This window comes from Mesoplodon mirus (genome assembly GCF_964341445.2).
Source record: "Mesoplodon mirus genome assembly, chromosome: 2".
Lineage (NCBI taxonomy): Eukaryota > Metazoa > Chordata > Mammalia > Artiodactyla > Ziphiidae > Mesoplodon > Mesoplodon mirus.
In genome coordinates this window covers 165,090,284-165,162,372 of record NC_138977.1, presented here as the reverse complement: position 1 = coordinate 165,162,372, position 72,089 = coordinate 165,090,284, and positions in this window count along the sequence as shown.

Here is a 72,089-nt window from a genome sequence, read left to right as displayed (position 1 = left end):
TGAGCTTGAACTCTTGCCAAGTAATGCAGTGCACCTTGGCATCCTTCCCTGGCCTCACAATCCTGGGCTTTGGCTTATATCTCAGGCTGCAGCCAACTCATTTCCTCTAGCCAATCGATGGCTTTCTAATAGCTGAGCATCCTGCTCTGAATCACTTGCAAACCACTAAGATACACTTTCACTGTTTATTTTTTGACTTGAGACAGAGAAGAGCAAGGTTAGTTGATTCTTCAATGATTGCTCTTAAAATAAAAACTTTCACCACAGTCTCTTGAACTTTTGGAAACTAATATCCAATAACATAGCCGTTTTAGCAAATTAAGTTGCTCATGATTTCATAGTTTTTCTAAAACTTTATTATCTATACCTATATGTCTATATCATATGTATAAATGCATCAGAATTATTTAAAGGGGATGTGCTATTATATCTGCCAAATACAGTGTCTTACGTTTCATAGGCACACAATTAACATTGGAAAAGAAAAATTTTAAATATATAAAGGTAATAAACCGTTCCTTTATAATTAGGGGCTTACTTTTCATGCCAGGTAGAACCCTCTTATTGTAAGAATAAGCATATATTGATCATGTGATGGCAAGGAGAAAAGTTTCACTTCTGAGGAAGGTGTATGTCCAGGAACTGTAGAAGACAATATTTAATGGGTTTGTAAATCAGGCAGAGAACATAGTCTTGATGTTATAAGATAGAGTATAGTATAGTATGGTTATACTATAGGATAATATGAGCAAAAGAAAGGAGAGAGGTCCAGCCACAAGATGAGAGTTCTAGTGTGAAATTATTGTAGGCAATACAGAGTGATGTAAGTCAGAAAGAGGAAAACAAATACCATATGCTAACACATATATAAGGATTAAAAAAAAAAAAGTGGTCATGAGGAACCTAGTGGCAGAAGAGGAATAAAGACACAGACCTACTAGAGAATGAACTTGAGGACACGGGGTGGGGGAAGGGTAAGCTGGGACAAAGTGAGAGAGTGGCATGGACATATATACACTACAAAATGTAAAACCGATAGCTAGTGGGAAGCAGCCACATAGCGCAAGAAGATCAACTCGGTGCTTTATGACCACCTAGAGGGGTGGGATAGGGAGGGTGGAAATGAGGGAGACTTGAGACGGAAGAGATATGGGGATATATGTATATGTATAGATTCACTTTGTTATAAAGCAGAAACTAACACACCACTTTAAAGCAATTATACTCCAATAAAGATGTTAAAAAAAATATCTACCCACATTCTCCTTGGTGGCCAACATTCTCATAAGCAGTTTCATCATCACTGCCACTACCACCATCACCACTACCATCATCATCATCATTATCATTATCTTATTCTTGAGGTTCAAAGAGAAGAAAACCCATCAAACTCAAGAAACTGGAGCATAAATAATGATATGCTCTACAAGCTCTTCTAGTGTTTATTTGAGATCATTTTACACCAATGAGATAAGATTACTTACTTTCTCAGTATTTGAAACCTCTTAAAGTATGTGGTGAAGAATTTACTTTTGGTGGTCCACATCCAGCTTCACTTAATCATCATATACCTTATTTGAACATGGCAAATCCACAGGCCTGAGGTTAGAATAAACCTTGCTTGACCAACTATCAAGGAAGTGGAAAAGTATGTGGTAAAACCAGTTTATCTATTTTAAAGCCTGTGTTATCTTTACCATCATTCTGTTTGAAATGGAAGATGCTTTTCCAAGATGCTGGTCCCTTTGGAAAATTGACGAGAATATACCAAGATTTTTTTTTTCAGACTCCAAGTTCTATATCAGATGGTAGTTTCCAGTTGCTAAGGGAACCTTTATAAGGCCAATTATCATTAAAATCGTCTCTGAAACTGGATATCTGCTGGAGGAGGACTTGTTCTCTCCTATTTTAAAGGCAGATGCTTGGGATAATACTTTATCTGATGAGAAAAGCCCATTCATGCTCAGGCTCCTTTTCCTTTTCTCCCCACTTTTTGTGAAAATAGTGCAGGACAGAAATTGCATAATAAGTCATGAATAAAAGAAGACTGTATATACGGATGAATCTGAAGTCAGATTGAACCCACAGATTCAAGATAGCTGTGATATAAGGAAATTGCATTTAAACTTGAAAAATGGCTTTTTTCTTCTACCTTTAAAAAAATAGGAATATAATCTATGCAGTAAAACACAGATTTTATGTACATTTTGTTGAGTTCTGACAAACGTATACATTTGTGCAAACACCACCATAATAATAATACAGAATATTTTCATCATCCCAGAAGCTTCCCTCTTAGTACCACATTTCTGTCAATTCTCACCCCGAGACAATTGCTGCTCTGACATCTGTTACCGTAATTTAGTTTCTATTATTCTAGAAGTTCATATAAATAAAATAATATAATACATAATCTAGGAATTCCCTAGCTATCCAGTGGTTAAGACTCTGTACTTTCATTGCTGAGGTACCAGGTTCAATCCCTGGTCAGGGAAGTAAGTTCCCACAAGCCACATGCCCCACTCCCCATTTTTTTTTTAAATACATAATTTATTTTCTGTCTTTTTTGATAAAAAGTAAGGTTTTTGGGATTCATCCATGTTATTGTATTTATCAGCAGTTTGTTACTTTTTGTGACTGAGGAGTATTTTTCTAAATGAAGATGCTGCAATTTTGTATCCATTAAGCTGTTGGAGAATAATTGTTTTATGCTACTGTGAATAAAGCTGTAATGAATGTGGTTTTAATGATCTGTTGTGAACATGTGTTTTAATTTTAATTCAAGGATTGCTAGTAACAGGTTTGACTTGATGACTCTCTTTAGAAGAGGCTGCAGTGAGAGAGCAGATTTTTTTGAGCAGAAGGCCTTTTATTCACCTATGTTCCTTTGGTTGTCTCAGCCCAGGGTTTTGAACCATCCATCCCCAACCTCCAGTACCTGTAGAAGGTATACCTCATATTCGTTATCTCCTAGGATATCACAGCCAAACAGTGTAATCATCAATGCCCCTTCCTCATTCCCACTCTCATTTAAATAATTAGGTCCTCCTTTTAACCCTTCAACACTTTGTAGCTAATGAGGAGGTACACAGTAGCTCTTTTTTAGATTGAATGTCTGTTTTTAGATTGAAAAGCAGCCTAGCATTTTCAGAATATAGGCATACCTCAATTTATTGTACTTTGCTTTATTGTGCTTTGCAGATGTTGTACTTTTTACAAATTGTAGGTTTGTGGTAACCCTGCATCAAGAGTCTAACAGCATTTGCTCACTTCATATCTCTGTGCACATTTTGGTAATGCTTACAATATTTCAAACTTTTTCATCATTATTATATTTACTATGGTGAATCATGATCAGTGATCTTTGATATTATTACTATAAATATTTTGGGGTGCCACAAACCAACCCCATACAAGACAGTGAACTTAATCTATAAATATTGTGTGTGTTCTGACTGTTCCACTAACTGGTCATTCCCCCATCTCCTCCCATTGAGCCTCCCTATTCCCTGAGACACAACAATACTAAAATTAGGCCAATTAATAACCCTACATTTCTTTTAAGTGTTTACAATATGGAATAGTCACATATCTTTCACTTTAAATTAAAAGCTAGAAATGATTAAGCTTAGTAAGGAAGGCATGTGGAAAGCTGAGTCAAAACCTAGGCCTCTTGCAGCAAGCAGCCAAGTTGTGAATGCATAGGAAAAGTTATTGAAATAAGCAGTGCTACCAACAAATAATAAGAAAGTGAAACAGCTTATTGCTGATATGAAGAAAATTTTAGTGGTCTGGATGGAAGATCAAACCAGCCACAGCCTTCCCTTAAGCTAAAGCCTAATCCAGAGCAAGGCACTAACTCTCTTCAGTTTACAAAGTCTGAGAGAGATGAGGAAGCTGCAGAAGAAAATTTTGATATTACTTATCCATAAAAAGGAATGAAATTGGGTCATCTGTAGAGATGTAGATGGACCTAGAGACTGTCATACAGAGTGAAGTAAGGCAAAAGGAGAAAAACAAATATCATATATTAATGTATATATGTGGAATCTAGAAAAATGGTACAGATGAACCTGTTCTTAAGGCAGAAATAGGGACACAGATGTAGAGAACAAACATATGGACACCAAGGGGGAAAAGCAGGGTGGGATGAATTGGGAGGTTGGGATTAACATATATACACTAACATGTATAAAATAGATAACTAATGAGAACCTGCTGTATAGCACAGGGAACTGCACTTTGCTGTACAGTAGAAAATAACACAACATTGTAAAACAACTATACCCCAATAAAAATAAAAGTTAAAAAATATTTTGAGGCTAGCAGAAGTTGGTTCATGAAGTCTAAGGGAAGAAGGCATCTCCATAACATAAGGGTACAAAGTGAAGCAGAAAGTGTTGATGTAGAACCTGCAGCAAGTTATCCAGAAGATCTAATTAAGATAATTCATGAAGGTGGACACACTAAGAATCAGATTTTCAATGTAGACAAAACGGCCTTATATTGGAGAAAGATGCCATCTTGAAATGTCATAGGTAGAGAGGAGAAGTCAGTGCCTGGCTTCAAAGGACAGGGTGATTCTCTTGTTGGAGACTAATGCAGCTGATGATTTTAACTTGAAGCCAGTGATCATTTACCATTCCAAAATTCTTAGGGTCCTTAAGAATGATGCTAAATCTACTCTGTTTGTGCTCTATAAATGGAAAAACAAAACCTGGATGACAGCATATTTGTTTACAACATGGTTTACTGAATATTTTAAGCCCACTGTGAAGACTTACTGCTCAGAAATTCTTTTCAAAATATGACTGCTCACTGACAATGTCCCTGGTCACTAAAGAGCTATGATAGAGAAGTTCAATGAGATTAATGTTGTTTTCATGCTTGCTAATACAACATCCATTCTGCAGTCCATGGATCAAGTTTTATTATTTAAGAAATACATTTTATGAGGCTATAGCCCCCATAGATAGTGATCCCTCTGTTGGATCTGGGCAAAGTAAATTGAAAACCCTGGAAAGTGTTTACCATTCTTATTGCCATGAAGAATATTCATGATTCATGGGAAAAGGTCAAAATATCAACATTAACACGATTTTGGAAGAAGTTGATTCCAACCCTCATGGGTGACTTTGAGGAGTTCAAGACTCCAGTGGAGGAAGTCACTGTCGTTGTGGAAATAGCAAGAGAACTAGAATTCGAAGTGAAGACTGAAAATGAGACTGAATTGCTGCCATTTCAGGATAAAGCTTTAACAGATGAGGAGTTGCTTCTTGTGGCTGAGCAAAGAAGGTGGCTTCTTGAGTTGGAATCTACTGCTGTTGAAGATGTTGTGAAGATTGTTGAAAAGACAACAAAAGATTTAGAATATTACATAAACTTAGTTGATGAAACAATGACAGGGTTGAATCCAATTTTGAAATCCATTCTACTGTGTGTAGAATGCTATCAAACAGTATTGCAAAATTGTTTGTGTAGGAAGAGTCAATCAATGTTGCAAACTACATTGCTGTTTAATTTTTTTTTTTTCCTTTTTTTTTTTTTTTTTTTTTGCGGTACACGGGCCTCTCACTGTTGTGGCCTCTCCCGTTGCGGAGCACAGGCTCCGGATGCGCAGGCCCAGTGGCCATGGCTCACGGGCCCAGCCGCTCCGCGGCATATGGGATCCTCCCAGACCGGGGCACGAACCCGTATCCCCTGCATCGGCAGGCGGACTCTCAACCACTGCGCCACCAGGGAGGCCCCATTGCTGTTTAATTTTAAGAAAGCACTAAGGGCTTCCCTGATGGTGCAGTGGTTGAGAGTCCGCCTGCCAATGCAGTGGATGCGGGTTCGTGCCCCAGTCCTGGAGGATCCCACGTGCCGTGGAGTGGCTGGGCCTGTGAGCCATGGCCTCTGGACCTGCGCGTCTGGAGTCTGTGCTCCACAGCGGGAGAAGCCACGGCAGTGAGAGGCCCGCGTACAGCAAAAAAAAAAAAAAAAAAAAAAAAAGAAAGAAAGAAAGAAAGCACCACAGCTACCCCAGCCTTCAGCAACCACTAGCCTGATCAGTCAGCAACCATCAACGTGAAGAAAGGCTCTCCAGCAGCAAAACGACTATGACTTGTTGAAGGCTCAGATATGGGTAATATTTTTTAACAATAAAGTATTTTTTATTAAGGTATGTGCGTTATTATTTTTTATTTATTTATATATATATTTTTATGGTACGCGGGCCTCTCACTGTTGTGGCCTCTGCAGTTGTGGAGCACAGGCTCCAGACGCGCATGCTCAGCGGCCATGGCTCACAGGCCCAGCCGCTCTGCGGCATGTAGGATCTTCCCAGACCGGGGCATGAACCCGTGTCCCCTGCATCGGCAGGCGGACTCTCAACCACTGCGCCACCAGGGAAGTCCCGGTATGTGCATTAATTTTTACACGTAAGGCTGTTGTATATATAATAGACTGCAGTATAGTATAAGTTTTACATGCACTGGAAACCAAAACATATTTATGACTCACTTTATTTTGATATTTGCTTTATTTTGGTGGTCTGGAGCTAAACCCACAATATCTATGAGGCAATTACTTCAGAAACTCACCTAGATTTCCCAGAAGTCCCCCTGGGTAGTGGTTATGAATTCCATAGATTACCACTTTGCGTATATTTTGCATGCATAATGAAATAAATCCAGGTTTTAACATTTCACATTCTAGGAGGATTCTGAGTGCCTCCCTGCATTTTCTGAGCTGTAGAAAGTGTTATGTTAATAAGACCATATTTAAAATTCACCCCAGTGGTGCATCAGGATCCTTGCTGGGAAAGACATACTGAGATGTTTGCTATAATCCACACTAAGACCTTTCTAAATATGTAAAGGCTTTGTTGCAGTGAAGGATGCTTTATTTGAGGAAGATGATCTGCCTGTGGGATCACTAGAGAATTTGTTTTGGTCTGGGGGGTAGTAAAGTTGTCAGAGCTCTGATGCTGGCATGCACAGCTATGCCTGAAGTTCTCACACATTTCTTGTGCTTCTGGGGGTGCCATATCTCTAGCTGATTTAATTCCATCAGCTGATTAATTTTGTTTTTCTCTCTGAGATGAACGGGTGTGCAGAGGACACCATTTAAACACACTTGATTTTTTCATCTCCTGGTTTTTTGTTTTAGATGCTAATGTTACATGTTTTCCCAACCACTTTATGGACTTTGTTAACCAAATAGACAAGGCATGCTGTACCCATTTTATAGATGGTAAGAATTAAGCTGATTAAGTGGCTTGTCATGTTGCATTATAAATTATGCCACTTTAAGCATTACCAGTTTCAACTTGTCTCTGTTCTGAAAGAAATCACTAGAATAATTCTAATTTCTTAAGTGAGAGACAGATGGATGGTCATTTTAGGGGAGGGACTTGACAAGGTAGCCCCTCCAAATTCCCCTTGATATGTTCAGCTGACATTGAGGCAGGGATCAGTAAATTTGCAAATGAGAGAAGAAACCTCCTGAGAAGAAAAAGATCTAGATTCTGACCCCTTTCTCTTTTAAGGGCCACTATCTGAGAGTGTCTCTGATGGATTAAGAATGTCAGAAGTAAAAGTTGCTAGTGGTAAAGAGCACCAAAGGCCACCAAAGAGGAAATCATCATGGAGAGGAGTAGCTTGACAAATAATCTGAAAACACCACAGACTAAACTAGTAGTAGTCAGTAGAAATATACTGAAAATCACAAATATAATTTTAATTTTCTAGTTGCCACATTAGTAGGAAAAGAAGTGCCTAATTTTAGTACATTTTTTAACCTAATACACCAAAAATATTATCATCTCAAAATAATTAATATAAAAATTGTTGAAATATGTTTATATTTTTTTATTTGTTAAATCTTTTAAATGAAATGTATATTTTATTTTTTTATTGAAATATAATTGATTTACAATATTGTGTTAGTTTCAGGTGTACAACAAAGTGATTGTTATATTTATGTATATATATAATTTTTTCAGATTGTTTTCTAAGTTACTACAAGATATTGAATATAGTTCTTTGTGCTCTACAATAAATCCTTGTTGCTTATTTATTTTGTATATAGTAGTTTGTATCTGTTAATCCCATATTCCTAATTTATCCCTCCCCCACTCCCTTTCCCCTTTGGTAATCATATATTTGTTTTCTATGTCTGTGAGCCTGTTTCTGTTTCACACACAGGTTCATTTGTATTATTTTTTAGATTCCACATATGTGATATCATATAATATTTGTTTTTCTCTGTTGACTTACTTCACTTAGTATGATATTCTCTAGGTCCATGTTGATGCAAATGACAATATTTCATTCTTTTTTATGGCTGAGTAATATTCCATTGTGTGTGTATATATATATATATATATATATATATATATATATATATTTGTTTGTTTTTGTTTTTTTTTCTCTTAAACCAGTCTTCTGTTGATGGACACTTGGGTTGTTTCCATGTCTTATCTATTGTAATTAATGCTCTTATGAACATTGGGGTGCATGTATCTTTTATAATTAGAGCTTTCATCTTTTCAGAATATATGCCCAAAAGTGGGATTGATGGATCATATGGGAGCTCTAGTCTTAGTTTTTAAGGACCCACCATATTGTTTTCCATAGTGGCTGCACCAATTTACATTCCCACCAACTGTGTAGAAGGGTTCCCTTTTCCCCACAAGGAGTGTATTTTCTGTAAGTACATCTTTATTTGAACTAGCCACATTTCAGCTGCTCTAGTCACTGATTGGCCACCATGTTGGACAATTCATAAGAGAAAGGTAAGAAATGCCCTCTTAGCAGCTACTCTCACAATACTGTCATGCTTTAGAACCATAGAGTATAAGCCAGAGAGCTGTAACTATGAAATGTTGCTGATTCTACCTCAGGGACACAAAGGGTAATGAGGATGACACCAGAGAGCAGTAAAGAACCAAAACACCACGTGGTGGACCACAAGTGGACTTCTAATTTTGCTTTGTTCTCTCTGTTGTACGAAGATAGAGTTAATCCCATAATTCTTGACTAGTTGCTGTAGGGGGAAGAAGAAGAACTCGGGAGAGAATATGATCTAATGGTAAATCAAAGCAAAGAGACTTCAGCTGAGAATCTGAAGAACCAGAGAAATATAATAATTTTGCTCTGGAAGCCTGTGAAGTGGGTCAAGTGAGTCACAATTATTTAGTTGTGTGTCAGCCTTTCCTTCCCAATATGTCATGAGCCCCTTGAGGGGAGAAATTAGGATTTACTCTTTTATGGTAGATCCTGGGCCTTATGCAACAGCACACTTGTGTTAAGCAGGATAAGTATAGTCTTTTTCAACCTCTTTCCAGCATCTGAAGAGCACTCAGCACAGAGTCTTATAGGTTAAAAAAAATTGTCAAAAGACTGAGCAGAAAGACCTGAGCTTCCTCCCTCTCCAATGGCAGCTTCCTCCTTACAAAATACATGTAACCAGGAGGCTTACTCTACACATGTCTCAAGTAAGTCTCTGTAGGTCTTACTATCTTTACCTACCTCACTAAGTCAGTGGGAAGAAAAATACAAGAAAAGCTATAGGAATTTAAAAGGTTACATTTGCATAGTATTTTTAGATTGTATCAACAGCTTTCACATGCAAATCTCATTTAAATCTACACATTTTACTAATTCAGAAAGGGTAGGACACTAGGTCCAGTCAAGTCACTAACAAGTCATTTGGCTGGGAATTGAACCTAAGGTGTCTGACTTCAAATCCAACTCATTTTCTATCTTCCTGCCCCTGCACCACAGTTGCATCCAGATGCAGAACCATATTGTGCTGACAATAAAATATTCTAGGTAAATGTGTGATATTTCCATCATGTTGTTATCAGGAGGGGCCTAGTATGCCCAGACTAAAATGTCATCATTATTTGAAACTGCCTTTGGCTTATCTTTACATATATTAAATACAACTATTGACCCATCAGAAAACCCAGAGTAGTTCCAAATACAGATTTTCATTTTCCAGTTGTACCATGATAGTTTGTCTTCCAGAATAAAATGACTTCTTTGGAAGCAAGGGAGAATTGATTTATTAAATCTGACCCAGACGTCAGATTGGTGTGCTTTATTGTGTGAATCTAACTGAAAGTTTTCTTAGCAGGATCTCCTGTTACTAAAGCAAGTAGATTTTACACAATTTGGTCTTCAAATCTATGGGGAAAAATAGGCCAGACCACACGGTTGGCTTGGAAAACAATGTAAATGCATTTTTGTTCAGTAAACAATTAAAAAGAGAAAATAATTTCCTCCTAAGCCAACAGAAAGTGGGAAAGGACAAACATTTGTTCTTGCCAAATTCAGTCTGAATTATTTATTACCTGCTACAGATTGGGGTATGACAATAATATTGTAAGAAGCAGAAAAATGCTGATACTGTCTCAAGAAATAGCTTGTAAGTATCAGTAAATTATCACACATCAGCCATTGCAAGGGGTGGATCATGGAGTGTTGTGACTCTCCTAGATTCTGCATTTGGGGGAAAAAAACCTTAATACTTCTCAACATGCTGTTGAGAAAGGAGAGTGGACTTGAAACCCAAATATCTGACATCATCTTTTGCAAATCACTGAAACTTACTGAGTTTCCCCTTCCCATTGTTAAGCAGGCTAATATCTACTTCAGAGGGTTGCAATGAGAATTAAGTGAGCTAATAGAAGTCAATTGTCCAGGTGCAATACTTAATCTATTGTAGAAACACCCATAGATAATTGATCCTTAGGGAAAACATACATTCATAAATATCATTTTTTTGTTTAAATATGATATTTAAGATATTTAAGGTCTGGTAATGTGATACAATAGCTGTTTCAACACTGGACTTGAAATGATTTAAAGTAATACATCAGTTCATTTGTATCTTTTTTTTTTTAGATTCTGCGTATAAGCAATATTGTACAATATTTATCTTTCTCTGACTTACTTCACTCAGTATGACAATTTCTAGGTCCACCCACAGACTTAGAAAATGAACTAATCGTTACCAGGGGGGAAGGGTAGGGGGGATAGTTAGGGAGTTTGAGATTGACATGTACACACTGCTATATTTAAGATGGATAACCAATAAGGACCTACTGCATAGCACAGGGAACTCTGCTCAATATTATATAACAGCCTAAATGGGAAAATAATTTGAAAAATAATAGATACATGTATATGTATAACTGAATCACTTTGTTGTACACCTGAAGCTAGCACAACATTGTTAATCAACTATACACCAGTATAAAATAAAAAGTTTTAAAAATTAAAAAATAAAATAAAATAAAAGTAAACAAATAAAAATAAAGTAATACATCATTAATTCATTTATTCTTTCACACTCATGGTCACTAAATGAGGTTTTAGTTCATTACCTGCTGTGTGTAAGACACTTTACTAGACCCTGAATATGTACTATTTAAAAAGGCAGACAATAAATCTATCCATTGTAGTCTACAACCAATAGGCTACTGTTTGGGGGTGGGTGTGAGGGCAGTAAAAGTTGTTAGAAAAGAAAGGCCTTGGCTTCCTAATATAAGAGTGATGATTTTAACATTCACTATGAATGGCAAAGGATGTTTTGCAAAAAGATGTTTAAGACACCCATCCCCAACACTCCAGCTTGCAATCACAAAGTACCAGGCTGCCATGTCTGACAGCATTCCTTTCCAACAAACCCAGTAGGCAACCAGCTTGCATGGCATGTTAAGGAGACGCTAGAGTTTATTGGCAATCAAATTATAAAATCCCCATATTTAACTAGTATTCTTCAAGCAAAAGCAAAAGAAAAGTCTAGGATCTTACTTTTATTTATTTTTATTTATTTTTATTTTTATTTAATTTATTTATTTATTTGGCTGAATTGGGTCTTTGTTGCTGTGCATAGGCTTTCTCTAGTTATGGTGAATGGGGACTACTCTTTGTTATGTTGTGCGGACTTCTCATTGCAGTAACTTCTCTTGTTGTGGAGCTAGGATCTTACTTTTATTAATAATAAAGGCTCTACAGCAGAAAGCAGATGCCCCAGAACACAGTGATCAACATAAACTCCAGGCAAAGATGGATTTTTAAATAAATTGCTCTGGGACAACTGGATAGCCATTTGGGAAAAAGGTAAAATTAGATTCATATCTCACACCATACAAGAATAGAGTCTAAATAGATTATAAAGCTAAATCTAAAAAATGAAATCAGCATGTACTATATGGGTGAATTCCTCTTTAAATTCAGAGTAGGATAGAATTTCTAATTATGACTTAAAACCTAGAGGCAATAAAAAGATTGATAAAGCTGACTAGAGAAAAAAATTGTAAAAATTCATAGCACAAAACACCATAAAAAATCAAAAGACGAACTGAAAAACAGTGAGAAAATATTTGTAATGTGTACCATCTACAAAAGTTTGATTAATAATACAAAAGGAATTCTTAAAAATTGAAAGACAAAAAATGAGGGAAAATAGAAAAAATATATGGACAGACAACTCATTATATTTATATATATATATATATATATAGCCTTCAAACATATAAAAATGTAATAATAAAAGAAATGTAAGTTATAACAACACTGAGATATCATTTCTCATGTCCCAGATTGACAAAGACTAAACAGTAGGAAAACAAAGTTGCTGAAACAACTGGACATCCACAAGCAAAATATGAATCTAGACACAAACATAATGCTCTTCACAAAAATTAACTCAATATAGATCATAAACATAAATGTAAAAAGCAAAACTGGGAAGCTCCTAGAAGGTAACATAGGAGAAAATATATGTGACCTCTGATATGTTGATGACTTTTTGGATAAAACATCAAAGACATGATTCATGAAAGAAATAATCGATAAGCTGAACTTTATTAAATTAAAAATGTCTGCTTTATGAAAGACACTGTAAAGAGAAAGAAAAGTGAAACCACACTGGGAGAACATATTTGCAAAGGATATATCTGATAAAGGACTGTTATTCCTTTATACAAAGAATTACATAGAGAGAGACCTTCAAGATGGCTGAGAAGTAAAATGTGGAGATCAGCTTCCCCCCAGCAAATACATCAGAAATACATCTACATGTGGAACAACTCCTACAGAACACATACTGAATGCGGGCAGAAGACCTCAGACTTCCCAAAAGGCAAGAAACTCCCCACGTACCTGGGTAAGGCAAAAGAAAAAAACAGAGACAAAAGAATAGTGACAGGACCTGTACCTCTGGGAGGGATCTGTGAAGGAGGAAAAGTTTCCACACACTAGGAAGCCCCTTCACTGGTAGAGACTGGGGTTGGTAGGGGGAAAGCTTCAGAGCCACGAAGGAGAGTGCAACAACAGGGGTGCAGAGGGCAAAGTGGAGATATCCCCTCACAGAGGATTGGTGCCAACCAGCACTCACCAGCCTGAGAGGCTTGTCTTCTCACCTGCCAGGGTGGTTGGAGACTGCGAGCTGAGGCTCAGGTTTCAGAGCTCAGACCCCAGGGAGAGGACTGAGGCTGGCTGCATGAACACAACCTGAAGGGGGTTAGTGTACCACAGCTAGCTGGGAGGAAGTCTAGGATAAAGTCTGGGACTACCTAAAAGGCAAGAGACCATTGTTTCAGGGTGTGCAATGAGAGGGGATACAGAGCACAGCAAAAATGATCTCCAGAGACAGATAAGAGCTGTGGATATCAGCATGGAGCCCAGAGATGGGCATGAGACTCTAAGGTTGCTGCTGCAGCCAGCAAGAAGCTTGTGTGAAAACACAGGTCACTATCCACACCTCCCCCACCTCCCCTCCTGCAAGCCTATGCAGCCCGCCACTGCCAGGGTCCTGTGATGCAGGGGCAACTTCCCCGGGAGAACACAAGGCATGTCTCAGGCTGTTGCAACGTCAAGCTAGCCTCTGATACCGCAGGCTAGCCCAGCATTCCATAACCCTCCCCCTCCCCTCCCCCACCCCCCACCCACCCTCCCCTGCCTAAGTGAGCCTGAGTCCCCTAATCAGGTGCTGTCTGAGGGAAAACAGATGCCCTCAGGCGACCTACAGGCAGAGGCAGGGACAAATCCAAAGCTGAACACCAGGAGCTGTGCAAACAAATAATAGAAAGTGAAATTTCTCTCAGCAGCCTCAGGAGCAGCAGATTAAATCTCCACAGTCAACCAGATGTACAGGGCATCTGTGGAATACCTGAATAGACAATGAATCAACCCAAAACTGAGGTGGTGGACTTTGGGAACAACAGTAGACTTGCGGTTTGCTTTCTGTATCTAATTGGTGTCTGGTTTTATGTTTATCTAAGTTTAGTATTTAGAGTTTATTATCATTGTTAGATTTGTTTATTGATTTGATTGCTCTCTTCCTTTTTTAATATATAGATATATATAATTTTTCCTTTTTCTATTTTGTGAGTGTGTATGAGGATGTTTCTTTGCATGATATTGTCTGTATAGCTTTGCTTTTACCATTTGTCCTAGGGTTCTATGTGTCCATTTTTTCTTTTTTTTTTCTTTTTCTACAGTTTTTACCTATTGTTATCATTGGTGGATTTGTTTTTTAGTTTGTCTGCTCTCTTCCTTCTTTCTTTTTTTATATTACTTTATAAATTTTAAAATTTTATTTTTAATAATTTTTTATTTTAATAACTTTTTAATTTAATTTTATTTTTTCTTCTTTGTTTTTTTCTTATTTTTCTTCTTAGTCATGTGGCTGACAGGATCTTTGTGCTCCAGCCAGGTGTCAGACTTGTGCCTATGAGGTGAGAGAGCTGAGATCAGGACATTGGTCCACCAGAGACCTTCTGGCTCCACACAATATCAAACAGGGAAAGCTCTCCCAGAGATCTCCATCTCAACTCTAAGACCAAGATCCACTCAACAACCACAAGATACAGTGCTGGACACCCTATGCCAAACAACTAGCAAGACAGGAACACAACCCCATGCATTAGCAGAGAGGCAGCCTAAAATAATAATAAGGTCATAGAAACCCTAAAACACACCACAGGACATGGTCCTGTCCACCATAAAGACAAGATCCAGACTCATCCACCAGAACACAAACACCACCCCTCCACCAGGAAGCCTACACAACCCGCTGAACCAACCTTACTCACTGGGGGCAGAAAGCCCCGGGAACTACAAACCTGCAGCCTGTAAAAAGGAGATGCCAAACACACTAAGTTAAGCAAAATGAGAAGACAGAGAAACACACAGAAGATAAAGGAGAAAGGTAAAAACCCACCAGACCAAACAAATGAAGAGGAAATATGCAGTCTACCTGAAACAGACTTCAGGATAATGATGGTAAAGATGATCCAGAATCCTGGAAATAGAATGGAAAAAATACAAGAAACATGTAACAAGGACCTAGAAGAACTAAAGAATAAATAAACAATGAAGAACAACACAATAAATGAAATTACAAATTCTCTAGAAGGAATCAATAGCAGAATAACTGAGGCAGAAGAACGGATAAGTGACCTGGAAGATAAAATAGTGAAAATAACTACTGCAGAGCAGAATAAAGAAAAAAAAATGAAAAAAGAATTGAGAACAGTCTCAGAGACCTCTGCGACAATATTAAATGCACCAACACTCGAATTATAGGGGTCCTAGAAAGAAGAGAAAAAGAAAGGACTAAGAAAATTTTAAGAGTTTATAGTTGAAAATTTCCCTAACATGGGAAAGGAAATAGTCAATCAAGTCCAGGAAGAAGAGACAGTCCCTTGCAGGATAAATCCAAGGAGAAATACCCCAAAACACATATTAATCAAAGCATAAAAATGAAATACATGGGTTTCCCTGGTGGCGCAGCTGTTGAGAGTCTGCTTGCCAATGCAGGGGACACGGGTTCATGCCCCAGTCCAGGAAAATCCCACATGCCGTGGACCAGCTAAGCCCATGAGCCATGGCCACAGAGCCTGTGCATCCGGAGCCTGTGATCCACAATAGGAGAGTCCACAACAGTGATGGGCCTGCATACCACAAAGCAACAACAACAAAAAAAACAAAAACAAAAAACACCAAATGCTGAAAGAACTGCTTTAGGCAGGAAAAACAGAAAAAAAAAATACGTACAGTAACAAAACCCAAAACAATTAAGAAAATGGTAATAGGAACATACATAACGATAACTACAATAAATAAAAATGGATTAAAGGATAAAACAAAGACATAGACAGGCTGAATGGATACAAAAATAGGACCCATTTATATGCTGTCTACAAGATACCCACATCAGACCTAGGGATACATACTGACTGAAAGTGAGGGGATGGAAAAAGATATGCCATGCAAATGGAAATCAAAAGAAAACTGGAGTTGCAATTCTCATATCAGAAAATAGACTTTAAAATAAAAACTATTACAAGAGGCAAAGAAGGACACTACATAATGATCAAGGGATCGATCCAAGAAGATATAACAGTTGTAAATATGTATGCATCCAACTTAGGAGGACCTCAATATGTAAGGCAAATGCTCACAGCAATAAAAGTGGAAATTGACAGTAACACAATCATAGTCAGGGACTTTAACACCACACATTCACTAATGGACAGATCATCTGAAATGAAAATAAATAAAGAAACATGAAAATAAATAAGGAAACACAAGCTTTAAATGATATATTAAACAAGAGGGACTAAATTGATATTTAGAGGACATTCCATCCAAAAATATCAGAATACACTTTCTTCTGAAGTGATCATGGAATATTTTCAGGATAGATCATACCTTTGTTCACAAATCAAGTCTTCTTAAATTTAAGAAAATTGAAATCATATCAATTATCTTTTCTGACAACAACACTATGAGATTAGATATCAACTACAGGAAAAAAATCTGTAAAAAATACAAACATATGGAGGCCAAACAATACACTACTAAATAACCAAGATATCACTGAAAATATCAAAGGGGAAATGAAAAAATACCTAGAAACCAATGAAAATGAAAACATGATTACCCCAAATCTATGGGATTTAGCAAAGGCGTTTTTAGAAGGAAGTTTATAGCAATACAATCTTACCTCAAGAAACAAGAAGTATCTCAAATAAGCAACCTAAAATTAAAACAAAAGCAAATAGAGACAGAAGAACAAAAACCCCCAAACTTAGAAGAAGGAAATAAATCATAAAGATCAGATCAGAAATAAATGAAAAAGAAATAAAGGAAACAATTGCAAACATCAATAAACCTAAAAGTTGGTTCCTTGAGAAGATAAAAAAATTAATAAACCATTAGCCAGACTCATCAAGAAAAACAGGGAGAAGACTCAAATCAATATAATAGAAATGAAAAAGGAGATGTAACAACTGATACTACAGAAATACAAAGAATCATGAGAGATTACTACAAGCAAGTTTTTGACAATAAAATGGACAACCTGGAAGAAATGGACAAATTCTTAGAAAAGCACAACCTTCTGAGACTGAACCAGGAAGAAATAGAAAATATAAACAGAACAATCACAAGCAGTGAAATTGAGACTGTGATTAAAAATTTTTCAACAAACAAAAGCCCAGGACCAGATGGCTTCCCAGGTGAAATCTATCAAACATTTAGAGAAGAGTTAATACCTATACTTCTGAAACACTTCCAAAATATAACAGAGGGAGGAACACTCCCTAACTCATTCTACAAGGCCACCATCACCCTGATACCAAAGCCAGAAAAAAATGTCACAAAGAAAGAATAATACAGGCCGATATCACTGATGACACAGATGCAAAAATTCTCAACAGATCTCTAGTGAAGAGAATCCAACTGCACATTAAAAGGATCATACACCATAATCAAGTGGGGTATATCCCAGAAATGCAAGGATTATTCAATACACGCAAATCAATCAATGTGATAAACCATATTAACAAATTGAAGGAAAAAAGCATATGATCATCTCAATAGATGCAGAAAGCTTTTGAAAAAATTCAATACCCATTTATGATAAAAACCCTCCAGAAGGTAGGCCTAGAGCAAACTTTCATAATAAAAGCCATATATGAAAAACCAACAACCAGCATCATGCTCCATGGTAAAAAACTGAAAACATTTCTTCTAAGATAAGGAATAAGACAAGGTTGTCCATTCTCACCACTATTATTCAGCAAAGATTTGGAAGTTTTAGCCACAGCAATCAGAGAAGAAAAATAAGTAAAAGAAATCCAAATTGGAAAACAAGAATTAAATCTGTCACTGTTTGCAGATGACGTGATACTACACATGGAAAATCTTAAAGATGCTACCAGAGATTTCAGAGCTAATCAATGAACTTGGTAAAGTAGCAGGATACAAAATTAATGTACAGAAATCTCTTGAATTCCTGTACACTAATGATGAAAACTCTGAAAGAGAAATTAAGGAAACACTCCCATTTACCATTGCAACAAAAAGAATAAAATACCTTGGAATCAACCTACCTAAGAGACAAAAGACATGTATGCAGAAAACTATAAGACACTGAGGAAAAAATTAAAGTTTGTTTTTTTTTTTTTTTTTTGCGGTACGCGGACCTCTCACTGTTGTGGCCTCTCCCATTGTGGAGCACAGGCTCTGGACGCACAGGCTCAGTGGCCATGGCTCACGGGCCTAGCCGCTCTGCGGCATGTGGGATCTTCCCAGACCGGGGCACTAACCCGTGTCCCCTGCATCGGCAGGCGGACTCTCAACCACTGTGCCACCAGGGAACCCCAAAATTAAAGTTTTTACAAACAGATGGAGAGATGTACCATATTCTTGAGTTAGAAGAATCAACACTGTGAAAATGACTCTACTACCCAAAGCAATCTACAGATTCAATGCAATCCCTATCAAACTACCACTGGCATTTTTCACAGAACTAGAACAAAAATATTCACAATTTGTATGGAAACAGAAAAGACCCCAAATAGCCAAAGCAATGTTGAGAAAGCAAAACAAAGCTGGAGGAGTCATGCTTCCAGACCTCAGACTATACTACAAAGCTACCGTAATCAAGACAATATGGCACTGGCACAAAAACAGAAATATAAAACAATGGAAGAGGATAGAAAGCCCAGAGATAAACCCACTGACATATGGTCAACTTATTTTTGAAAAAGGAGACAAAGAATATACAATGGAGACAAGAAATCCTCTTCAATAAGTGGTGCTGGGAAAACTGGACAGCTACATGTAAAAGAGTGAAATTAGAACACTACATAACACCATACACAAAAGTAAACTCAAAATGGATTGAAGACCTAAATATAAGGCCAGACACTATAAAACTCTTAGAAGAAAACATAGGCAGAACACTCTATGACATAAATCACACACAAAAAAATAAAATCCTTTTTGACCCACCTCCTAGAGAAATGGAAATAAAAGCAAAAATAAACAAATGGGGCCTAATGAAACTTAAAAGCTTTTGCACAGCAAAGGAAACCATAAACAAGACCAAAAGCCAGCCCTCAGAATGGGAGAAAATATTTGTAAATGAAGCAAGTAACAAAAGATTAATCTCCAAAATTTACAAGCAACTCATTCAGGTCAATGTCAAAAAAACAAATCCAAAAAGGTGCAGAAGACCTAAATAGACATTTCTCCAAAGAAGATATACAGGGACTTCTCTCATGATGCAGTGGTTAAGCATCTACCTACCAATGCAGGGGACATGGGTTCAAGCCCTGGTCCAGCAAGATCCCACATGCCATGGTGCAAATAAACCTGTGAGCCACAACTACAGAACCTGCACTATAGCGCAAATGTGCGACAACTAATCAGCCCAATTGCCACAACTACTGAAGCCCACATGCCTAGAGTCTGTGCTCCACAACAAGAGAAACCACTGCAATGAGTCATGCATCACAACGAAGAGCAGCCCCCACTTACCGCAAATAGAGAAAGCCTGTGAAGAGCAACGAAGACACATACAGCTGAAAATTTAAAAAAAAGAAGATATATAGATGGCCAGCAAACACATGAAAGGATTCTCAGCATCAGTAATCAATAGAGAAATGCAAATCAAAACTACAGTGAGGTATCACCTCACACCAGTCAGAATGGCCATCATCAAAAAATCTACAAACAATTAATGTTGGGGAGGGTGTGGAGAAAAGAGAACCCGTTTGTACTGTTGGTAGAATGTAAATTGGTACAGCCTGTATGGAGAACAGTATGGAGCTTCCTTTAAAAAACTAAAAATAGAAGTACCATATGACCCAGCAATACCACTACTGGGCATATACCCTGAGAAAACCATAATGCAAAAAGAATCATGCACCACAATATTCATTACACCTCTATTTAAAATAGCCAAGACATGGAAGCAACCTCTGTGTCCATTGATAGATGAATGGATAAAGAAGATATGGGACATACATAGAATGGAATATTACTCAGCCACAAAAAAAAAAAAAAGAAATTGAGGATTTTTTAGTCAGGTGGATGGACCTAGAGTCTGGCATACAGAGTGAAGTTAAGTCCAAAAGAGAAAAACAAATACCATATGATAACACATATATATGGAATCAAAAAAATAAATAAATAAAAAAATAAAGTTTCTGAAGAACCTATGGGCATGACAGGAATAAAGACCCAGGCATAGAGAATGGACTTGAGGACATGGGGAAAGGGAAAGGTAAGCTGGGACGAAGCACGAGAGTTGCCTGGAAAAATATACACAACCAAATGTAAATTAGATACCTAGTGGGGAGCAGCTACATAGCACAGGGAGATCATCTCAGTGCTTTGTGACCATCTAGAAGGTTGGGATAGGGAGGGTGGGAGGGAGATACAAGAGGGAGGAGTTATGGAGATATATGTATACGTATAGCTGATTAACTTTGTTATACAGCAGAAACTTACACTCCATTGTAAATCAATTATACTCCAATAAAGTTGTAAAAGAAAAAAATACACAAATAACTCTTAAATAAGAAAATAAAAGCTCAATTTAATAATTGATCAAAAGACCTGGACTGACACCTCTCCTTGGAAGATATATAGATGTCACATAAGCATATGAAAAGATATTCAACATCATATATTATTAAGGAATTGCAAATGACAACAGTGAAATAGCACTATACACTATTAAAATGTCCAAGAATCGGAACCAAGATGGCAGAGTAGAAGGACATGCTCTCACTCCCTCTTGTGAGAACACCAGAATCACAACTAGCTGCTGGACAATCATCTACAGGCAGACACTGGACGTCACCAAAAATGATACCCCACATCCATAGACAAAGGAGAAACCACAATGAGATTGTAGGAGGCACAGAACCACAGTAAAATTGAATCCCATAACTGCTGGATGGGTGACTCACAGACTGGAGAACACTTATACCACAGAAGTCCACTTACTGGAGTGAATGTTCTGAACCCCACATCAGGCTTCCCAACCTTGGGGTCTGGCAACAGGAGGAGGAATTCCTATAGTCAGACTTTGAAGGATAGTGGGATTTGATGGCAGGACTTCGACAGGACTGGGAGAAACAGAGACTCCACACTTGGAGGGCACACACAAAGTAGTGTGTGCATTGGGACCCAGAGGAAGGAGCAGTGGCCCCAAGGGAGACTGAAACAGACTTACCTGCTAGTGTTGGAAGGTCTCCTGCAGAGGCGGAGGTGGCTGTGGCTCACCGTGAGGACAAGGACACTGGCAACAGAAGTTCTGGGAAGTACTCCTTGGCGTGAGCCCTCCCAGAGTCTGTGATTAGCTCCACCAAAGAGTTCAGATAGGCTCCAATGTTGGGTTGCCTCAGGCCAAACAACCAACAGGGAGAGTACCCAGCCCTACCCATTAGTAGTCAAACAGATGATAGTTTTACTGAGCTCTGCCCGCCAAAGCAACAGTCAGCTTTACCCTCCACCAGTCCCTCCGATCAGGAAACTTGCAAAAGCCTCTTAGATAGCCTCATCCACCAGAGGGCAGACAGAAGAAGAAAGAAGAACTACAATCCTGCAGCCTGTGGAACAAAAAACATATTCACAGAAAGATAGACAAGTTTAAAAGGCAGAGGGCTATGTACCAGATGAAGGAACAAGATAAAATCCCAGAAAAAAAAAATACTAAATGAAGTGGAGATAGGCAACCTTCCGGAAAAAGAATTCAGAATAATGATAGTGGTGATGATCAAGGACCTCAGAAAAAGAATGGAAGCAAAGATCGAGAAGATGCAAGAAATGTTTAACAAAGACTTAGAAGATTAAAGAACAAACAAACAGAGATGAACAATACAATAACTGAAATGAAAACTATACTAGAAGGAAGCAATAGCAGAATAACTGAGGCAGAAGAACGCATAAGGGACCTGGAAGACAGAATGGTGGAATTCACTACTGCAGAACAGAATAAAGAAAAAAAAAATGAAAAGAAATGAAGACAGCCTAAGAGACCTCTGGGACAACATTAAATGCAAAATATTCACATTATAGGGGTCCCAGAAGAAGAGAGAGCTAAAGACCAGAGAAAATATTTGAAGAGATTATAATCGAAAACTACCTTAACATGGGAAAGGAAATAGCCATCCATGTCCAGGAAGCGCAGAGAGTCCCATACAGGATAAACCCAAGGAAAAACATGCTGAGACACATAGTAATCATACTGGTGAAAATTAAAGACAAAGAAAATATACTGAAAGCAGCAAGGGAATAATGACAGATAACATACAAGGTAACTCCAATAAGGTTAACAGCTGATTTCTCAGCAGAAACTCTACAAGCCAGAAGGGAGTGGCATGATATACTTAAAGTGATGAAAGGGAAGAACCTACAACCAAGATTACTCTACCCAGCAAGGATCTCATTCAGATTTGACAGAGGAATTAAATGCTTTACAGACAAGCAAAAGCTAAGAGAATTCAGCACCACCAAACCAGCTCTACAACAAATGCTAAAGGAACTTATCTAAGTGGGAAACTCAAGAGAAGAAAAGAAAAAAACAACTAAGAAAATGGTCATAGGAACATACATATCAATAATTACCTTAAACGTGAATGGATTAAATGCCTCAACCAAAAGAAACAGGCTTGCTGAATGGATAAAAAAACAAGACCCATCTATATGCTGTCTACAAGAGACCCACTTCAGACCTAGGGACACATACACACTGAAAGTGAGGGGATGGAAAAAGATATTCCATGCAAATGGAAATCAAAAGAAAGCTGGACTAGCAATACTCATATCAGATAAAATCGACTTTAAAATAAAGAATGTTACAAGAGACAAGGAAGGACACTACCTACTGATAAAGGGATCAATCCAAGAAGAAGATATAAAAATTAAAATATATATGCACCCAACAGAGGAGCACCTCAATACATAAGGCAACTGTTAACAGCTATAAAGGAGGAAATCGACAATAACACAATAATAGTGGGGGACTTTAACACCTCACTTACACCAATGGACAGACCATCCAAAATGAAAATAAATAAGGAAACAAAAGCTTTAAATGACACAATAGAAAAGATAGATTTAATTGATATTTATAGGACATTCCATCCAAAACCAGCAGATTACACTTTCTTCTCAAGTGCGATCAGAACATTCTCCAGGATAGATCACATCTTGGGTCACAAATCAAGCCTCAGTAAAATTAAAAATATTGAAATCATATCAAGCATCTTTTCTGGCCACAATACTATGAGATTAGAAATGAATTACAGGGAAAACAACACAAACACATGGAGACTAAACAATACATCACTAAATAACCAAGAGATCACTGAAGAAATCAAAGAGGAAATCAAGAAATATCTAAAGACAAATGACAATGAAAACACGATGATCCAAAACCTATGGGACACAGCAAAAGCAGTTCTAAGAGGGAAGTTTATAGCTATACAAGCCTACATCAAGAAACAAGAAAAAACACAAATAAACAATCTAACCTTACACCTAAATGAACTAGAGAAAGAAGAAACAAAACCCAAACTTAGCAGAAGGAAAGAAATCATAAAGGTCAGAGCAGAAATAAATGAAATAGAAACAAAGAAAACAATATCAAATATCAATAAAACTAAAAGCTCATTCTTTGAGAAGATAAACAAAATTCATAAACCTTTAGCCAGACTCAACAAGAAAAATAGGGAGAGGACTCAAATCAATAAAATTAGAAATGAAAAAGAAGTTATAACAGACACCACAGAAATACAAAGTATCCTAAGACACTATTAAAAGCAACTGTATACCAATAAAATGCACAACCTGGAAGAAATGGATAAATTCTTAGAAAGGTATAACCTTTCAAGACTGAACCAGGAAGAAATAGAAAATATGAACAGATGAATCACAAGTAATGAAATTGAAACTGTGATTAAGAATCTTCCAACAAATAAAAGTCCAGATGGCTTCACACGTGAATTCTATCAAATCCCAACCTTCTCAAACTACCCATCCTTCTCAAACTCTTCAAAAAATTGCAGAGGAAGGAACACTCCCAAACTCATTCCATGAGGCCACCATCAACCTGATACTAAAAGCAGACAAAAATACTGCAGAAAAAGAAAATTGCAGACAAATATCACTGATGAATATAGATGCAAAATCCTCAAAAATATACTAGCAAATAGAATCCAACAACACATTAAAAAGATCGTACACCATGATCAAGTGGGATTTTTCCCAGGGATGTAAGAGTTCTTCAATATATGCAAATCAATCAATGTGATACACCATATTAACTAATTGAAGAATAAAAACCATATTATCATCTCAATAGATGCAGAAAAAGCTTTTGACAAAATTCAAACCCATTTATGATAAAAACTCTCCAGAGAGTGGGCATAGAGGGAACCTACCTCAACACAATAAAGGCCATATATGACAAACCCACAGCAAACATCATTCTCAATGGTGAAAAACTGAAAACATTTCCTCTAAGACCAGGAACAAGACGAGGATGTCCACTCTCACCACTATTTTTTAACATAGTTTTCAAACTCCTAGCCACAGCAATCAGAGAGGAAAAAGAAACAAAAGGAATACTAATTGGAAAAAAAGAAGTAAAACTGTCACTGTTTGCAGATTACATGATACTATACATAGAGAATCCTAGAGATGCCACCAGAAAACTACTAGGGCTAATCAATGAATTTGGTAAAGTTGCAGGATACAAAATTAATTCACAGAAATCCCTTGCATTCCTATGCACTAATGATGAAAGATCGGAAAGATAAATTGAGGAAACACTCACATTTACCACTGCAACAAAAAGAATAAAATACCTAGGAATAAACTTACTTAGAGAGACAAAAGACCTATATTCAGAAAACTATAAGACACTGAAGAAAGAAATTAAAGATGATACCAACAGATGGAGAGATATGCCAGGTTCTTGGATTGGAAGAATCAATATTGTGAAAATGACTATAATACCCAAAGCAATCTACAGGTTCAATGCAATCTCTATCAAATTACCAATGGCATTTTTTGCAGACCTAGAACAAAAAAAATCTTAAAATGTGTTTGGAGATACAAAAGACCCTGAATACCAAAAGCAGGCTTGAGGGAAAAAAAAAACAGAACTGGAGGAATCAGACTCCCTGACTTCAGACTACACTACAAAGCTACAGTAATGAAGACAATGTGGTACTGGCCCAGAAACAGAAATTCAGATTAATGGAACAGGATAGAAAGCCCAAAGATAAACCCATGCACCTATGTTCAACTAATCTATGACAAATAAATGCAAGGATATACAATGGAGAAAAGACAGCCTCTTCAATAATTGGTGCTGGGAAAACTGGACAGCTACATGTAAAAGAATGAAATTAGAACACTCCCTAACACCATACATAATAATAAATTCAAAATGGATTAGAGACCTAAATGTAAGACTGAACACTGTAAAACTCTTAGAGGAAAACATAGAAAAAACACTCTTTGACATAAGTCACAACAAGATCTTTTGTGATCCATCTCCTAGAGTAATGAAATAGAAACAAAAATAAACAAATGGGACCTAATGAAACATCAAAGCTTTTGCACCACAAAGGAAACCATAAACAAGATGAAAAGACAACCCTCAGAATAGGAGAAAATATTTGCAAATGAATCAACAGACAAAAGATTCATCTCAAAAATATATAAACAGCTCATTCAGCTCAATATTAAAAAAAAAAAAAACCCAATCCAAAATGGGCAGAAGACCTAAATAGACATTTCTCCAAAGAAGACATACAGATGGCCCAGAGGCACATGAAAAGCTGATCAACATCACTAATTATGAGAGAAATGCAAATCAAAACCACAATGAGGTATCACCTCACACCAGTTAGAATGGGCATCATCAGAAAATCTACAAACAACAAATTCTGCAGAGGATGTGGAGAATAGGGAACCGTCTTGCACTGTTGGTGGGAATGTAAATTGATATTGCCACTATGGAGAACAGTGTGGAGGTTCCTTAAAAAACTAAAAATAGAATTACCATATGATCCAGCAATCCCACTACCTGGCATATACACAGGGAAAACCATAATTAAAAAAGACACAATCACCCCAATGTTCATGCAGCACAGTTTACAATAGTCAGGTCATGGAAGCAACCTAAATGCCCATCAACAGATGAATGGATAAAGAAGATGTAGTTTATATATACAATGGAATATTACTCAGCCATGGAAAGGAACGATATTGGGTCATTTGTTGAGATGTGGATGGATCTAGAGACTGTCATACAGAGTGAAGTAAGTCAGAAAGAGAAAAACAAATATCGTATATTAATGCATATATTTGGAACCTAGAAAAATGGTACAGATGAACCAGTTTGCAGGGCAGAAATTGAGACACAGATGAAGAGGACAAACATATGGACACCAAGGGGGGAAAGCGGGGGTGGGGGGTGGTAGTGGGGTGTGATGAATTGGGCAATTGGGATTGACCTGTATACACTGATGTGTATAAAATTGATCATTAATAAGAATCTGCTGTATAAAAAAATAAATAAAATTTAAAAATAAAAATAATAAAAATAAGTAAATAAATAGATAAGTAAAATGTACAAAATCCAAAACACTGACAATATCAAATTCTTGCAAAGGAGGATGTGGAGCAATAGGAACTCACATCCACTTTTCGTGGGGATGCAAAATAGTACAATCACACTGAAAGACAGTTTGGCAGTTTTTTACAAAATTAATCATACTCTTACCATATGATCTAGCAATCACACCCCTTCGTATTTATCCAAAGGAGTTGAAAACTTACATCCACACAGCAACATAGACACACATGCTTATAGCAGCTTCATTCATAATTGCCAAACTTGGAAGCAGCCAAGATGTCCTTCAGTAGGTGAATGGATAAACTGTAGTAAATCCAGACAATGGAATATTATTCAGTGTTTAAAAAGAATTGAACAATTAAGAAATGAAAAGATATGGAGCAACATTAAATGCATATTGCTAAGTGAATGAAGCCAATCTTAAAAGGCTGCATACTGTATGATTTCAACAATATGACATTCTGGAAAAGACAAAAGTATGGAGACAGTAAAAAGTCAGTGGTGTCCAGGGTTTAGGGAAGAGGGAGGAATGCATAGGAAGAGCATGGAGAATTTATGGGGCTGTGAAACTATTCTATATAATATTAATATGGTGAGTACAGGTTATTATACATTTGTCAAACCCATATAACACACAATACCAAGGATGAACCCCAATGAAAACTATAGACTTTTGTTGATGATGACGTGTCAGTGTAGGTTTACCAATTGTAACAAGTGTACCACTGTGGTGGGGGATGTTGAATGTGAGGGAGGCTGTGCACTATATAGGGCAGGGAGTATATGGGAACTATCTACTTTCCACTCATTTTTTTTTTTTTTTTAGTTTCTGCTTTATAACAAAGTGAATCAGTCATACATATACATCTGTTCCCACATCCCTTCCCTCATGCATCTCCCTCCCTCCCACCCTCCCCATCCCACCCCTCCAGGCGGTCACAAAACACCGAGCTGACCTCCCTGTGCTCTGCGGCTGCTTCCCACTAGCTATCTACCTTACGTTTGGTAGTGTATATATGTCCATGCCTCTCTTTCGCTTTGTCACAGCTTACCCTTCCCCCTCCCCATATCCTCAAGTCCATTCTCAAGTAAGTCTGTGTCTTTATTCCCGTTTTACCCCTAGGTTCTTCATGACATTTTTTTTAAATTCCATATATATGTGTTAGCATACGGTATTTGTCTTTCTCTTTCTGACTTACTTCACTCTGTATGACAGACTCTAGGTCTATGGACCTCATTACAAATAGCTCAGTTTCGTTTCTTTTTATGGCTGAGTAATATTCCATTGTATATATGTGCCACATCTTCTTTATCCATTCATCCGATGATGGACACTTAGGTTGTTTCCAGCTCCACTCATTTTTTCTGTGAACCTAAAACTACTTTAAAAATCAAAGTCGGTTTACACACACACACAAAAAGTAGGATAACCCATCCTGTTAGCAAACCAATGAGATAACACACTGTTTTCAAACATTACTGGCCAACATGCAAACCAATACAACCCTTCTGGAGGGGAGTTTAGCAAGACCTAACAAAACTACCTATGAACTTATATTTTGAACACACAATTCCACTCCTAGGAATTTACAGCATGAAATACATATATACACAAAGTTATCCATTGCAGCATTGTTTACTATTACAAAATATTAGAAGTGATCTAGATACTTCTACAAAAATTTATTGAAAAAAATATGGTACATCTACACAATGGAATAATAGGTAGTTATAATAAAAAATAGTGGAAGACCTTTTTAACTAATGTGACTTTCAGAACATAATGTTATGTGAAAAGTGCAAAAGTTTTACCTATAGTAAGCTACCCTTCATGTAATAAAGAAAAGGATATAAGAAAATGTACACACACGATTTTGCAAAAGATATACAGGAAGGATAAACCAAAAAATAAAGAGGTTGGTTACATGCAGAGGTTAGATAGGAAAGGGCTGGAAAGTAGCATGGAACAGGAACAGGTAGTAGGGTTAAGAAGAAAAGGATACTTCTTAGTATAGCTCTAACCCTTAGAATCACAGGAATATGTCCCAAACCCCCACCATAAATAATAAATAATTGAAATCAACCAGAATGCAAGGGAATCTAAAATGAAATAGAAACAATACCAAATGAACTTAATTTCATTTAAAAAATTGAAAAAAAAATAACACTGAAGGGGTTGGGAAAGCAAAGAACAAGCTAAACAGTCTTTGAAAACCTAGAATTTGGATGAAATACTTAGTAAATTGAAAGACGATAACTGTACACAAATGCTGTAGTTTAGTTAGTAAATGTGCTTCTCATAAGGAGTAGGTTAGCAGTTCTGGAAAATAAAGATATCATTAATATTTCAGAAAGAAATTTGATTGTTGAGGGAAAAAAACAAAGTTGACAACCAGATGTATGCAAACAGGCTATCTCTGCCAATGAAATTCCAGCCCTATTGTTCAAAATGTCATTTATCTGTTGATAGATGTTCTTTCCACTTAAGTCAAATAGTAATTGTAAATAACACAGATACACAAAAGAAAGTCTACAGTACACCTTTGTTTACATAGAACTGATTTTTGTTTTCTAAAAGTAAAGCTCTAAGATGATCTTAAATATCAATTTCTAAAATTAAATAGAAAAATAAAAGACTATTCCTTCACTGAATTCTTCAAGTTGGAGATCTTGGTTATTCTTAGAAGGCAGGAACAAAGAATTTGGGGAATAAGATAATTTTTTCTAGCAGCTTCAAAACTCTAGTTTTTCTTTAGAAATAGTTGAGACTATTATCATTCCAGGATAAACATCCAGTATAAAAGTATCATTTAAAAATAAACAGCAATTATTAATGTGTAAAGAAAAATCTATTTTATAAAAATGAAAATGAGTAGAGAATTTTCTGAAAAAGTTACTTTGCTTTCAGGTTACTTTTATCAATATGTGTATTCAAAAAAGACCCTTTAAACATTTGCTTCTGACTGGCCCCACTCTCCTTCTGGTTCTGAGCACACATCAATGAATGAGACCAAAAGAGCTTGAACTGTAAGAAATTCTTACAGATCCAGCCCCAGGAATTTAGAAAACAGACACATCTTTCTTCCATATTGAAGGAAGGGTTATGGTGAATGTGAAGAGTCTTCACCCTCCTTTATTCAGCATGCAGAGAGAAAGGGTACTAACACTGGCTAAAAACCCAAGCACTTCACAGATAGCACTTTGTCATAATCATGAACTTTCTTTATGGCATGTAATTTCTCTGTTTTACAGGCCTGGACACTATGGTTCAGAAGCTCAAGTAACTAATAAAGATTAGATGAAAATAGAGATAGAGATATTTAAAGAATGATGAGAAGTTTCTGGCTTGAGCAGTAGGTCCTTCACTCTCATGATCATGTTCAAGAAATAAAATGAATGAATGAATGAATCAATCAATCAATCGATCAATCACTCAATGAAAGGACATAGGTATCCCATTCTACAGCTATCCATTGCCCATGTATGGGTGAGTTTCAAGTTCTACTTTAGAGAATAAATTGTTGTCCCTTAAGTTCTGGGAAGAGAACTTCTATGGCAGTATTAAGAAGTTAGATTTAAAAAGATAAGATTTTTACACAAGTCTGATGAAGTGTCAAGGAGGCAGACAACCTGGGCACTGACTCTATCTTATTTCCAATTACTACATATTGGTTGAAGAGTTAACATCTTGGACTTCAAAGCCTCATCTGTAAAATAAAAATAATGAAACAGGTCTTGTAATACAGTTGTGAGAGAAAGAGAAAGAGAGAGAGAGAGAGAGAGGAAAAACAAAACAAAACAAAATATATTGAAAGCAAATTGTCTGGGGGACAGTTAGCATTTGGTTACCAGTACCTCCCTTCATGGGTCTTGAGCAGAGGTCAAAGAAGAACCAGCAGAGACACTGACTTGGCTGCATGCTGCTTGACCTGGAACAAGTCCCTGGGGGAGAGGGCTATGGAGGAAAGAAGCTGAGAGAATAGGATCTGGGTGAGCAGAGTCTACATGGCATCATTTTTGGACAAAGCCACAGATGTCATGATTGAATTTTTGAGTTATCCTCTGCAGGTCTTCAAAGTCAAGCTGACTCTAATCCAATGAGTTTCACCCAGAAAGAACAGATGGTCTTGATGTTTTTCTAAGACACCTTCTAACCCTCAGGCTCTGTGATAAAATCATCTTTAAAAGAGCCAGTCTTTAATTTTTTTTTCCAGTGCTTTCTTTTGTAAAGTTGGAGAGTGCAACTGATTGCTTACCTTCCATTGCCTTTCAGTGGGGTTTATTATAGAATAACCACATGACAGCCAGAAATACCTTCAGATCAGGAAGGACACTGGCCATCTGTTCTTCGGATAACATGCTTCGAGTGATTTCTCCAGGATTCTGGTACTTAACAAAATGTTGCCACAACATCATCCAATCTGTGTATTTATAGGAAGGAGAATGTGTGTACGTTACATATTTGGACTTGTTTCTTTCAGCGGAAGAAATATAGCCTCGGCCATATGTTTGCCATATACATAATTACCTTCCCACTCCATATATCCAATTTTAAATATTTCACTATTCATATAGTAGCAGGTTAGAATCTTCACCTTGAGCCCAGATACTCTTAAACTCATCATCTTGGAAAATAAACCCTTTGTGCAATGATCATTAATCAGATAATTACTAACTTTCAAGCTGATTCTCTAAATAAACATTCCCTATCTTGGAGCTAGGAGAGAAGACCATGGTTCCCATGCTGTTTCTAAGGCACGTGCTTTCACAATCTCCCTGGTTTCCCCCAAGCCCTACTGCTCCTTTTGTGTAAATAAAAGAGTTGTTGATAGTAATTAAAATCATAACTTTGCTAACTGAGTTTGTCCCTTATGCCATGCTGTGCTACACATGTTATGTGCATTATCTGATTTTACTTATCACAACAGCTTTGGGGGGTGGGACTCAGTATTCCCATCCTACAGATGAGAAAACTGAGGCTTAGGGGGCTTAGCAGATCATAAAGAACACGGTTGGCATTCAAGCCATCTGTCTTTCTAAGGGGATTTAATTTTGTTGAATACTTTCAACATTCATTGATTCAATCAATATTTACTGAAAACACCAAACATTGCTTTAGTCTCTGGGAATACAGTGTTCCATAATGAAGGCAGAGTCCCCTCTCTCATGGGACTAGTAATTCTGGTAGAAAAAGATGGACAATAAATGAAGAAGAAAACAGCAAGCAGTCATAAAATTTGTTGCCCAGTAAAATAGAAACAACAACATAGAAAGCATTTTTCTTTCATAGCACTAACAGCTAAAAAGCATACAGCATATAATATTTTGACCTTGAAGTGAGTAATCATGGAAGTTCCAAGATTATATCCACTAGGTTTGCCTGAGTATTCATCTATAAAAATATTTTTTTCAAAAACATGTAAACGAAAGTTAATGAACCAATGGGATTACATCAGGACCAGCAGAAGACAGTGGTACAAGACTGCACATGTAAGACTAGATATGGATTTTCACATGTACTTTTTAGGTAAAGGAAATATCTCTAAGTTGATTCCTGCAGCCAACACTAGCTGTGATAGTAGGATTTTCAGGAATCTTGAGATGGGCAGTTAGCGTGAGTTAAACCCTAGATAAGTACTCCAAGTAAAAAACCTCATTAAGCCTGCAGGACTGAAGTAGCTTTTCTGGTCATCTGTCTGCTTGGATTTAGTACATTGGTTTAGCACAATGTTTGATAGAACATTACTGACCAGAAAACATGATGTCATATCTCTAGAAAGAAAAAAACATAGTAGTTCAATTCCCAATGTGTACCTTAGTTTTGTTTTTATTTTTATTTTAAAATAAGAATCTCTAAAAAAAAATCATAAAGGTTGTGATGGAAGCAATAGGGGGCAATTCCCAGAGACAGACCTGTGGCCATTTCAATTTTTGTTTTGATGGACTGAGCTGAGACCAGAATGAGAAGAGGTCAGGTAAGTGAAGCTCCTGGGGAAGAACATTCGAGAAAGAGGGATCAGCTCATGGTTGAGGTAGGGACAAACTTATCCTCTTACAGGTTCAGATGGAAGCATGGTGTAACCACAGCCTCTGTGTAGGAGGGGATTCAGTATGGAAAAGTGCACCAGCAACAAGTAGTCATGCAGATACTTGTAGATCAGGGTAGGGAGACTGAATTTTATTAAGGTGTTTAAGTGGCCACTCATGGGGCAAGAGGTGTTTACATGGAGTATTTTTATAATCTGATTTACATTTTCAGAATTTGGAATTGATTGTAAGGTGAGGTGGAGTTAGTAAGAACAGAAGCAGGAAGAACCATTAAGAGCTATCAAAATGGTACTGAGCCCAAGCTAGTACTGCTTGCCACATGACAGGCCAATAAATTAAGAGATGAGTCACTGGGGCAAGAAATAGCAATTTTATTCAGAAAGCAGACTGAGAAGATGGTGGACTAGTGTCCCAAAAAACCATCTTACCTGAGTTAGAATTCAGGCTTCTTTTATACTAAAGGGTGTGTGGCTGGTTGTTGCAAACTTCTGATGCTGGAATCCTTTGTTCTTGCAGCTGTCCATGTAGGTCTGGTCACAAAGTTCCTATAAACCTCCAACAAGACAGGTGCTCTCCTCTGTTTGTGTTTATATGAATGGAAATGTATTATACCTTTAAAGATCAGAACCTTGAGAATGGGCTATTCTGTATATTTCAGGCTGTAAGCAATTCCTTTACAAAAGGTGCAGAGCCAGCACGACTAAGTACAGGCAACAGAGCACAGGGGTTAGATCTAAAGGAATAGATCCAACATGGAGTCAGGTTTGTTCTTCTTTGTTACAATAGCAACACCAGGTCAATGGGAGGAGTGTTACTTCTGCCTGAGTGGGGAGTGCTCAGGCAGGGGACAGAACATGCTTCTCTTCTGAGTTCTATCTAGAAAGATAAACAAGATCTCATCAGGCAGGGAAAGGAGGAAGACTATTCCAGGTAGAGGGAACAAAGATTGCAAATGTACAGAGGTTTCTAAGTAGAGTATGTTTGGGAAACAGAGAATGGTTGTCTCCAGGCTATGGTGGGACCTAAAATGTTGGAAACAGAATATGAGGGCCTTGAGCAAGTACATCCTTATCTCATGTGGTGTTCTTCACTGTGTGAATAGGGAAAATCAGAATCTGCATTTCAGCAAGACTCACAGGTGAATTGCATGAACATTTGATTCTGAGAAACACTGGTTTAGATAAACATGTTATTGCTCACAGTACATTATGTCTAAGAAAGACAGAGAGGACCTGGAACTGGGCAGAAACCCACAGTGTGACAGCAACTGGGTCCTGAGGTGGGCAGTGCTCTGTCAGGGGCACAGGTGGGCACTATATCTTCTGATTCCTCCTTCCAGGTGTGCTTCTGACACAGAGTTGTAGCCTGAGGAGTGTTCTCAGGGTCTTTCTCTGCCTGTGTCTACCTGTGAAGGTATTTCTTTAAATGGATGCAAAGACAAGCTTGGAAGGTTCAACTAATAAATAAATGAATTTTCTTGAAGAAACACACAAACATTTCCCTTGACTGTCATCAGAAGAACTTAAAGTACACTGGAAAAAGGAGAGATATTTTACTTAAGTGAGAAACTGTCTAAATCACTTTATGGATGCAAGAAATGTCCTGTGAAGTTATCTATCTGTATGGAGTGTCAGTCATTCTTTTGTGTGTTTGAGGAGTCTGTTCTTTTATTATGTTATGTTATTGCTATACAAATGGAAGTCCCTTTTTCTTATACTATGTTGTTCATAATACTTCTCTTTTAACATACTGTATTATTTTTTAATTATAGTACCGTTTGGGTCTGAATATTTAGAGTGTGATCTCTGTCCAAGGTGGACTCCAGTTTGAGGTGCTGGGTCAGCAGGAGGAAAGTTGAAATAAACCCTAAAATGTTAAATTACTGCTCAATATATGTGAAATGTGTCTTTGAAGCTCATGCAACTTTTTTTATTTCAGTGCTGGATGATATGTCAGTCTGTCTTAAATCTCTGCAAGAAAAAAATCAATTAGCATCATAGTGCTGGTAATTCTACACTCTATTCTGCAACAAGAGGAATGACAGAGAAAGAGCAATTTAGGCTGATAGCTACATCAACTGCAGTACAGTTGATTAAAAATTTAACAGTTTTTTCTGATGAATGTCCTAGCTCAGATTTGGAAAACACTGACAGATTTAATTTTCCACTGACTAAATAATCATTTTATAATCCATGTATAATTCATAATGGCAATGTTATGGGCTTGTTAAAAATGACTGCTGCTAAACAGTTAACACTCTCTAGTAAGCAGAGACTTACAATGGATTTTTACTGGAATTAGTTGGCACCCATTAATGAGAATGGGGTTTTGCCTTCTGAATCTTTAAAATGAAATGAGTTTAACCTATTAGCATGAGTAACACCCCACCTCACCCCTTGGTCACAACCCCAAAACACGTGTTTGGGAAAAGATGGCATCTGTTTGGTTCTAATGGTATTTATCAGCCAAATAACATCAAAAAAGATCTTCAGCTTTCCTAAGCTCAGTTTTCTTACCAGAAAAATGGTAAGAGTGGTGCTTACTAAACAGGGTTTGGGGGAAGAAAATGAAGTGATGCTTTTTTTTTCTTTTTTAAAAACACTTTAGTTGTATTTTAACAGAAATAGGAAAAAATACTAACTTAATATGGAACCACAAAAAACTTCAGATACCTAAAGGAATTTTGAACAAGAACAAAGTGGAAAGAATCATGATTTCAAAATGTATAACAAAGCTACAGTAATCCAAACAGTATGACACTGGCATAAAATGAATGCATACAACAATGGAACAGAATAGAGGCCCCAAAAATAAACACACACATAAATGGTCAACTGATCTTTAACAAGGGTGTCAAGAATATACAATGCATAAAACACAATACACAATTTACTTTGTAAAATATATCAATCAGTACATCTGTAAGACTTTAAGGGGAGCTACATTTTTATACTAAAATGTAAGATTTCTCTTTCCTATCTGTTGAAAAATATGGGTTCTAGTTTAGCTGGATCCATAAAACTGATGCAAATAGACAATTCAAGTTTGTGCCGAAAAATCAGTTACCTTAGAGGGTTCCCTATTCTTCTTCCACACACTGGGGTATAAAGAAAAAGGAACTCAATCAACTCATAGCATGTAAGATAATACAACTGAATTGCTCAGTTGCAGTTTTCATGAATCACATCATCATTTGGTATCATATGATTTTTTCTTTTGCCTGTTTAATTTTCTTGCTTGCTCACTTCATTTTTTCTTCCTTCTTTACCCTCTTTCTTCCTTCCTTCCTCCCATCCGCCCTTCCTGCCTCCCTCCCTCCCTTCCTTCCCCTCCTTCTTCCCTCTCTCTTCCCCTTCTTTCTTTCTCTTTTGTTATGGGAACCAAGCCAGGGATTGGGATACAAAGTTGAATAACACATAAGCTTCGGAGGGTTTGGAGAAGATGGTGGAAGAGTAAGATGCAGAGATCACCTTCCTCCCCACAGATACATCAGAAATACATCTACACGTGGAACAACTCCTATAGAACACCCACTGATGACTGGCAGAAGACCCCAGACCCTCCAAAAGGCAAGAAACTCCCCACGTACCTGGGTAGGGCAAAAGAGAAAAGAAAAAACACAGAGACAAAAGAATAGAGATGGGACCTGCACCAGTGGGAGGGAGCTGTGAAGGAGGAAAGGTTTCCACACACTAGAAGCCCCTTCGCAGGCAGAGACTGTGGGTGGCAGAGGGGGGAAGCTTCAGAGCCATGGAAGAGAGCGCAGAAACAGGGGTGCAGAGGGCAAAGCGGAGAGATTCCCACAGAGGATCAGTGCCGACCAGCACTCACCTGCCTGAGAGGCTTCTCTGCTCACCCGCTGGAATGGGCGGGGGCTGGGAGCTGAAGCTCCGACTTTGGTCGGATGCCAGGAGAGGACTGGGGTTGGCGGTGTGAACACAGCCTGAAGGGGTTAGTGCACCACGGCTAGCCAGGAGGGGGTCTGGGAGAAGTCTGGAGCTGCCAAAGAGACAAGAGACTTTTTCTTGCCTCTTTGTTTCCTGGTGTACGAGGAGAGGGGATTAAGAGCGCTGCTTAAAGGAGCTCCAGAGACTGGCACGAGCCGTGGCTATCAGAGTGGACCCCAGAGACGGGCATGAGATGCTAAGGCTGCTGCTGCCACCACCAAGAAGCCTGTGTGCAAGCACAGGTCACTATCCATGCCGCTCGTCCTGGGAGGCTGTGCAGCCTGCCACTGCCAGGTTCCTTTGACATAGGGACAACTACCCCGGGAGAATGCACGGCATGCCTCAGGCTGGTGCAACATTATACCAGCCTCTGCTGCCGCAGGCCCGCCCCGCATCTGCATCCGTACCCCTCCCTCTCCCCAGCCTGAGTGAGCCGGAGCCCCCGAATCAGAGGCTCCTTTAACCCCGTCCTGTCTGAGCGAAGAACAGACGCCCTCAGGCGACCTACATGCAGAGGTGGGTCCAAATCCAAAGCTGAATCCTGAGAGCTGTGTGAACAAAGAAGAGAAGGAAATCTCTCCCAGCAACCTCAGGAGCAGAGGATTAAACCTCCACAATCAGCTTGATGTAGCCTGCATCAGTGGAATACCTGATTAGACAATGAATCATAGCAAATTGAGGAGGTGAACTTTGGGAGCAAGATATATTTTTTTACCCTTTTCCTCTTTTTGTGTGTATGTGGATGCTTCTGTGTGAGATTTTGACTGTATAGCTTTGCCTTCACCATTTGCCTAGGGTTCTGACGGTCCTTTTTTTTTATTCTTTTTTTTTTAATTCTTAAAATTATTTTTCTTAATAATTATTTTTTATTTTAATAACTTTATTTTATTTTATCCTCTTACTTTCCTTCTTTCTTTCTTTCTTTCTTTCTTTCTTTCTTTCTTTCTTTCAATTTTTTCTACCTTTTATTCTGAGCCATGTGGAGGACAGGCTTTTGGTGCTCCAGCCAGGTGTCAGGGCTGTGCCACTGAGCTGGGAGAGCCAAGTTCAGGACACTGGTCCACAAGAGACCTCCCAGCACCACGTGATATCAAATGGCAAAAATCTCCAAGAGATCTCCATCTCATCACTAAGACCCAGCTTCACTCAATGACCAGCAAGCTACTGTGCTGGACACCCTATGCCAAATAACTAGCAAGACAGGAACACAGCCCCATCCATTAGCAGATAGGCTGCCTAAAATCATAAGGCTACAGACACCCCAAAACACACCACCAGACATGGAACTGCCCACCAGAATGACAAGATCCAGCCTCATCCACCAGAACACATGCACTAGTCCCCTCCACCAGGAAACCTACACAACCCACTGAACCAAACTTAGCCACTGGGGACAGACACCAAAAACAATGGGAAGTACTAACCTGCAGCCTGCGAAAAGGAGACTCTATACACAGTAAGATAAGCAAAATGAAAAGGCAGAAAAACACAGAGCAGATGAAAGAGCAAGGGGAAAACCCACCAGACCTAACAAATGAAGAGAAAATAGGCAGTTTACCTGAAAAAAGAATTCAGAATAATGATAGTAAACATGATCCAAAATCTTGAAAATAGAATAGAGAAAATGCAAGAAACATTTAACAAGGAACTAGAAGAACTAAAGAGGAAACAAGCAATGATGAACAACACAATAAATGAAATTAAAAATACTCTAGAAGGGACCAATAGCAGAATAACTGAGGGAGAAGAACAGATAAGTGACATGGAAGATAAAATATTGGAAATAACTACTGCAGAGCAGAATAAAGAAAAAAGAATGAAAAGTACTGAGGACAGTCTCAGAGACCTCTGAGACAACATTAAATGCACCAACTTTCGAATTATAGGACTCCCAGAAGAAGAAGAGAAAAAGAAAGGGACTGAGAAAATATTTGAAGAGATTATAGTTGAAAACTTCCCCAATATGGGAAAGGAAATAGTTAATCAAGTCCAGGAGGCACAGAGAGTCCCATACAGAATAAATCCAAGGAGAAATACGCCAAGACACATATTAATCAAACTATCCAAAATTGAATTCAAAGAAAACATATTAAAAGCAGCAAGGGAAAAACAACAAATAACACACAAGGGGATCCCCATAAGGTTAACAGCTGATCTTTCAGCAGAAACTCTGCAAGACAGAAGGGACTGGTAGGACATATTTAAAGTGGTGAAGGAGAAAACCTGCAACCAACATTACTCTACCAAGCAAGGATCTCATTCAGATGTGATGGAGAAACTAAAACATCTACAAATAAGCAAAAGCTGAGAGAGTTCAGTACCAACAAACCAGCTTTACAACAAATGCTAAAGGAACTTCTCTAGGCAAGAAACACAAGAGAAGGAAAGACTTACAAAAACAAACCCAAAACAATTAAGAAAATGGGAAGAGGAACATACATATCAATAATTACCTTAAATGTAAATGGATTAAATGCTCCCACCAAAACACACAGACTGGCAGAATGGATACAAAAACCAGACCCGTATGTATGCTGTCTACAAGAGACCCACTTCAGACCTAGGGACACATACAGACTGAAACTGAGGGGATGGAAAAAGATATTCCGTGCAAATGGAAATCAGAAGAAAGCTGGACTAACAATTATCATATAAAAAAATAGACTTTAAAATAAAGACTATTACAAGAGACAAAGAAGGACACTACATAATGTTCAAGGGATCAATCCAAGAAGAAGATATACCAATTGTAAATATTTATGTACCCAACATTGGAGCACCTCGATACATAAGGCAAATACTAACAGCCATAAAAGGGGAAATTGACAGGAAAACAATCATAGTAGGAGATTTTAACACCCCACTTTCACCAATGGACAGATCATCCAAAATGAAAATAAATAAGGAAAAAAAAGCTTTCAATGATACATTAAACATGACGGACTTAATTGATATTTATAGGACATTCCATTCAAAAACAACAGAATACACATTTTTCTCAAGTGCTCATGGAACATTCTGCAGGATAGACCATATCTTGGGTCACAAATCAAGCCTTGGTAAATTTAAGAAAATTGAAATCCTATCAAGTATATTTTCCAGCTACAACACTATGAGACTAAATATCAATTACAGGAAAAGATTTGTAAAAAATACAAACACATAGAAGGCAAACAATACACTACTTAATAACGAAATGACCACTGAACAAATCAAAGAGGAAATCAAAAAAATACTTAGAAACAAATGAAAATGGAGACAAGACGACCCAAAACCTATGGGATGCAGCAAAAGCAGTTCTAAGAGGGAAGTTTATAGCAATACAACCCTAACTTAAGAAACAGGAAAAATCTCAAATAAACAACATAACCTTGCACCTAAAGCAATTAGAGAAAAAGAACAAAAACAGCCCACAAATTTAGCAGAAGGAAAGAAATAATAAAGATAAGATCAGAAATAAATGAAAAAGAAATGAAGGAAATGATAGCAAAGATCAATAAAACTAAAAGCTGGTTCTTTGAGAAGATAAACACAATCCATAAAGCATTAGCCAGACTCATCAAGAAAAATAGGGAGAAGACTCAAATCAACAGAATTAGAAATGAAAAAGGAGAAGTAACAACTGACACTGCAGAAACACAAAAGATCATGAGAGATTCCTACAAGCAACTCTATGTCAAAAAAAATGGAAACCTGGAAGAAATAGACAAATTCTTAGAAATGTACAACTTGCCAAGACTGAACCAGAAAGAAATAGAAAATATGAACAGACAAATCACAAGCATTGAAATTGAAACTGTGATTAAAAATCTTCCAACAAACAGAAGCCCAGGACCAGATGGCTTCACAGGCAAATTCTAACAAACATTTAGAGAAGAGCTAACACCTATCCTTCTCAAACTCTTCCAAAATATAGCAGAGGGAGGAACACTCCCAAACTCATTATATGAAGCCACCATCACCCTGATACCAAAACCAGACAAAGAGGTCACAAAGAAAGAAAACTACAGGCCAATATCACTGATGAACACAGAGGCAAAAATCCTCAACAGGGCTTCCCTGGTGGCGCAGTGGTTGAGAGTCCACTTGCCGATGCAGGGGGCACAGGTTCTTGACCCCGTCCAGGAAGATCCCACGTGCAATGGAGCAGATGGGCAACTGAGCCACGGCCTCTGAGACTGCATGTCGAGAGCCTGTGCACCGTAATGGGAGGAGCGGGTCACAACAGTGACAGGAGCGCGTACCGCAAAAAAAAAAAAAAAAAAAAAAAAAAAAAAAATCTTCAACAAAATACTAGCAAACAGAATCCAACACCACATTAAAAGTATCATACACCATGATTAAGTGGGGTTTATTCCAGGAAGGCAAGGATTCTTCAATATATGCAAATCAATCAATGTGATACACCATTTAAAAAAATTGAATGAGAAAAAAACATATGATCATTTCAATAGATGCAGAGAAAGCTTTTGACAAAATTCAACACTCATTTATGATAAAAACCCTGCAGAAAGTAAGCATAGAGGGAACTTTCCTCAACATATTAAAGGCCATATATGAAAAACACAAAGCCAACATCATCCTCAATGGTGAAAAAATGAAACCATTTCCATTAAGATCAGGAACAAGACAAGGTTGCTCACTCTCACCACTCTTATTCAACATAGTTTTGGAAGTTCTAACCACAGCAATCAGGGAAGAAAAAGAAATAGAAGGAATCCAAATTGTAAAAGAACAATTAAAGCTCTCACTGTTTTCAGATGACATGATGCTATACATAGAGAATCCTAAAGATGCTACCAGAAAACTACTAGAGCTAATCAATGAATTTGGTAAAGTAGCAGCACACAGAATTAATGCACAGAAATCTCTGGCATTCTTATACACTAATGATGAAAAATCTGAAAGTGAAATCAAGGAAACACTCCCATTTACCATTGCAACAAAAAGAATAAAATATCTAGGAATAAACCTACCTAAGGAGACAGAAGACCTGTGTGCAGAAAATTATAAGACACTGAAGAAAGAAATTAAAGATGATACAAATAGATGGAGAGATATACCATGTTCTTGGATTGGAAGAAACAACATTGTGAAAATGAGTCTACTACCCAAAGCAATCTACAGATTCAATGCAATCCCTATCAAACTACCACTGGCATTTTTCACAGAACTAGAACAAAAATTTTCGCACTTTGTATGGAAACACAAAAGACCCTGAATAGCCAAAGCAATCTTGAGAACGAAAAATGGAGCTGGAGGAATCAGGCTCCCTGACTTCACACTATACTACAAAGCTACAGTAATCAAGACAGTATGGTACTGGCACAAAAACAGAAATATTCATCAATGGAATAGGATAAAAAGCCCAGAGATAAACTCACGCACATATGGTCAACTTATCTTTGATAAAGGAGGAAAGAATATACAGTGGAGAAAAGAAAGCCTCTTCAATAAGTGGTGCTGGTTAAACTGGACAGGTACATGTAAAAGTATGAAATTAGAACAGTCCCTAACACCATACACAAAAATAAACTCAAAATGGATTAAAGACCTAAATATAAGGCCAGACACTATAATACTCTTAAAAGAAATCATAGGCAGAACACTCTATGACATAAATCACAAAAAAATCCTGTTTGACCCACCTCTTAGAGAAATAGAAATAAAAACAAAAATAAACAACTGGGACCTAATGAATCTTAAAAGCTTTTGCACAACAAAGGAAACCATAAAGAAGACCAAAAGACAACCCTCAGAATAGGAGAAAATATTTGCAAATGAAGCAACTAACAAAGGATTAATCTCCAAATTTATAATCAGCTCAAGCAGCTCAATAACAAAAAAACAAACTACCCAATCCAAAAATGGGCAGAATATCTAGATAGACATTTCTCCAAAGAAGATATATGGATTGCCAACAAAACACATGAAAGAATGCTCAACATCACTAATCATTAGAGAAATGAAAATCAAAACTTGAATGAGGTATTATCTCACACTGGTCAGAACACCCATCATCAACATATCTAGAAACAATAAATGCTGGAGAGGATGTGGAGAAAAGGGAACACTCTTGCACTGTTGGTGGGAATGTAATATGATACATTCTCCACTATGGAGAGCAGTATGGAGGTTCCTTAAAAAACTACAAATAGAACTCCCATACGACCCAGCAATCCCACTACTGGGCATATACCCTGAGAAAACCATAATTCAAAAAGAGTCATGTACCAAAATATTCATTGCAGCTCTATTTACTTTAGCCAGGACATGGAAGCAACCTAAGTGTCCATCAAGAGATGAATTGAGGGCTTCCCTGGTGGCGCAGTGGTTGAGAGTCCGCCTGCCGATGCAGGGGACATGGGTTCGTGCCCCAGTCCAGGAAGATCCCACATGCCACGGAGCGGCTGGGCCCGTGAGCCACGGCCGCTGGGCCTGTGTGTCCAGAGCCTGTGCTCCGCAAGGGGAGAGGCCACCACAGTGAGAGGCCCGCGTACTGCAAAAAAAAAAAAAAAAGAGATGAATTGATAAAGAAGATGTGGCACATATATACAATGGAATATTACTCAGCCATAAAAAGAAACGAAATTGAGTTATTTGTAGTGAGGTGGATAGACCTATAGTCTGTCATACAGAGTGAAGTAAGTCAGAAGGAGAAAACAAATACAGTATGCTAACACATATATATGGAATGTAAGAAAAAATATATATATCATGAATAACCTAGGGGTAAGACAGGAATAAAGACACAGACCTACTAGAGCATGGACTTGAGGATATGGGGACGGGGAAGGGTAAGCTATGACAATGTGAGAGAGTGGCATGGACATATATATACTACCAAACGTAGAATGGATGGCTGGTGGGAGGCAGCTGCATAGCAAAAGGAGATTAGCTAGGTGGTTTGTGACCACCTGGAGGGGTGGGATGGGGGGTTGTGGGGGAGGGAGATGCAGGTGGGAGGAGACATGGGAACATATGTATATGAATAACTGATTCACTTTGTTGTGAAGCAGAAGGTAACACACCATTGTGGGGCAATTGTACTCCAATAAAGATGTTAAAAAAGAAGAAGAAGAAGAAGAAGAAGAAGAAGAAGAAGAAGAAGAAGAAGAAGAAGAAGAAGAAGAAGAAGAAGAAGAAGAAGAAGAAGAAGAAGGAGGAGGAGGAGGAGGAGGAGAAGGAGAAGGAGAAGGAGAAGGAGAAGGAGAAGGAAGAAGAAGGAGAAGGAGAAGGAAGAAGAAGGAGAAGGAGAAGGAAGAAGAAGAAGAAGAAGAAGAAGAAGAAGAAGAAGAAGAAGAAGAAGAAGAAGAAGAAGAAGAAGAAGAAGAAGAAGAAGAAATAAATAAATATAAAAAAAGAAAAACAAAACAAGCAAACAAAAAAAAACACATGAGCTTCAATGAGCTTTCAGTCAGGTGAGCGAAATATACATTTCAAACACAATTCAATGAGGTAAGTGCTGCAAGAGCACAGAGGAGAAAGCAATATCCTCTTTCTGTTATGTTCAAGGAAGTCTTCCCAGAAGAAGCGACTTTCAGTTGGGCATTACAAAATGAATAAGGGTTCTGCACATACAAAGAATGGATAATGGTATCTTGTGTAAAGAGAACAATGCACAGGGTCAATGAATGAGAAGTATCAGGTTGCTGCAAGAAGAGACAATACTTATTGAAAGTATGAATACTTACTGAAACATGCCTTATTATTGCATATTGAAGTAGCACCACTAAGTATCAGGAAATATTCCAGGGGAACAAAAGGAAAATCTCAGACCTGATCCTTCTCCTGGAGTTCATGGTTGAGATAGAAAGAAAATCACACCTGCACCTATAGTACAGAATAAAAAGTGCAATTCCAAATGTGTGCATGAGTTGCCATGGAAACATGGAGACACCGAGTGATTAACTCTGCCTGAGAACGGCGAGAAAACTATGCAGAGAGAATGACCCTTGTATTATGAGTTCATCAGGCATGGAAGAAGTAGGCCGTGGCATTCCAAGCAGTTGGAGCATCTTGTGGCATCAAGCTTGGAGTTGAGGCAGTCCAAGACTTCATAAGGAATTGTTCAAAAATTATTAAGGATGTCAAATGGTGACAGCAGAGCATTAAACCAAGGTCAGAGCTCTTCTAAGCGTGGAGAGTTTTGTGATTGCATAGTCTCAACAAAATTGCCCTGCCTGGGGAGGAATGTATGTGAAATTTACCACTGCTGTTTTCACCTCCTCAGAATTCTTCAAATCCATCCTAAGGTCATTGGAAGTGACTCCAGTGTTGTTACTTTTCTGCATAATGAAACTTTGATGTCGGAAAACATTCAACCAAACAACTCTTTATTGCTATAAAACAAGTGTAGTTAAGCCCCATTGAAACTCACTGCAATAAACAATGGAGAAACACAAAAGGAAGTGAGAGCAACCACAGAGAATTCAAAAGAAACCAAGAGGGTAAAAACCCAACTAGAGCAACTCCTGTCATGCAGAGCAATTGTCGAAGATCAGAGGAGTTAAATGACTCCTCCAGTCCCAGATTCTCTCATGGTAATTGAAAAACAGTTCAGACTTTCCTGAAATCATTGCATTTCCCCTCCAAGCATGGCTTGGAAGTAGAATGCAAGATAAACAGAAATACCATGAAAAATAGTCTAGGGATTAGAAATGTAAAACATTTTATGTTTCAGAAATAAAAGCCATAAAATGAAATCTCTATATTTAATTGTTCCTGTGGATGTTAGTGAGATATTTTTAGAAGAGAAAAAGCTTATATGGCATATATGCACTCCCTTGTTTAGACCAGGTTAGATTACAATGTAATGACTAACCACTTCAGGTTTTATGATTAAACAAATCTTCTAATTTATGTCTGTTCTCCTTATTGCTGTACAAAATTTCTGCTTCATAGCATTGAACATGGACTGAGCACTTGTCTGAGATTTAGGAAGGCCTGATCTATTTTTTTAAGGAATAAAGTGTATCAATTAAAATAAATTGGCAAGGCAAAGCAGTCTTTGGGTTATCAGAAGAGATTTCAGTCTTCTCATTCCACTCCCTTGGAGATGTGCTCCTGAGCTAAGCCACAGAACATCTGCCCAGGCCTCAGTTTCTCCTTGGTCCTATGCAGTTCTCTACTTCCATGTCCCAGGTTCCTCTAAAACTGTCTACAAGTGGGATCCACCTGAATATCCCCAGACCTACCCCAACTCCTATGAAAGTTCTTGGGAACAAGGCAGCAACCTGATTTTTCTATTCAGTGGTGCTTAAAATAGGAAGCAGGAGTTGACAAGGTGGTAGATATATTATTATAGTAATGATGAATAACAGTCATCATTTACTGAACATTCACATGTGTCTGCAACAGGTTTTAGCATTTTACATAGATTACACATTTTGTATTTCATTTACTCATCACAACAATGCTATGATGTAAGTACTATTATTAGCCCCATTTTTAAATAAGGAAACTGAGTTTCAGAAAGCCCTTTCCCAAGGTCACTCAACTGGTTTGTGTCTGAACCAGGATTAAAACCCAACCAGTTAAACTATAAAGCTTTTATTATCAGCTACTGGGTCAGTGGTACCCAAACTCTGATCACTTTTGTGACACTGCTAATGTTGGTGGTCTTTAAACTTTAAAATTTTATTCATCTATTCATCCAAGTTCCACCTTTATTAACATTAAAGTAAACATTAATTTATTAAAATACAAATTGTTGATCCACATACCCCAAGGTCATCTCGCCTGGATTCATTTGAAAAGCATTTATTAGGTCTTCACTGGTGGGCCAGGCAGGGCACATAGCAGGGAATTCAGGAAGGCAATAACCTTTGGAGAAAGAGATGACTGTCAAAGAACAGAAGACTCTGCAGACATCAAACAAGAAGCCCAAGGGGACAGTTACTCTGGGAGAGCCCTGCTGGGTCAGGGTGCAGACAGGTTTGATGGTAACTACGGAAATGTTATATTAGTCTGTTTTATGAGTGGTTGGGGGCTTTCAGGACAGGGCATGAGAAACCAATAGCAGAACTCAGTGCTAGTGTAAGTAGCCCCCAGCTGGGAGGAGGTAGGGTCCTGTGCTCAATGCACCAGTGGACATAGGAATCTGGACTCTCCCTCAACTGTCCCTTCTGGTAGCTGGATGGGTAGCAAGGACCAGGATGAAACTCAGCTTTCCTGAAAAATATCCAAAGGAAATAAATGTGTACAAAGGCTTAGGATATTCACACCTTAGAGAGAAGGAAAATAAAATCCATTCTCCAACATCCAGTAACTCCACAATAGGCAGGAAGCACAGAGATGAACATTAGTAACTACTCCAATGAGTTACACTAGGATAAAAGTTCTCTGAAGGCAGGGAATTCTGTCTACTATATCTCAATTCTTGGAATAGACCATTGCATCAAAGTATAGATGCTCAATAACTATTTGCTGAATTAATAGATAAATTAGAACAGATGCCTCCCTTCCTTTGAGACAGGGAGTTGAAGAGGTAGACGAGGGATATGGGTGAAAACTCACTGACATACTGTAAAGTCTTAACATCATACTAAAAAGTCCAGATTTTCCCTGTAGACCCTGAAGAGGTATATGTATCCTAAAAATGTGACATCCAATCTGGTTTACTGCTGGTGTAAATTATTATACTTTCCCAGTATGCCTCATCCACCAAAGTCCCTCTCCCATCAAAATAACTGAAATTTACTGGGGGTTTGCTGGTCTGAGTGAGTCACATGTATTATATAATTATTTTAATGTTTAGACTAGGACTTTCATAAACTTTAAAAAGTCCTAGCTTAAACTAGGACTTTTTTACAACAACCCATGAAGTAGGTGCCATATTATCTCAATTTTACAGAAGAGAAATTTAGATAATTAAAAAAAGTGTTTTCAAAACACACAGCTAGTGATTGGTGACACAAAAGATTCAAACACAGGCAAGCTATGCTCTTAACCACTGTGATTTATTGCCCTTTCAATTCTATGGAAGACAAGCCCATAGCAAAATTGCGAGGTTGCATCACTTACATTTTGGGAACTCATCCTCTCTTCTCTGTTACCTTTCATCTGTTTCAGCCCTTTTGTCCTTTATTACCCTCAGGGCTTTGTCTAGATAGAGCTCCACCAACCTACTTTTATTTATAAAGAGAGAGATATTTGTTTTATCAGGAATGCAGTTCTCTGGGTCATGATTCTCCAGGTTTACTGCCAGGTATCAGCTGATGAATAGGAAGAAAATTGATTTTTTTTTTTAATTAACAATTTATATCCCCTCTTTCTCCTTCTATCCTGAGCACTGCAACACTAAGATAGAAACAGCATGGGTGAACTAAACTAGGACTGCAGTTAGACCCAGTCACATGGGGTCAAGTTCATGTCCACCAGATTTCATGTTAATCACTTCCTCTTGTGCTCCTCTTGTGATGTTTCTCATTCAGACTTGATACTCAGTTCCAGCCTCATTCATCCTGTGACTTGAAGACCATCCTAGAGGCCTGTTTACCTCCTTGAGTTTGTCAACTAAGAAAATGGCTCTCCTTTCTGGTTCTGATGTCTGCTCCTGGCCCTGTTAGTTGAACAATTTTGCTTGAGTCCCTCAGTCTCTCTAGGAACTGATACATGGAGGTTCCACTACCTGATTCCCTTCATGAGCCAACCAGCTTTCCAAGGTTATGACTAATTAGAAGAGCTCATGTCTAATGCCTTCTCCCTCACTCAGGTTCCATGAGTCTATCTACTATGGGACAGCTTTTAGAAATGTTACCAATTTGTCACTTCATTATCTTGATAACCAGAAGGAGCAATGAGTCAATGAAAAGGTCACTGAGATTGAAATAAAAAGAACTAAATTCGAATCTCTGCTTAATTACATCAAGTCCCTTAGATGCAGTTGTCTCATTAATGTAAATGCTAATATAGCCTGATTCACTAATATTTTAAGCCTTCAATAAGATAATATACATGAAAGTGTGTGTTAAGTATTACAAGCTGCAAAAATGTCAAATATGTTTTCATTATTTTCTGCTTCATTCTGTGTTGATAACATTTTTCCAGACACCGTTTGAACTACAAGAGCAGATTGATTCAAATAAACACATTTCTTGGTCACCCACTTCTATGCGGGGCATTGTGTTTGGTGCTGTGTGCTTACAAAGGTAAGTGGGCATACCTGGAGCATACAATTTGTTCAGCACTGCAGAAATGGCAACTATCCTGAATTAAGCTTTGGAACATACCAAACTATGCCTAAAGGTTGTTGAAGATTCATTTCATCTAGAAGAGGGAGTTAGGCATGTGATTCTACAAATAAAAACCTTTTAAATCTGTGTAAACCACAGTTAAAGAAAAGTGCTTCCCCCTCTGCTGACTGGTATCACTTCATGAACTAGATCTGGTTTATAGGGAGCCCTCTAGAGGTCAGCTGACATTATTGCCTGCATTTTCTGGAAGGAGTCCTTAGGTCTTGCTTTAGTTGACATCTAATTTCCAGATGTGGACTCCTGAATCTCAAACAAGGTAGCATTCACTGTCCACTTTAAAAATATTAATATATATTAAAATTGTGAATTTTTGAAATTAATTTATGTGATTTTCATTTATATTTTCAGAAAAAAAATTGAAGCAGAATTTAAAGTACAATTCTTATGTCCTCTAGTACTTTTATCCCTAACTTGAAGCTGTTTCGTTCCTTGCTTTATTTCTTTGTTTTATCCTTTTACTATTTGGAAATGTATTTTCATGGATTTTGAAGTTTATGAGACAACACTGTTTGTTAGATATTTGTTCATGTTCTTGATTGACTCATACATAAATTTTCATTCACCTATCATGAAAAGCTCTAAATTAACTATTTAGAGTTTAGAAAATGGAACTTTTATGGGTCTTTTTAATATGCTATATATTCCTGTGTTCCTGTTCATGCTTATTTTGCAACAGGTAAAATTTTTGCACAAGGAGGAAGATTTTTTGTTTGTTTGCTTTTGTTTTTTTGTTTGTTTTTATGTTTCTTCCTCTATCCTTATATATTAGTCATATAACTCATCTGACAGTTGATCCTGGGCCATCCTTTAATGATCTTATCTTGTGCTCTTAAATATCTTTTAAAAAATATGTGTATCAATCAAACTTAATTTTACTCTACTTGAGGTAAAATGTCTTACATAAGGTAGGAAGTCAATGAATATCTGTTGACTTAGTTGACATAGTTCTAGTTTCCTAACCACTTTCTTCATTATAAACATTAGAAAAAAGAAAAGCATTTTAGTGATTCTCATATCCATGGGATGGATTCCCAGTGATGACCAAAGATCTCTCATCCCAAAGGTCTTGAAACTATTTAGTCATAATAGCTACATTAAGATAATGGATATTTAATTTGGAAATGATAGATGATATCTTTGCTAGTTATAATTTTTAAGTATCTCTTGTCTCAGGAAGAGAGCAAGGATATTGAGACACTAGGACAGAAACCCAAAGGCAAGATAGGAAAGAAAGCAGTTGCTGGAATAGAGTGGGATGGGGGGAGGGGTTGGGAGGTGTAGAGGCCTGTCATTCATGCTTATGTCAAAGGAGTAACCAGACCAGAACTTGGTTTCTTTTTTTTTTTTTTTTTCTGGCAGATTTTCTGTTTCCTTCCTCCTTCTTCCATTTCCTTCTTTATATACCTATTAGGGAAGAATTTCCATGCCCCCATAAGCCTGGGTTTCTATATGAAGGGACTTGTACTAGACAAAGAGTGTTGGTCTCTTTTCTGACTTCCACTGTTCTCAGGATCTGACTTCCACTGTTCTCAGGAGATGAGGAGTGATTCATCTGAATGGTGAACAAATTAGAAGAAATTGAGAGGGCCCTGCTCAGCCCTTTCCAGAGGGTGCCCACCTATGACAATGACTGGGTTGACAAGTCTGTGTAATGTCGAAATGAAATAGAAGCAAGACTATCTGGCTGTAAACCTAAAGTCATATTCTACCCCAGACTTTCTCCTACATCTTACTCTCAATAGTTCTAAACTTAGAATGGGAAAGAGAGTACTATCTGTGACCACCTGAAATCTGAACAATTCCCTTCCTTTTCCTTTTGAGTTGAGGTGGATTTCAAAATTATATACAGAACAACAAGATAAAATACTAGTAAGTAGGGAAACAGAAGAGAAGAATAAAATAGTTAGAAAAAGTAGAATAAAGCCAGATTTTTTTCTATTTATTCATTCAACATATGTTTATTGAGAATCCACAGTGCCAGGCTCTGTTCTAGATGGGCATGTGTAATGATGAAAGAGACAGGCAAGGTTCCTGCTTCATCAACTTTACAGAACACACAAACTTCACACCATGTGGTCTTACATTTTTCTCTAGAGGTGGGGGCAAAGTGTGCATTCATGTTATTAAAAGTCAAAGAAGAGGGGAAATCATCTTCAATTACATGATGAACAGGAGTTTGTCAACCCAAAGGATTGCTTCTCACCCCAGGTTTCTGGGGGATACTATTGTTTACCACAAGGTTACCACTGAAACCAGCATTTTCTTTACAAGGATACCTAACTTTTGGCTCTAATGATTCATCCAGTGTTAGGTATCTAACCTACACCAGGTCAATCATAGCCTTGACTCAATATTTTTAGCCTTTTGTTACGGGGAATCCGAGTAATCTCTTGAAGCAGGTGAAACTCAAGAGTTGTCAACAGCCATGGTTCTGGATCAGCAGCAAACGGGGAGAAGTTACTGAGAGACAAGAGCCCTGCCTTGTTTTAGCTGTGCCCGATAGTGTGCCAGTGGCTTGCCAGTTGAACAACTCTGTGAAGCATGTCCGCATTCTTCCAATAAAAACACTGAGTTTTAAAACATTTTGACTGCAGTCATAGATAGGTAGAACATAGCTGTTTGTTTTCAAGCTCTGTCATCTTGAGTTTCATATGACATTTTCTACATACATACCTGTCTCATGCCCCTCCCATAAAAATATCTTTCAACTGTACTAAAATCTGTGACAGTTTTGCCACGGTGAGCTGCAAAACCCTAAAATAATTACTTAATCCACCTTTGTATGTTTTTAATATTTATCATAATGCAACTTTTGCTTCTCTTTTCTTTCTCTTCCAGTCCTGTCTTGTGTTAATTTAAAAAGGGATTTCCATCCATTTATCCTCAATCATCCAACCTGGACTCTCTTTAAAAGGCACCAACTGAAGCAAGGCAGTTATTTAACTTTTCAGAACACATCAGGGACTTAGACTTTCATCTCTCTGTGTCTAATTTTTGACTGTCATTAGTGTTGATTCTGAATGATCACTACTTACCCCCAACAATCTTAAGCATTTGGAATAAAAAATATATATTGCTTGTGTAATTTAAACCTCACTGGGGGCCAGATGAAATGAGATCTTTGGCTTCCACAACTTAGAAGGAGAGGAAGGAAGACGTTTAGATTAGATAAGATGTTATAGCTCACCCTGTTGTTGCCATTGTCAAAATGATGTTCTTGATGAAAGAATAAAGCAGTCCGTGAAATCTGGGCTCTTCTTCCACTCAGGGACGCCACATTTCCTTGGCAACACTTGGCCATATTTCACAGTAACTACCTAAGATTCTGATGATGGACTCTATATGGTTTTTGTTTTGAACTTTCTCAGGTTATTAGGAAACCAAATAAATTTTGTCAGATCTATGATTAAGAAAACTGAACTAAAATAGATCTTCCTCAGATTAAAAGCAAACAACCACAGAAAAAAGAAAAAAAATAATAAAAAACAGATTCAGTGTTCAGATCTCAGAAGGAAGTGGTAAAGCCTAGAACACAGCTCTATTGCAGCATCTACATACCCAGAAAACTAAAGAGAAAACTTAGGTAAAGAGCAGTCAGCATTGTAAATTCCTTAGCAGTGATGGTCGGAAGTCTTGGCAGTTCAATAAAAACTTAGGGATTTACCACAAATCTACATTCTTTTCTTTTCTCAGTTGTAGCTCTCTTAAGCAAAAATACTCATGGAATTTTGATCAATTGCAATGGAAAGTATTAAGCTATTAGCTATATAAATGAATGGATTTTTAACAGCAATACAAAAACAGTCTAAATAAACCTAATCAATTTTACTCTTAAAAAGGTGTGCTGCTTTAGGTCTAGTCATAGTCACTGACCAATTTTGATCAAGTCAATCAAGATGTAACTGTTGAAAGTGGAATATTTTGTAAGACACCAGCTCCAGGCTAACTCCAAGCCTGTACCTTATTGAAGGTGACTCAATGTCTCAGTTTCAGTCATTTTATGAAAGGGAATACATAGCCTAATACAGCGGTCCCCAACTTTTTTTGCACCAGGGACTGGTTTCATGGAAGAAAACTTTTCCATGGACAGAGATTGAGGGGTCGTTCAGGCGGTAATATGAGTGATGGGGAGCAGCAGATGAAGCTTTGCTTGCTCACCTCCTGATGTGTGGCCTGGTTCCTAACAGGCCATGGACCAGTACTGGTCCACAGCCCAGGGGTTGGGGACCCCTGTCCTAATAGACCCAAAATCTGTTCACACAATTACAAATTTTTGGATATCTCTGAGATTTTTTATATCTCCCAAATTTTTGTGCTATGCCGTCTCCTTGACAAACATATTTTGCTTTGGGTCAAGTGAAATTTTCTGGAAGCTCAACCTCAAAGATGAGGCAGATGCTAAATGACTGAGATACATCCTAAGAGTTGGAATCTAAAGGTAGACACAGAAACATAAGACATGATTTGTGCCCATCAAACCTATGAGTTGTTTCTGAAATTAGGGTTTCATTTCCACTAAATAGCTCTACAATTCTTTGACAGCTGTGACTCCATTGACTTCAGGGTAGTTTAGCAATGGGAATTAGATGCCATCTCAAGTCCCCCTCTGCTCAATCCACATGTCCATTTTGCTTCTGAGTGCTTGTACTTCCATTTACAAATGTCTTCCTCCAGGGACACCTCCTTGTTTCTGTAGCCTCTTCTCATTAACACTCACTAGCATTGGTTTTTTACCTCCTTCTGAGTTTCCATACCTACAATCTATGACCTGTGTCAATATTTGGAACTCACTAGTGATCCGATTCCTCACCCTACTTTCTCCACTTGTTTTGGTCACTGTATGTATATTGTGCATTACTGAATTGCTTAAAATATCCTTGTGGGGCTTCCCTGGTGGCGCAGTGGTTGAGAGTCCGCCTGCCGATGCAGAGAACGTGGGTTCGTGCCCCGGTCTGGGAAGATCCCACATGCCGCGGAGCGGCTGGGCCCGTGAGCCATGGCCGCTGAGCCTGCGCGTCTGGAGCCTGTGCTCTGCAACGGGAGAGGCCACAACAGTGAGAGGCCCACGTACCACACACACACACACACACACACACACAAAATATCCTTGTGACGGAAAGTGGACTGTACTCATTTGGAACTTTGCTGTTTCTAGGTATGAGTGGTTACCTCAATGGTCTACCTCTTTACTATGGAGGAGCTATGATAATCACCATAACATCACAGTGGAGAGCATGAGCTGGAATGGGAGTCAAACACAGGTGAGATTCAAGCTCTGTCCACTGCCTGCTAAAGAAAAACACGTTTGTTTGCTTGCTTCCTTATTTATGAACTTTTATTTTATTTTACTACTGTCTGGATGGTCACAGTGAAACAAACACTCTGAAATTAAGTTCATTTTTCCATCTGATGATAACCTAAAACACATTGCCTTATACTCTCTTAAATACACCATTTTAAACAAGAGGAGGAGGTGACAAACAGGGCTTTGGAGTCAGAGTGCCCTGGCCCATAACTGCAGTCCATTCCCCAACTTCTTTAAAGAATTAATGAGTGCTTGAGCTAGTTCCTAAGCCCACACTGTGCCAGTGTTCTCAGCTGTATAATGGATATAAAAGCCGTACCTACCTCATAAAGTGTTATGAGCATTAAATGTGAAACCACATTTAAGCATCAAGCCTGGGATAATTATGATGATAGCAACTTAAGGCATTCCTTGTAGAGTTACTTCTTACCAGGCTCTATTCTCTAGTACTTTACATACACTTGCTTTTTAAGCCTTGCCTCTGTTATTTTGTTCTTCACTTAATAGGTAAAGAGACTGATGTTCAGGGAGGTTAATATAAATTTTTCAGTATCACAAAGCCAGAAAGTGAAGAGTTTGATATTTGAAACCATATCTGTTTGGCTTTATGGGTTATGCTCTAAGGATAGTGCTATCTTTCTATTAGGTGGTGAACAAAAGCCAGACTACTGGTGAGAAATTGTGTTAGGGAATTGATTTTCAGATTAGTGGGCTTTACAGTATACTGGGAAGGGAGTTTAAAAAATAATGGTGGACTTCCCTGGTAGTGCAGTGGTTGAGAGTCCGCCTGCCGATGCAGGGTACACGAGTTCGTGCCTCAGTCTGGGAAGATCACACATGCCACGGAGCGGCTGGGCCCATGAGCCATGGCTGCTGAGCCTGCGCATCTGGAGCCTGTGCTCCTCAATGGGAGAGGCCACAACAGTGAGAGACCCACGTACTGCAAAATAAATAAATAATAATAATAATAATAATAATAATAATAATAATAATAATACTGGTAAGATAACTGAATTCTCAAAAGTAATTCTTGATATCCCAGTAGCCTTTACGCTATGTGTAATTTCATGCAATTGTGTAACATTTATCAAATGTGTACTTGGTGCCAGGTAGTATAGGATACCAAGGTTATAAATAGGAATAATTGTGACCTCTACCCTCATTTTTGCTGACCCCATTCCCTGAACCACATCTTTTTCTTTTCCTTTTTCTTTTCTTTTTTTTTTTTGAAGTATAGTTGGTTTACAATATTGTGTTAGTTTTTTGGTGTACAGAAGAACATTGTATATAGTTCCCTGTGCTATTCAGTAATAGCTTGTTTCTTACCTACTTTATGTACAGTAATTTGTATCTTCTAATCCCACAGTCCTAATTTATCCCTGCTCTACCCACCTTTCTCCTTTAGTAACCATAAGTTTGTTTTCTATGTCTGGGAGTCTGTTTCTGTTTCATAAATGAGTACATTTTTGTTATATTTTAGATTCCACATATAAGTGATATCATATGGTATTTGCCTTTCTCTTTCTGACTTGCTTCACTTAATATGATAATCTCTAGGTCCATCCATGTTGTTGCAAATGGCATTATTTCATTAATTTTTATAGCTGAATAGTATTCCATTATATATAGACATATGTATATATGTATTCCATTATATATGTATCACATATATATTACATATATATACATATATATGTATTACATATATATTCCATTACATATGTATTCCATTATATATATATATATATATGTATTATATATATATACATGTGTGTGTGTGTGTATATATATATATATATATATATATATATATATATATATAACTTATTTTTTATATCCATTCATCTGTTGATGGACATTTAAGTTGCTTCCATGTCTTGGCTATTGTAAATAGTGCTGCTATAAACATCAGTGTGCACGTTTTTTTGTTTTGTTTTTTTTTTTCCGGTACATGGGCCTCTCACTGCTGTGGCCTCTCCCGTTACAGAGCGCAGGCTCAGCGGCCATGGCTCAAGGGCCCAGCTGCTCCGCAGCATGTGGAATCCTCCTGGACTGGGGCACGAACCTGTGTCCCCTGCATCGGCAGGCGGACTCTCAACCACTGCGCCACTAGGGAAGCCCACGTATCTTTTTGAATTATAGTTTTGTCTGGATATATGCCCAGGAGTGGGATTGCTGGGTCATATGACAACTCTATTTTTAGTTTCTTGAGGAACCTCCATACTGTTTCCTACAGTGGCTGCACCAATTTACATTCCTACCAACAGTGTAGGAGGATGAACCACATCCTTTATCATGGCCTCTCAGTGATTAGAAAAAAGTTTCCCAGATTGAAAAAGTAAGAAGAAATTGATATGGATTTGGGGCTGAGATCAACTCACACAAATAAAATCTGATTTTGAAAATCCTAATCCTTGGATGTGAGAAAGCAGTGATCATCATATCTGCTAGCTTTGCTGTTATGACTTGAATTTTGTCCTCCCAAAAAAAGATGTGCTGAAGTCTTAAATCCAGCACCTGTAAAGATGACCTTATTTGTAAATAGGGTTTTTGTATATTTAATCAAGTTAGTGGGATCATTAGGGTGAGCCTAATCAAATATGACTGGTGGCCTTATACAAAGAGGGAAATTTGGACATAGACACACAGAAAGAACACCATGTGAAGACACAGAGACACACAGATGGAAAACAACCATATAAGAGATGGAAGCAGACATTGGAGTGATACAACCACAAGCCAATTAATGCCAAGGATTGCCCTTAGCCACTAGAGGCTAGGAGAGAGGCATGGAGCATATTATTCCTCAGATCCTCCAAAAGGAGCCAACCTTGCCAACACCTTGACTTAAGACTTAGTTGCCAGAACTGTGAGACAATAAGTTCCTGTTGTTTTAAGCCACCAGATTTGTGGTATTTTTATGGCAGTCCTAGGAAACTAGTGCATCTGCCAAATGACAAAGTTGGGAAATAATTCCCCAGGGAGCCTAACATTCCAGAAGCAGATAGAGAGAACTAACTCTTAAGTGGGTTTTTATGTCAAATAATATAATTCAAGGCACAGTACATTGAAATCAAGGCTCTAATGATGACAAGCAGATTATACATAGCCACCATTCTCCCCTAATCAATACTTTCCTAAAGGAATATAACTCTCAAACCCACCAGTCCACTGATCCCACCTTCTCCAACATACATAGATGTCTTCATTTCCCTACCCTTTTGCTTATAGTTTTTTTTTTTTATCTTTTCAGTCTACCTGTGACCTCAACCAAATTTTTTCTTCTACTGCCCCTTGTCACTTTAACATGAGCACATATGGGCTACTATTGTAGCCAAGAATTCACTTTATTATTTTATCTTTGTCCTTCCAAATAACGTGTCCAGGACCCCACCAACTCTCGTATTTCACTCACTCCTTGAAATGCCTGTTTTAACACTTTTCTAAATAAAAGGAAGCAATCCCTGAATGTGTCTTTCTTTGTTGAAAAAAAAAAAGCTAAGAGGAAGAGGAAATGGAAGCTTCTTTCCATATTGCCTGAAGAGTGAGCTTTGATGGGTCCAGGATTCCTTAATTAAAATAACATTACTGAGATTTAGACAACGTGGTTTTGAATCCCTGCTCTGTCACTGACTAGCTCAGTACCCCTAGATGTATTACATAATTTACATGTGCCCCAGCTGCCAAACTGTAAGATGGGGTAACAGTGCTGCTTAACTTAAAGAACTGTTGTGAAGGTAAATTAAGTAATCATGCATATATACTTCATGCCTGATACTTAGTAAGGACCCAATATACATTAGCTCTTCCTATTAGTCATCTATATTTTTGGTACATATTTTATTTTTACAATAATGTGTTCACTGAGTTCTGTCTATTCCTTGTTTAACTGGGACTTTTGCATAAATTTTTTATGCAATCTCTTAATAAGAAATTAAAGTAGTAAAATTGAAGAATAAATATAATAAAAAAATAAAATAAAGTACAATCAATGCCAATAAATATTCCTTGATGCAGGTTTTCTTTTTTAACTTGACTTGGTGCAATTGATTTTACACCTGCATTTTATGAAGCATATTTCATTCTTCTAAGTATTCAATTACACTGAATAGATGTACTAGTACAGGCTGGTAGCTATGCCATGACTAGAAATAGCAGTAAATCCACATTTAGGAAATCTTCCAAAGCTACTATTGAAGCATTTCCTTTGTGTCTGAGATTCTTCATCTTGGGAAGAAAAGGAAAGAAAACTTTGAGGAGTACACTGGAAGTCAGCTATAGTCAGTGGTGAGGCCGAATCTGGCCTCTGTACTCTGACACCGAATTAAATCTTGGAGACAGAATTTTGGGTGAAGTAGAAAAGAATAGCTTTATTGCTTTGATAGGCCAAGGGAGCCACAGTGGGCTAATGCCTTCAAAACTGTGTGTCAGTACCTGGACTGGGTAATAAGAAGTTTTATAGTAATGGTTCAGAGAGAGTGTGCGCAGCTCTTGGATATCCTTCTGATTGGTTGGTGGTGAGGTAAGTGGGTGAGTCAGCATCATCATCCTTCTGGTTCCAACAGATCTGGGGTCTCTGTGCTTGAGAGCACCATAACGTTAATTTATCCCACTTGGTTGGGGGTCTCAGTATCTGCAAAACAGTTCAAAGATATTGTTATGTATATCCCTGAGGGAGAACAAGGACCGTACCACAAGGCTGCACTACTGTTTTTTTTTTTTGTCTTTCCTTTGTCTCTACACCCCCTCGCTTCCTTAATAACATCTATTTGAACCTGCTTGATGGAACTCAGGGAGGATCCTTGAGGCTGAATGTAGCCTATTTCCTGTAATCAAGAAATTGGGGACACAGAAAGGCTTTTGTTCCCAGGAGCCCCACAGGGTCCTGCTCAGTATCATTGGCATGAAATATAGTATATGCAAATGCAAGGAATGCAGTCCAATATGCCAAGGCAATTTTGGGCTGTTGTCACTATAAAAACTCAACATATAGTATAGATATATGTTTATTGAGTTAATTGTTGGCCCCTACTAAGACACAGAAAACATAAATAGGGCAATATAATTTCAAGAAGATAAGTCTTCATCTTAATTTCAATATATTAAGTCCAAAGGGATTTTATTTGTATTTTTTATTGGGGTTTATTTTTTTCTTCCTTTATTTTCTTTCTTTGAAGGGGACCCTATTACATATGATTTAGCACTTAAACGACTTAAACTGATTAATGATTAGAAGAATGGGTAGATGGCTGGATATATGGATAGTAGTATGTTCAGTAGTCTGAATAGTAGGATGTATGGATATATGATAGGATGGGAGGTAGAGGGATGGATATATTAATAAAAGTCAGGTTTCTCCAAATACTCTAAAAGGCAATTACCAGGTGTCTGGAACATAGAAGACACTCAAAACATCTTGCCTAACTCAATTTTATAGGTACCTATTCTCCCAGATGTATAGTAAATTCTGCACCAAATGGGCATCAAAGTTGGCTGCTGATTGACTTCCATTTGGCATATATCTAATTGTCTTCTACAAAAATAAGATGATAGGAGCCAGTGTCAGGGTGGACAGATTCTGCTCACCAAGGTCTACTCCCAAGAAGAGGTGACAATACAGGACATGGAAGTACCAAAGGAAAGAGGACACACTTCTTTTCCCAACCAAAGGCACTTAAATGGAGTGAGACAAGCATGAGATTTAAAATGAGAAGACATGAGTTAGTGTCCTCATATATTGCCTGCTTACAGGTCCCTAAGGCAGGTCCCTAAGCTATCCTGAGTATCATTTTTCTCAAATGTAAATTGGAAAATATTCCCTCCTAGGGAATTCAATTAAAGAAAGCTCATGAGCTTGTGTGTTAAACTTTAGAGTGCTCCACAGATTTAGTCAATATCCCTATCAGATGCAATAGGGAAGGTCAACTTCCTAAACTGTAAAAGTATAAAAGGTGAGAGACCTTCCACAGGCCGCTGAGGTTTTGAGACATGTGACTTCACAGGGCTATAGAGTTCTGTTAAATACATTTTTCAATATTTTGTTCTTGAAGCAGTTTGTATCAAATACAGTTAAACAGCAAAGCTTGGGAGCAAAAGGAATAACAAAGGCATATTTCAACATATCTAACCTCTTGCAAATCATTCCTACAATTTCAAATTGTATTTTTACTAAGTAACGGGGGAGGCGTTTTTTCCTGGAAAAAACCCACCAGCCACAATCTGGACTGTGCCTGGAATCTCAGATGCTGTGTAGGACATAAATACATCATAAAACATGAGCTTGCCTCCCCTCGGTGCAGCTTTATTGCATATTTATGCCTGTGGCTCCACTGTGCTTCTGAAACAGGAGATATCCTTGTTTACTGTTTGGACTGACTCCACTGCCACTCACCTGTGCTGAGCTTAATCTGGCAGCCCCCTTCTGAGCTCAGTGAAGCATTTTTTTTTTTTTTTGAGCCAGAAGGAGGCTGGGGAGTCTACATAAATTCAAAGAGTCCACAACAAGTATTGGCAGGAAGAACATACTGAACTCTGAGGCCTCTCCAGCATTTGCAGGATCAAAAATGCCAGGGCAATATCACAGGTGCACGGTGTCACAAAAGTTGGCCGCCAAATCACACATGCTAATCAGAATGCCTGAAGGTTGGCAGAGTTCATGCAGCAATTTCTCTCCCACCCATCTCCACTCGACTTTTCTGGGGAACAAACAGGGAGATGTTGAATCTGATTGTTAATGAATCAGGACACACTTTATTGGTCCTAAAGTACATTTGTCATGGCAATTTACATGAGTTAGCACCAGGCTACCAAAGCTTGCTGCAGAATCTAGCAAGTGTTCATTTTAATGAGCTAACACACGCAGAACAACATACATATTTTTATGGTATTTATTACATATTGTCATACACACTATTAAATTAAATTATGGACCATTTGCAAACTGAAAAAAAAAATAAAGTGTTCCTCATTAGAGCAAAAAGGAATCTTAAGAGACACCCACTCCAGCAGCTCTTATTCTGTTGGATATAGAAGAAATTCTGGTGGTATTCTATGCTTCATCCTAGCTAAAAGGAGACCCAGAGATTGCACCTAAGGTGAGGTCCTGGAAGTCTGGGATGGGAAGGATAGGCCCTTGGATTATACAAGGCAGAGTCCAAGAGAAAAATAAACTTTGACAAATAGGTAACCAAGTTATCAATTCTTAGGAACTGAAAGAAAAATCTGAATCATGGGCAGAATGGGGGATAATACACCAGAACAAAAGGATTCAACATGAGGAGTGAGTAGAAGACACTAGAGAGACTCCTTGAGTAGGTGAAACACTAGATCAAGGTGGCAGGATGTTCTGACAACTTAGACTTTAACTTTTCATAAAAATTATTAATAATATCCTTGCTCTCAATGTACACGTCCACTTGCAGTTGGAATAAACTGGTTTGATGTGATGTCTTTCTCTAGGACTTTCTGGAATGTTGCTATTTGCCCTCCTCCACATTTTCACTAATTGCCCATACTCTAAGCTCCTGCCTTTCTGAGAATCAGTGTAGCATGATGATTTAAGAACATAGACTCTTGGTTCAAATCAGACCTACACCTACTGGCTATTTTCCCTTGGGAGACTTACTTAACTTCTGTATCCTGTGCACTTGTAAAATGGGAACAATGATAATAACTATCTTTAGAGTTAGTGTGAGGATTGAGTTAAAATATGACAGGCCCTTAAAAGAGTGCCTGATAATTAATGAATGCTATTTAGGTGTCTCTAACATTTATTGATATTCATTATGTATCTTCTTCTCCTCTATTGTCTAGGGCTAGCCATGTGGAGGAAGGCAAGAATAACAGGCTGAGATAAAATAAATAAATAAATAAATAAGTGTTAACATAACTTTCAGTTGAATATTGTTGATTTTTTTAATGTGGCATTTTGAAATAGGGATAATTAGGTACATTGGTATAAATAAGTAGAATGTTTCTGAATGCAGACTGACATAAGTGTGTTAAATTGGAGACTCAAATCATATGAACAATATCACTGTCATTAATGTGATTTTTCAAAATGATGATCAGTTATATAACTCAGAGTAAAGTTCTGAAAAAATAAAAGTACAATTGCTTATTGATTTGCACATTCATTGCATTCTTGGATATCCAAGGTATAATAAAAATAAACAAAAATTTCTTTGGGATTTTATGAAAAACAGACATACTTTCTGGGTCCACACAATTATAATCAGGTTTTTTACTCACATGGATGGCAGAATGGCAAAATCATACAGAACACAGAACAATTCTGTATTGTGCGGGAGGGACTGTGCAATGCACTGCACTCCCTGGGCCCTGCCTTCTAAATACCAGTAGTTCTCTTCCCCCCATTCATCATGATAATAAGAAATATCCCCCAAAATTTTCAAAATGCCTCATAAGGTAAAGCATTGACCTAAAGACTGTCCAGGACTGAGAGGAAGTTTATTGATAGAGAGAAAGCCACAAGCATTTGACCAGGGAGTTCATACAGAGTAATAACAGACCAGGAACAAAATCCAGTGAAATACAAACATTTGATAGACAAGAAAGGGTGAGAAGCAGCCTGCAAAGACTGGGAACACTCAGATGGAGGACCACGACCAAGGTCAAAGGAGAAGAGGGAAAGACAGTTTTCTAAAGAAGAGAATAGTCAACGGTATTGAATGGAGTAGGTTAATTAGGTTAAATGAGAGACTGTTGTAATTCCACTGAATCTGAAAATTGAGGTCATTTCTGAACTGTCCCAAGGCTGTCAGTGCTGCCTTTGTGGGTAGAGAATATATTGTAGCTCATTTAAAACTGGACATCAAGAACTGGTGACAGTTTGCTGTCAACTCTTTCTGAAAGCCTAAATGAGAGGAGAGTGGGATGGGGAATAATGATTGATATGGCTCATTGGTTCAAACCACCTGAGTCTTAACTCCCATTCTTTCACATTTCTTTCATGAAGTACCTTACCTTTCCATGCATGTAAAATGCAGAGCAATGTCTGACTTCAAGCAAACTTGCAGATGCATTTTTATCTGTTTTTAAAACCAAAGACATTTCAGGTTTAAACAAGAGACACTTTTTCTTGAATACGTTCTACAAAGGGACAGTGAACATATATAGACCTTATCCTCTTCTTGAAGTCCCTGTCAATATTTTTAGTCATGTTCTGGATATAACCACAGGTCATGTAAATAATAGCACATTCCTTTCTATTTCCCCACCATTTGCCAATCTGGCACATTTTCTGTTTCTTTCCAGGAGAAAGAAGCCAATATTGCTGTGTCTGAAACCATTACAGCTTCTCCCAATAACTGTGCATAGCCTTAGAAATGTCAACAATTTCTGGCTGTGGAGAATCTGATTGCCAACATTTGTCTTCAGTCTTGCAGTTGAAGTGGCAAAGAAGAGCATCCTCAGAATATTATCTTATGGATGGAAGAGAGTTGAGTATATGCTGAAGAGGGCAGGGTAAAGAGACTGATAGAATGGAACTTAAAGTGGTTAATTGTTGAAATAAGAATATCAACAAGGCTGCAGGGAAGGAATCCAAAGCACCCATCTTAGATAGAGGGAGAGACCCCTTCCCTTTCTCATTCCATAGGAGGAAAAAAGAAAAGTATAGTCATGGCTATGGTGAGTGGGGGATGGGTGGATGAGACTTTTCAGAAGCTCATGCACAGGTCTATATCACTTAAGATGCTTTAATAGATGTCCCAAGAAAATTTGAGTTAAACAGTAAAGATATTTATTATCTCGTTTAAGAAGTAAAAAAAAAAAAAATCCAGACTTAGATAATAATAATAATGTGAAGTAATTAATAGAATTATCTGAAAAATGACCCTAAAATCTCACTCTTAATTGCTAGGAAAACAGGTCAGCTGAGGCAATGGAGGAAGGTTGCTACCTTCTCCAAGAGGGAGGAGCAGTACCCAAGCTAATTTCTATGCTGGGGGACCATTGGTTCCCTTCCCCTAGCACTGCTAGGCAGTTTCTGTAAACCAATGGTTTTCAATATATAATCCATGGTCCATGGGCCAGCAGCAACAGCAGCAGCAACATCATCTGGGAACATGTTAAAAACATAAATTCTCGAACCCCATCTCAGACTACTGAATTAGAAACCCTCAGGGTTTAGTAATCTGTATTCTAACAAGCTAATGTTTGAGATCCACTGCTATAAACAGCTGATACCCCAAATCCAGATGCAAAGACCAGATTATTGAGGATTTCAGGTCAGTTATAAAGACTTTATGGAGACAAACAGGAGAATAGCTCTGTGTGATACCCACGTCATGTTGCTAGTAGCCATCCTCCTGGAGCCATTTCAAATGAATCCTCCAATTTAGTTAGGAAAAGTGAAGATTGCTGGTTTTTAGCAAATGTAACACAAATTTGATCAGTCACAAGGATATTCACAAGAGCACTGCAGAGACAATGTCCTAAAGGTCATGCTGATTCAGTTTTACCTGAAAATTTGTCTCAACATTCTAAAGCTCAGACATTCCTTATGGTATGAGAACATGAGACAGACCTAAATTTGCAGGCCAGCTCTGCCTTAGACTAGATGTGAGGCCTGGTGTATCTTAGCCACTCTGAACATAATTTTCCTCATAAAGCTCACACATACTGAACTCTTAAAGTTATTGTGAAAAAAAAAAACAAGATAATGTATATTATACTTAGCGCAGTGTTTGAGGTGTCATATTAACTCAATAAGTGATAACAAAATTGCTCATTGCAGTGTTGTTTTTGTTGAGATTTTTGTGGTTGATGGCACCTGATCTGGGTGTCATGCTGAAGCTACAAGGAAAAACGACAGTAGATAAAAGGGGAGTATACAAAACCAGTAAGAAATTCAGTCTGGGAGAGAAGGGTCACAGAAAAGGCTTCCAAGAGCATGATACTTGAGATACAACTTGATAGTTGAGTAAGAGAGAGAAGAGGCATGAGGAAAGGTGACTCAGAGCTGAGGGTGCAGCTTGGAGATAGGCACGAAGGCTGAAGACAGTTAAGCCATTTTGAGGATGTTCACGGAGTGCAGCTCCAACAAGGAGTAAGACTCATGCCAAAAGAGGATGAGATGAGACTGAAAACTAAGCCGGGGACCTTGTCATGAAGATGCTACTTGGCCAAACGAAGATATCAGCCACCTTTGAAGAAAATGGGAATAGATCGGTGGGCTTTCAGCGGGGGAATGAGATCTGCTTTAAAAAGGTTACCCAGGCTAGAGGGAGGAGAATATACTGAAATGGAAAAGAACGTTGGAGTCAATGGATTTGTTTGGAGCTTGTTAGCATAAATCAGGACTTTAGTTAATAACATATTAGTTAATCAATTGTGATAAAGGTACCACATGAATGTCAATAATAGAGGAAACTGTGAGGGAATGGGGGGTAGTTGGAAGAGCAGAGGGGTATTTAGGAACACTGTAGTTTCTGCTTAATTTTTCTGTAAACCTAAAACTGCTCTAAAAATAAATTCAATTAATATAACAACAACAACAACAAAAAAAGAGAACAAGGATGAGGGCTTGGGTAAGACCATGGGAGGAGAGTGAGAGACAGTTTTAAGAGATTGTGATGAAAAATAATGTTTTGATAGATAACAGGAACCTCGTGATCAAGGCTTCCCACAATAAGAAAAAAGAATATATACAATAGACTCTTTGAGCACATCTTATATGACTAGCAATGTGCCAGGAACAATGGGACTTGGTTCCTGAGTTTAAGACCTCATGGCATCACTAGGAGAAAAAGCTACATGTTCTGGACACTATTTGAACATGCTGAGGACAGCTGGTGCTAAAAGCTAGAGCAGATGGAAGAGACCCATTTAAAAAAAGGTCTTGAAAAAACTATTCTTGACCCAAAACCCAGAGTCCCAGGATCTAGTCCTAACTGTCATTGTCTTGAGGGGTAGTGACCTTGAGCAAGTAACTAACCCTTTCTGGCCTTAGTTTCCTCCTCTATATAAATGATGAAATTGAAATTGAAGATATAGGGAAATGACCCAAGACCATGCCCCTCCAAACACAGTTTACACCTGCAAGCTGGCACACTGAAAGTTATGGGGTAAGCAGAGTGCATTTTCCTAGAAAAGCTATTTTTTTCTGATAATAAGTAATTCAAAACATTACCCTTCTATTAAAATAAACATAGACATACTCTGGCATAAAATATAAATATGCATACATTTTAAAGATAAAACACAAAGCTTCAAAGACATATTTTGCTTGCAAGGTGTGATACGTAGACTTCTAAGATGGTCTCAGTGATCTCCACCTCCTGGTATTTGCATCCCTGTGTAATCTTCTCCCCTTGAAGATATGCTAGACCTATAACTTTCCTCTAAAGAATAGAAAACAACAAAATTTATGGGATAACATTTCTGAGATTAGGTTATAAGAGACTGTGACTTTCCTTCTCTGTCTGCCTAGCTCTCTCTCTCTTCACTTAATCACTCTGATAAAGCCAGTTGCCATGTTGTCAGCTGCCCTGCTGAGATGTCCACATGGCAAGGAAGGGCCAGCAAGGACCTAAAGCCCTTAGTCATACCACGCACAAGGAACAGAACCCTGTTAATAACTGTGTGGCTGAGCTTGGTAGTGTATCCTTTCACATTTGAGTCTTGACATGAATGAAACCCTGGTTGACCCATTGATGGTGAGACACCAGATAACCCCAGCTAAACTCTTCGTGGATCCCAGCCCCACAGGAACAATGAGATAATACAGGCTTGTTTCTGGTGTAATTTGTTATAAAGCAATGGGTAACTAATAGAAGAGGGATCACTTGAGGCCGTGGCCAGAGATACCCATTGAAGTCATGTCTCCTTTGCCTCTGCCTTTAGTAACACTTGGTGGAAATGTCTATGAAACACCCTTAAGAAGAGCAACCTTTAAAGAAGGGGGGCAGGTGGAGGGGTGTTTCATTGTAAGCATAAACTCCAAGATTTCAGATCTCTAGAATGCAAACTTCTCTGGGTCCAAGGAATGTAATGGAAACTAAGCTATTTGCCCAAGATTTCCTGGCTGATTAATGATGAGCTGGAACTAAATGCAGGTCTTCTGATACCCATGTAGTCTTCTACCAAATGACACTGAGCCCTGGCATATGTGAGTTTATCTGCATATATGTGATTACACTAATGATTAATATTATATATGATATATGCATAAAACTATAGCATTATCCTTACTGAATCCACAAATCCTTTTCTGGACATTTGCTGGTTCTCTTATTGGTTTGAAGCATCTGAATGCAAGGTCGTTTCTCTTTTTTTTTTTCCTGTTTGTATTCAGTGACTCCTAAAGGATACTATCAAGACTCTTTGGATGATGATCACACAATGTTGAATTGAAAGCATTTCCAAAAGCCCCAAGACATATTTTAACACTCACCTCCAGATACCATTGTTGCATGGTTGCCCAAGATAAGGCTGGCCCTACTTTATAATTCGACTCTACTTCAGGCCAGAGGGAGTGAAGCAGAACACCATAAACCCAGCCAATGGAATGTTCTTCCACCCTAAAGACAAACTGTAGAGAAATGATATGGTAAATGTGGATAGACAGTCCCTGCTTTTAAAGAACAGCAAGTTCTTGGAAAAGCCAGTGTAACCCTCAGAGAAACTATAATTGCCATGGATACCCAGAGAGCAGGGGACAAATCTACTGTTGTTTTTGCTTCTACTTGGCTACTGAAGCTATTCTTGTTGTTACATTACTGTTTCTGTTGCTGTCCTTTTAACGGACCCTGCCCTTGGCATGTGTCCTTCAACCACCATGGAATGTCTTAATAATGTGGAACCCGATGCTATTTACTTATGTATTGTGTTTGTCAGGATGATCTAAATTATGCTGCAGTAACAAACAATCCCATATTTCTGATTCATACTAAATGCTCACCATGGATTAGCTGCAGGCTTCTCTGGGTCCTTTTCACTCCAGAGCTCAGGCTGTCAGAGCAGCCATCTCTAAACCATTGCCAATTATGGTAGCACAGGGAAAGACAACGTAGTAATTGTGAACTTGTTCTAAAGTGCTTTCCCAGAAGTGATACACCGACATTTCATTGGCCAAAGCAAGTCACACAGCTGTGCCTAACTGCAAGGAGAGAGAAAAATGCAATCCTAGCATATGCCCAGGAGGAAGTGAGTTATAATACTTGGAGGAGTCTGAATATCTATGAGACACATACCCTCAAGTTAAGGTTATATTAGAGGCTTATGAGCAGAAAGTATATAAATATACACATCAACATTAAATCTGCAAATTTTATAACAGGGCTGAATGGTTTGCAAAGTCCCATTCTTTTTGGTCAAATGGCATTCTCCCCAGTTTCAATCATACTTAGCGGAGACAATGCAGGCAAACAAGTAAGACATTGTTTCATGGACAATCTCTTCTTTACTCCAGCTCATGTTCTCAGCCTCGTCTCCCATCTCGATCAGGGATTTTGTTTCATCAATTTTTTTCTGCCTTCTGTATCTCTAAACACATTTTGTATCTGGCATCCCCCATCCCTGCCATCACTCTTTCTTTCCATCTTTTCATAGCCAAGAATCTTAAGAGTAGTCAGTGTCAATTCTCCTCACTCTCTAACCTCACATTCTTCATACTTAGAGGTTCTACCCATACTCAAAGGGGAGGAGACTAAACAAGAGTGAGGGACATTAGGGTCATCTTAGAATTCTGCCTGCCACAACTAACAAAGAGCCACAGATCAAGAAAGTTCAACTACAGGTGGGAGCTGCATCTCACTTGCTTAAAATCTCTAACCGATAGGATAGTTCCTGTTGAATGAAAGAATGAACAAATCACTGAGGACTCTGGGTCATCTTCTACATGGGTACCTCTACCCCTAACAGGCACTAACATCACTGATGTATTGATTACCTGGAAATCCTGGCATCTCAACAGGAATGCTTCTCTTTTTCCTGCCCTCAGTATAGTATAATGCACGGGTACAAAATCTCTGGAATCTACTGGCCCAGGTTCAAATTCCACCTTTTTCTTTTAATGCCTTGGCATGCTACTTGAAGTCACACGTAAACTCACTCAGGCTGAGCCTTTTTCTAAGGATAATAATAATAACTGTCTCAGAGGTTTTCACAAGGATTAACTAGGATGTGAAGCACACACCTAGGCACACACTAAGCATACAACAAATGTTAGTTATTATTGTTATTATCACTTCCACCTATACCTTTATGCCATCAGTATCTTGTCTTTCAGCTCTTTTCTCTTTTTTCTCTTTCTATTTTTCTCCTTTTATAGAAGTAGCCAGAAGCATGTTACATTTGCCAAAGTGCTGATAATAACAAAACCAAAAAAAACTTGTTGGCTAACATACTCTCTTAAGAGGTGATATGATTAGCCAGTGTTCCCTCCCTGCCATGCCCCACCTGAACCCGGACCTGGACCACAGGATAACAAGTTGAGAGTTTAAAACAAGGGGTCTGAGTATCCTTTTTTTTTTTCTCTGTTTAAATACAGTGATGTAGAAAGAAAAGTCCTAAGGCGAGGCTAAAGTTTAGAAAAGAAAAACACAGATGGTTTATTAGAAATGGCTTTTCCATTCACAATCTGTGTGACCTTGGGCCTGTTACATTTCACCACTGCAAACCTGTGTTCCCTACCCTGTAAAAAGAAGAGCTTGGCCCTTGAGACCTAACTTCCCACACTGACTTTTGACAATTCTTATCTGACAACAGCACTGGAATTAGCCAGAGCCTCCTGTGCAGGAATCAAGGACACATTGTGCTGATGGCTGAAGCAGGCTAAGCTCATGCGTTTGACCAGCAGAGGAAAATGTTGCCTCCACGAGATAAGGCTGAAAATCATGGATGAGAAAGGCAGCAGAAATGGAAACTCATGCCAAACTCTTTAGTTCTGTATACTGGATTTTTCAACCATCTTCCATGTATATTGTTAATATGGATTTCACAAGCAAGGCCATGGTTAGGTAGCATGGTCATTATCTACATTTATGAAAGACGCTTAAGTTCAGGTTCTCCCCCAAGATGAGAGAACAAGAATGAACACCAGATGTAGCATTGTAAACAAGTTTAAAAGATTTCTGGTCTATAGTCCTAGATTTATGTCTATTGTTTTTCTGCTACTTGACCTTGGAACATGACCAATAAGAAATTCTCTACTCTGAACCTTATAGTTTCTTGACCTGTAAAAGGGAAATAATAATACTAATAATGATTTAAATGTCAGAGAGTGGTTTGCAAGGCCCACATCATATCATGCATATGATTTTACTTTACAAACTCTAAAATTTGTGTGTAGCAAGTTGTGTTGAGTTGTCCTGACACGTGGATCACATCCTAGCCACTCTCCCATGCATGATCACTCAGAGATGGGCAAAATAATCAACATAATCTGTATGGTAGATACACATTCTTGAGGCTATTCCTTCATCTGTCCTTTCCTGTGTGTCACAACACCTACTCACATACTGCCTTCACTCTTCTTCCCAAAGGTATGTCCATTTCTTAAAAGTTGTCATAATCTTCAACCTCACCAAGGACCCTTATGGTGATTAGACCCTCACAATTCAGCCACTGGTCCCTGCTCTGGGCTCATAAATGTCTGGTCTCCTGTCAATCTGGCCAGTTGGGCAATGTAACACCACCTATCTTGTCTATCTTGTCTTTGTCAGGTCACAAGTGGGAAACAGAACACAGAATTTGGGAGGATTAATTTGAAATCCAAGCCCTGCTACTAATAATCCAGGTGATTTAGAGGAAATCATTGAATCCACTAGAAGCAAATTTTCCTTGTCTACAAAGTTAAGAAAATAATCCCTGTCCTTCAACCCCATAGATTTCTGAACATCTAGAGAGGAGAAGTTGTAAAAGTGTCTTACTACCCATATAATGCTGGCCAGATAGTCCTTGATCTTTTTTTATTTAAATATTATAATTTTATTTAATTTTTTAATTAAAGTCATATGAAAACTTCCATCTGAAAATAATCTCTGACTCCATGAACTTTCACAGTACTTTTTTAAGACAAATGAAAGACAGGTTTTCTGGTTACCTAATGAAAGCCAGGTGATGTATTAAATTTATTTGCATTGCTTATCTCCTTTTATTCCTGCAACAACCCTCCAAGGAGAATATTACCCTCCCCTAAGAGAAGGTAAGGAATTATCTCCGGTTTCTGGCCAGGTGGTTGTATGTACAATCATGCCAGTGACAGACATAAGAGGAAGGGGAGAGGTAGGCTCTGAGCAGATCCTTTGGGAGGTACTTGCTGGCACATGTGAGTGACATTGTCTAGGAAGAAGCAGAACTTCAGGTCTGTACCCAGAAGGGGTCTTGGCTGTGCTTGGACACTTGTGGATCTTCCATGAGGAGACAATTGAGGTTGATTGTGTAAATGTGATCAGCCAGGGAAAATCAATAGACTAATATGTAGAGACCATGATGGAACACTGGGAACTAACATTTTAAAAATGGGCTGAAGAAGAGGGTGAGATGGAGAAGATTAAGGAGCAGCTGGGGAAGCAGGGGGAATATCATGATAATATGCTGTTGCGGAATTCA